Source organism: Abramis brama (assembly GCF_963993115.1).
Source record: "Abramis brama genome assembly, chromosome: 10".
Taxonomy (NCBI): domain Eukaryota; kingdom Metazoa; phylum Chordata; class Actinopteri; order Cypriniformes; family Leuciscidae; genus Abramis; species Abramis brama.
The window spans coordinates 4222946-4286209 of record NC_139972.1 but is presented as its reverse complement, the minus strand read 5'-3'; the positions used below and the strand labels follow the sequence as shown (position 1 = coordinate 4286209).

General features: G+C 36.1%; 1 protein-coding gene across 2 annotated transcripts; it reads left to right on the top strand.

Moving 5' to 3' along the window:
• The first annotated feature begins 11841 nt into the window (after window positions 1-11841).
• LOC311091356 (protein NLRC3-like) lies at window positions 11842-37242 on the top strand. Of its 2 annotated transcripts, XM_084127273.1 has the most exons (14): window positions 11842-12001; window positions 12853-12947; window positions 13159-13206; window positions 14026-14139; window positions 16017-16130; window positions 18099-18212; window positions 21713-21808; window positions 21997-23724; window positions 24842-24922; window positions 25296-25469; window positions 27159-27332; window positions 29035-29208; window positions 35724-35897; window positions 36416-37242. In XM_084127273.1, exons 2-14 carry the CDS (start codon window positions 12898-12900, stop codon window positions 36420-36422), a joined length of 3048 nt encoding a protein of 1015 aa, XP_083983399.1. In that variant the 5' UTR covers window positions 11842-12001; window positions 12853-12897; the 3' UTR covers window positions 36423-37242. The 2 variants fall into 2 exon arrangements, with proteins under 2 accessions (XP_083983399.1, XP_083983400.1); XM_084127274.1 differs by lacking the exon at window positions 13159-13206.
• The last annotated feature ends 26022 nt before the right edge of the window (window positions 37243-63264 follow it).

Below are 63264 nucleotides of genomic sequence, written 5' to 3'. Positions count from 1 at the left end.
GAATTCCTCATTATTATAGCTCCACAGGCCCCTTTTCTACCCCTTTTCTGATGTGCGTCTGAGAGCAACTCGTTTTGGTGCGGTCTCTTTAAATACAATTGAGACACTTCATACTCTGCCCCCTCTCCAGGTTGTAGCGGTGACACTCGGTTCAACTCCACCCCGTTCGGCCATTTTTGTAGTTTGATAGCAGAGATAAGATTATCTAGCGGCACAGAAACGTTTTATTCACACATTATTAACAAAATGTCAACAACGGAAGACTTGTCCAGCCAGCCTTACATGTTCAAGCCAGAGTCGGAGCCGAGATGAAAATGAAGACGACGAACCTGCAGAACAACGTCTTCATATGGATGTATCGCAATGGTGTGTTACTGTATTTACACATGAAACTTTGGTCTTCCGACTTTTTACCACCGTATCGATTTATTTTGATTAATATGTGCGAGGGAGAGAGAGCAAGAGAACGTCTAGTTTGGAGACGGTGAAGTCTTGTTTACACTTTCGCCTGGCTCCGAAGAGAGAGAGTGTGCGCACGCGACCGGGGTTGCTCTTTCTGCTCGTTCTTTCAGTTAAACATGCGCCCTGTCCTATTTTTTACAGTCTATGGCCCTGTCACAAGCGCGGCAGTTCATCTACATTAGACGGTGTAATGAAGCGTGTGGGTTACTACATCCAACAACCGAACATTTTAACTTACCCTCTCGTAACTTCTGCATCCTTTAGCTTGGACTACAAAACTGCAGCGAGAAATAAAAATGGTGGATTGCTCGAAGTGGTGGACCGGAAGTCAATGTCCTTATTTGGCAGTTCCGCTGCAAATACTGTGACGTAATAGTTCAAAAAACGTCATAGATAACAGAAAAATCAGAACAGGTTGAAAAATATGACCAAAACAGAATATAAAGATATCAACGAAGCACCTGAAGAGAATAATTTCAAATTTTCTGTACTTCTAAACACTCCAATTATACAACAAAATGCATTTAAGGGCTAAAAAAGTGGATTTAGAATGATATGTCCCCTTTAAATTTAGTTAATTTTGAACACACACATGCAAAAAAAAAATATTTTCATTTTTACATCTTTGTAATATCTTAGGTGGCACTGTGTGTTCGTATGAGTGATGGGGTTTGCAGAGCTGTGGAGCTGCTGCATGGATCTCAACACACAAACCTTCTTAGAGTAACTCAGCGTTCAGAATATTTCTGTCTGATGCTCCAGTGGCCCACATTCATCTGCAGTGTGTTGAGTTTAGTGCTCGTGACTTGAAACCTGAATTTAATATGAACTGTTGAAGATGGTACAGATATACTGCTAGTATAGAATACTCCATTTGTTGCTAATTTCCATCTAGAGAAAATGTGCTTTAAATCAGTTACAGTTTTTCTCAATTGCTAAAACACAATTTCTGAAACCTTGCTCCTTTTCCTGAAAACATTAAACACAAAACCTCATCTTCAAGCACTATTTACAAAACCTCTGACTCCTCTTGCAAAATGAAACTTTCGCCTCAAAACAGTTTGCCTGTGTTCAAAATCAAACACTGCTCTCAATTCATAAACAAAGTGATCAAAATGATATACACTATCAAGCAGTCAGTAAACAATACACCAAAAAATAGAAAACACATTGTTCAAAACATATACAGTAGTTCTCGAAAGATATCTATGGACTGATATTCTGTTTGTAGACTTACCCGTGACACCTTACTGTACCATCAAAAAGTTCATTTGTGACATACTGTATGACTGCACTTGATAAAAGGAAATAAAAAGAAAAGTAAAAAAAAAACAACAAAAAAAACATAGTTCTCAGGGAGAAGTAAATTTATAATCTCAAAGTAAATTTCATATTTTACCGTCATTGTCTTTTGATGAACGAAAACATGTTCATGTAGCTCATGAACATGTAGCTCAAAATTGATCAGAAATTACTACTCTGCTTTGCTCTTTGCAATTTTTTTGTGTTCTTCCTCCTCCTTGTACCCCTATTTTTACAGTACTGTACCCTGCGTCTCACAAACTTGTCCTTTGTCTCTGTGATACTGTAATCTTGTTCTTTGTTGATATGAACCTGCAACCAGTCAAAATCTATTGAGCAGTCAGTACTGTTAACAAATGGAAAGCACAATGTTCAGGGCCATACAATTTGTTCATTGTACAGTATACAGCCTACAATGCACTGTACTACAGTATATAATACTAAAAGGGTCAAAAATCAAAGGAGTAAACATGATCAGTGTGCTGCTTCTTGTCTTTGGGCATCATTTGAAACAGGTTAAATCAGTTTTGAGTGGTTGTGTTCAATCAATGACGTGCGTTCTCTATTTGTATTTGACTGTTGCCTCTTGTGTTTACCAGTATGTATGACATGTGCATTAGAGTGCAGAATGTGTTTTGAGAATGAGAATGTGTTTAGAGTTTTGCTGAAAAGTCTAAGTGAGATCTGCAAATTGTGTTTTACCATGTGAAATGGTTTAAGGTATATTTGAACTACACTGCACACTAAAGGAGTCTACAACTAGACTGCACACTAAAGGAGTTTTGAACTAGACTGCACACTAAAGGAGTCTACAGCTAGACTGCACACTAAAGGAGTTTTGAACTAGACTGCACACTAAAGGAGTCTCAAACTAGACTGCACACTAAAGGAGTTTTGAACTAGACTGCACACTAAAGGAGTCTACAACTAGACTGCACACTAAAGGAGTTTTGAACTAGACTGCACAAAGGAGTCTCGAACTAGACTGCACACTAAAGGAGTTTTGAACTAGACTGCACACTAAAGGAGTCTATAACTAGACTGTGACTGCACACTAAAGGAGTCTACAACTAGACTGCACACTAAAGGAGTCTCGAACTAGACTGCACACTAAAGGAGTCTCGAACTAGACTGTTTGAACTAGACTGCACACTAAAGGAGTCTCGAACTAGACTGCACACTAAAGGAGTCTTGAACTAGACTGCACACTAAAGGAGTCTACAACTAGACTGCACACTAAAGGAGTCTACAACTAGACTGCACACTAAAGAAGTCTCAAACTAGACTGCACACTAAAGGAGTCTCGAACTAGACTGCACACTAAAGGAGTCTCGAACTAGACTGCACACTAAAGGAGTCTAGAACTAGACTGCACACTAAAGGAGTTTTGAACTAGACTGCACACTAAAGGAGTCTCGAACTAGACTGCACACTAAAGGAGTTTTGAACTAGACTGTTTGAACTAGACTGCACACTAAAGGGGCTGGACTGTGAGCTGAGGAGGCTCCAAATAAAAAAAAAATACAAAATTGGAGATCAAACAGCTGGATAAAACTGATCTCAGTATGTGAACTTATTTAACCAAGTAACACTTTAGTATGAATTTTTATTAATGCAACTTTCTCTTGCTCTCTTTCTCCCTCCCATTCCACAAAACTAATAAAACAGGTTGAGACCTATCTGCAGTTTCAATGTGCTTTTATTAAGTGTAATATTGTATGGTGATTTCATCTACGTCTGCACCAGCTGGGTGGTCAAGTGTGATCAGGTCAGTTTCATCTGGGAGAATCTGGTTTTGTGGTGGTTCTTGCTCCTTTCTAATGGTGGCTATATTGTGCAGAATGGCACATGCAGCCACTATCTCTGATGCCCGCTCTGGTGACTCTCAAGCGCTGAACACAGTTGAAACGTGCCTTTAGGAGGCCAAAGGTCATCTCTATCTTCACTCTGGTTTTACTGAGGGCCACACTGAAGCGGTGCTGTGGCCCTGTCTGAGGGTCATGATAGGGGGTTATTGTGTAGGTTTTGCTGTCCCAATTCAAATTTACAGTGTTTCGTACTGTACCAAATTTAACTTGCTTTCCTTAAAGAAATTGACACAACACAGACTCACAGAAAATTTGTGAGTCATGCACTGAGCCAGGCCATTTGGCATCCAAACGTTCATGATCACAAGTCATCTGCAGATGAAATGTTTAGTACCTAGATCATTGTTATATCTGTTAATGTTACTATTAATCTAAAAATTCATCTCACAGAAAAAATAATCTCACATGTGCGCCTACCTGAACATTAAGGCTGTGAAAGGACTTCCTATTAACATAATTTGCCTCATGTTCCCCTAGAGCAGTGGAGATTGCAACATGTGTGCAGTCTATTGCTCCAATGACTCTAGGGAATCCTATCATAAGATTAACAGAATAATAATAAAAACAGTTTTAAAATAATTCTTAACATTTACTGTATTGTATAGCCTAGTACATTTGTGAAATTTGCTATTTGAAAGAAAAAAAGTGTTCATGTGATGTCACCCTATCATTATGTTACCGGCAATTTTATAAAAGCCCTATTTTATGGACATGGTCGATAAATGTCCAGGGAACACTATTAACCCTCTGGGGTCTGAGCTGTTTTCTGGGCCCTGGAGGTGTCCTGACATGCTCTGACATTTGTGGTTATTTCTGTTACTTGTGACATTTTCATGGCTAAAGTCTAATTACACTGTATTCAGCACAAACTCTGCTACAATAATATATCAGCAGCATGTATGTAAAAGTTTGTAGTTTTGAGATAATGACATTTATGCGTGGTTTGTGAAAATACAAAAAAAAATTCTCACTGAAATAAGGCCATGAAACCCATACTGATTATTTCTTCACAAGACTTTTGAAAATTGTATGACGTAGCCTAGAATATTTGCTCTAAAACTATGTGAAAATCACCCTGACTGCTCATTCAGATAAGACAATATATTGATTTAAAATTTTTACGACGTGTTTTGTGTGAGAAAGCTTTATGCGGGAGGTCATTAATATGTATTGTTTTCACACCTGAGAAAGACAAAGACCCTCCCCTAACGGCCCTATTAGGAGCTATCAGGCCCTGTCATTCTGAGCAACCTTGCACAAAGAATGAGGAGATTTAAAAAAGAATGGCTTTTAAATTGTTTGGATTTATTTACAACACAACATAATCCAAAGATACACAACAAATGACAAAAAAGCACTTATTGAAAACAATGATCCAAAGACAGAGACCTTTGTGCCATTCCTAAAAACATTGTACATACCTTTCATTTCCAAGGTGTTTGATTTTCACTTTACCATGTTCATGTACAGAGACTCATGTGAATGTTGAAGTCAGCAGGACTCAGTGGCATCTGGGCCCTGAAAAAAAAAAAAGTGAACATACTGATATCAAGAGAAAGGCCTGCACGATTTTGGGAATAAATTTTAGATTTTTCTGGTTAAAATTGCTTTTTAAAATTCACAGAATACACACACACACACACAAATGTTTCCAACAATATATAATATAATGAACACCAGGTTTGTTGTGCCTTGTAGGCATAGGCTATGCGCAGTGCTGGATAAAATAATAATAACAATAACCTATAGCCAGTGGTGTAGTGGTAAAAAAAGAGGTGGGTAAACTATAAATTCTGGTGGACCACGACGTGGTCACCCGGTAAGGTGGGCCACTGCCTTCCGGTGTATGTGTATCCTGATGACATCGCTATAGGCTATCATTTGATGGTACTACCAAGGGTATCACTGGTTGTTCCATCATCATAGGTCACACAATCACTATTCAATTCATACATTAATCTAAGTTCTTGTTAAAGAGACTCAAAAAGGAATAATATGGTTGAAATTGAAGTTTACTAAATGACAAAACAGAGAGAACAAACATATTTAAGAGAGATCGAGAGGGAGGCTTATATCCAGGGCTTCCAATGCAATGCACTTGTGCATAATGATTAGGGATTTGGGATTATTTTCATAGTTGATTAATCTGTTGAATATTTCCTCGATTAATTGATTGTTTGGTCTATCAGAAAAATGTGGATCAGTGTTTCCTTCTTAAACCTGGTGCAGGCTTGATTCCCTCTGAATCTCTTGAACAGTTGGGTTTTGACATGCTGCCTACATTAAACCAGCTGCCTGTAATGAATAAAAAAAAAAAAAAACTTTTTTTGCATCATTTTAATGATTTCCTGTTGCGGCTGCGATCAAGTTTCATTCTCGCGCAGCTTGTTTAGTAACTTCACGAGCGTGTGTTTTCTGCTACGTGTGTGCGCCGTTCTCTTTGTTCCGTGTGTGTGTGTGTGTGTGTCGGCGCGCTGCGCTCTCTGCTCCGTGTTTGCGCGCTGCGCATTCTGCTCTGTAGTTAACGGCCCAAATGCTCGAATCATGTGCCGATCGGCGATCACGCGCTGGAAAAGTCCGCTCACATAACGTGAAATTTAGAGGTGGATAAACACAATGTAGAGGTGGATAAACGCACTTTGGAGGTGGGCAAACGCTATTTCCAAATATTGGGAGGTGCGTAAATGGCGTTTACGTGTGTTTAGCCTCCACTACATCCCTGCCTATAGCAGTATAAATCTTCCAAAAGATTTCAGTAACAACTAAGCTAGAGAAAAATAAATTGATTATCATGTTACTTCAAATGTTTCCATTCGTTATGATGATATGAAATGAGATAATAGTAAAAACATGAAGCCGTTTGGTGCGTTTTGCTTTTCAAACGCGATCGCGATCCAAAATATGATACATTCAAACGCGATCATGATCCAAAATATGATACATTCAAACGCAATCGCGATCCAAAATATGATATATTCAAACGCGATCGCGATCCAAAATATGATACATTCAAACGCGATCGCGCTCAAATATAAAACATTATGGTTACCATATACATATCTACGTTTGAGCAGATATCCACAAACACAGTAACAGTAAACACGGGTCTAAATATTATAATATTCACCATATATCTAGCAACAGTTCAACTGCAATGTGAAATTTATGCAACAATAAACTAATATGTAAGAATTTCTTACCTTACATCTTTCTTGTCTTCAAATCGCGTTCTTCTTCTTCTGAAGTAAATCCAATGTAAGCTCACGGTGCGCCTTTCAAACTCGACGAAAAGCAGAGACTTGTGAAGTGTTTTGGTGTTTTGTTGTTGAGGTAAGGAGCGCGTTCGCGTTCCATGTGGAGATTTGCATGTGAATCTCTTTTGCGCTCGTGGGCGTGGTCAAATTAAAAATAATTAGGAAGCGTTTGAGAAGCTGGACATCTTGTTGGTTTTATACAAATTACTTAAACAGATAATATTTGTTTTCAGTTTGAATCCGATCATTTAAAAGTACACACTTAAATGTTTATAAAGGTATATGGCTCATAAATGTGTGACAAGTATTCGCTGAGTTCTGTTTCAGTTTATAGACGTGCTCAAGAAAAAAAAGTTCACCGTGACGGAGAGGCAGAACGCACACCCTGTTTATTTTCTTTATCTTACAAAAGCACAATGTTTTGATTTGATTGTAAGTGGACACATACAAAAGTAGAAATATCACAGATTATTTTTTTATATTTTTTTCTGTATGACCATAAATGACGGAGTAATTTAAGTTTATAGTGCTACAATGTGGAGAAAATCCAGCAAAACGCGCCGGCGCGTTTGCCGACCTCAGAGGGTTAATGAAACTATTCAAACGAGGACCACCTTGCGAATGGTTCGACAAACCGTGTTTTCCCCTAGGTTCTGTGCATCACCGACCGTGCAAGTAGGATACCACTTGCAAAAAAACGCAACGCAATGCCATTTGCGGTACAGTAAGTGCATGTATTTGACGTGTCAAATTCTTTATGTGCGCCTCAAGAAGTTCGCAAAGATAAGATATTCCTTCCGCGGAAAATCTGTATCTTTCATACAAGTAACTATCAGGAAATTTTATGTGTCCCTAAAAGCTCTTGCTCTACAAAGTGCTCGTCTAACAATTTGCGCTGAGATGTCCACAGGATTTGGAAGAAAAGGTGAAGCCATTAGGCTTGTTTGAGATGAGCAAAATCTGCGCAGAACCGATCACCGGTGATCACCGCGAGATGCATGCCGGTTAGAAATGTGTCCTAGTGCGGTCCACCTGGCTCTGATGTCATGCTGACGTATGTCAAAAACACTCGCGAGCGCAAGGCGCACGTGTCGGATTCTGCAGTCGAGCGCAGTTGCTCTCCACTGACTGAGCTGATCAAAAGCATGATGGGAAACGACTTGCTGACGACACAGCTTAATGCTCATTGGTTTAAACCATAGATGGGTTTAAACAACCGTGATGTATCGTTCTCTTTTAAACTGTTTGATTTTAAAGCTCTGCTCTCATGTTTTTATGTGTATAAATTATGTTTTAGTATTCCCAAACTCTCTGACAGTGTTATCTATGGGTTATTTGATTGTTGTCATATTTATGAAAATATATATATAAAACATGTAATTAGAGTAAAAATGATTGATAAACACGTATTTGGTATGTAATTATAAATGAGTGTCTTGTTCATTATAATTATTTTCATATAAAAGCAACAGAACTTAAATTACATCCAGTTTATTAGCAACACTGTGCACGAGCATGAATCCCGCGATATCCATCTTTGATCTCACAGGTGAGATGTCAGATCCACTGCAAGAAGAGAGAACTGTCCTGTCTTGCCTACGCTCTTTTCACTTCTCCTCACTGCAGCCGCCTACTCTCGACTACATTTCAGGTGAGGCAAGGCGCATCTCAAACAAGCCTATTGCAACATACACTGGGAATTAGTTACGTCACCTGTTTGTTTCTTTGCTCACAGCTGATTGGTCAAACTTAAGTCTGAGATCTCGAATCCATAACATAACCTGCCCCGGAGCAGGTTAGCCGTGCAGCGTAAGATACCATGGGGACGAATACCGATTAAGGCCAGCTACTTTCATAGTACCTGAAACCCAGGGTTGGCGGAAACTAAACTGAAACATAGCTGGCTAGCCACCTGAACCGGTTTAATGGTATAGGCCCCCGTTTCTCTCTCTCTCTGTCTATGCGCTAGGGATGGGCAAATTGCGCTAGGGATGGGCAAATTAACTATGCGCTAGGGATGGGCAAATTAAGCCCCATGAAGCACTGAGACTTTCCCCTGACAAGATTCGAAGCATCAAGAGTGTCAAAAACAGCGCCATCTTGTGACTGGTTAAATTTATAGCAGCCATACACTCGAATGCGCAGCGCCGTTGTTTTATCTATTAAGCACAAATAAAAGCCTGACAATGCTAAATGTTCAGTTTTCAGATGATATAATTCACATATTAAAGTGTGCCAATAAATGAAATGTAACAATTATAGTACTACTAATTATAAAAATACCAAACAGAGTTGCTTGATGCAAGCAAAAGGTGGTTTATTTATTTTATGATTTCTATGCCGTTTAAATGGCAGAATATATGATCATGTAACATAGGCTATAGGCTTATTTATAAAAAATATTTTTAGTAAATGGACTTAAACTTCCAAAAACCTGTAGAGTAGTGGTCTGGGTTCAAACATTCCGACACGAAAGGTGAAGCTTCACGTGACTGGAAAGAAAGTGAGGCTTCGTTTTTCAATGATCACATGTTTCTCTGAAAACAATACGCGCTCCGGCATGGAGCTTCATGAGAAATTGCGCTGCGAACTCGATACACGCTTTAAAGCTTCAGTGTCATTATGTAACATCACTACTGTGCGCATGCGTTGAGTGAGTGAGGTGCGTGGATGGAGAGTGTGTGACGCCGTTGTAAGGTATGAGTGTTTGAAAATTAATTTGGTATTAATTTGGTAATTGTTTTTAGCATATATGATTTTTTGTGTGTTTTATTTTAGGACTGACTACTATTAGATGGCAGTCTTCTGATGATCATCTGATGGTGGATACGCTTGATCTGTTTTACTGTTTGGGGTCAGTCAGTATCTGGGGTGACCACCATTTGCCTCACGCAGTGCAACACATCTCCTTCACATAGAGTTGATCAGGTTGTTGATTGTGGCCTGTGGAATGTTGGTCCACTCCTCTTCAATGGCTGTGCGAAGTTGCTGGATATTGGCAGGACCTGGAACACGCTGTCGTATATGCCAATCCAGAGCATCCCAAACATGCTCAATGGGTGACATGCCCGGTGAGTATGCTGGCCATGCAAGAACTGGGATGTTTTCAGCTTCCAGGAATTGTGTACAGATCCTTGCAACATGGGGCTGTGCATTATCATGCTGCAACATGAGGTGATGGTCGTGGATGAATGGCACAACAATGGGCCTCAGGATCTCGTCACGGTCTCTCTGTGCATTAAAAATGCCATCAATAAAATGCACCTGTGTTCGTTGTCCATACGCCTGCCCATATCATAACCCCACCGCCACCATGGGCCACTCGATCCACAACGTTGACATCAGCAAACCACTCACCCACACAACGCCATACACACTGTCTGCCATCTGCCCTGTACAGTGAAAACCGGGATTCATCCGTGAAGAGAACACCTCTCCAAAGTGCCAGACGCCATCGAATGTGAGCATTTGCCCACTCAAGTCGGTTACGACGATGAACTGCAGTCAGGTCGAGACCCCGATGAGGACGACAAGCATGCAGATGAGCTTCCCTGAGATGGTTTCTGACAGTTTGTGCAGAAATTCTTTGGTTATGCAAACCGATTGTTGCAGCAGCTGTCCGGGTGGCTGACCTCAGACGAACTTGGAGGTGAAGATGCTGGATGTGGAGGTCCTGGGCTGGTGTGGTTACACGTGGGCTGCGGTTGTGAGGCCGGTTGGATGTACTGCCAAATTCTCTGAAACGCCTTTGGAGACGGCTTATGGTAGAGAAATTAACATTCAATTCACGGGCAACAGCTCTGGTGGACATTCCTGCAGTCAGCATGCCAATTGCACGAGCCAGTGCAAAGACATTAAAATCGGTGTAATAAGCTCATTTCTCCTGACTCCAGTCAGGATCCTAGCAGCAGAATTTTGTACACGAAAGGTGTACAAAAAGGTATTCGAAATTTAGTATTCAAAATGGACAGAATGACAATATCTAGAGCTATACAGTAGAATATATCAGAACAGTTTATTATGCATTTCTTCCAATTATACATAGATGGCTCAAGAAACCATCTATGCCGTACTGATCAGCATTCTATGTTCCAGAATTTAAAATAGGAAAATATGGGAGGTTGACGAATGGGACTTCAGTATACACTGCAGAAATGGTGACCATTCAGTTGGCACTTTGCTAAGAAATGATGGCAAATATGGTTGTGATTTGTTACAAGCCTTCAAATATTTTGAAGAGTGAGATATGATATCTTCATAGAAAAATTGAGTATAATGTATAGATTAAGACAGGCTGGAATAATAGTTAATTTTGTTTGGGTACCAGGCAGCACATGTTGATATCAGGAAATAAAAGATCTGATAAAATGGCTAAAGATTCACTTAAATTGAACATCCCTATTACAGTTTAATTAAGTAGGATGAAGGAAAAAGCATAATTAAAGAACCTTGCAATCAGAAATGGCAAGGAAATTGGAATGAATGTAAAACAGGAACACATTTTTATAATATACACAACAGCATGAGACAAAGTAAAATGACACAAAAATTTAAGCAGAAGATCAGATACTTTTAGACTAAGGAAGACTAAGGATGGGCCATACAAAACCTCATAATAGGAAAACACAGTACAGGATTATGTGAACTATGCCAAGTAATGGAAACAATTGATCATGTGTTTTTATTCTGTTTAGGTATGAACAGGAAAGAAATCAACTAAAAAGAGAACTACAGAACATAGGATGTAAAGAATTTACAACCAGCAACATATTAAACACAAAAAAGGGTCTGGTAAAACTACAGGCAGTTTTAAGAATAGTAGAATTAAGAACAGAATATAGATATATCATCATGTTGTACACCTAGACTGAAATCACTTCACACTCCAGCACAGAGGTGGCGCACCTAAAAAGCTGCGACCCGCCAATAATAAACACACACGTTCCACACTGCAGTCCAGTTGGTGGCGGTAAACTGGTTTGCCAACCGCCATTAAACCCTAAAGAAGAAGAAGAAGTAATAAACACAAAGAAGAAGAAGGTGTTGTGGCGCAGTGAAGTTTGTCCGGGAAGTCGCGCTGCAGTGTTTATCACTGTGTGCGTCCACTCGAGAAAAGTGAGTTCAATATTATTCCTTACATGTTTAAGATTGATTAGATATCTGTATATCTAGAAATAATCGAGTATTCTGGTCAGAAATCCGCTCGAGTGATACATTATGAGTCATGGATAACACTCCTGTGTCATTAGCAAATGAGCGAAACGTCTTGACGAAATGAGCGAGAGAGAACAGCAAATCAAACAATTAACCCCCCCAAAAAACACATAAAACCCCTATAGAACATATTCTCTCTCTCTTTCTCTCTCTCTCTCTCTCTCGCTCTTTCGTTCTCTCTCTCTCTCTCTCTCTCTCTCTCTCTCTCTCTCTCTCTCTCTCTCTCTCTCTCTCTCTCTCTCGCTCGCTCTTTCCTTCTCTCTCTCTCTCTCTCTCTCTCTCTCTCTCTCTCTCTACAAATGGAAAGTGAAAGTAAGTTAGTTAACCTTTTTTAATCAGATAAAAAATGAACACGAAACAGAAAAACAGATCATAAAAGTATTTTATAAAAACGTTTATGCAGGAATTTCAGTGTGTCTTTATGATGTTAAAGCTGGAGGATTTGAGAACCGTTATCTTGTAAAAGTTTGATCAAGGTGAGTGTTCATGTGTGGTGACTTCCTCATATTAATATTAATCTCTGGAGGACATTTTAAGTGCTTGTTTGTTTGATATCAAATCTTTAATAACGTGTTTCTTTCACTTCAATGTTTCTTTTGTGTTTCGTGATGTCTGCGATTCTTCAGAAGTTTAACAGCACGTGTAAACATGACTGAGCTTGAGTTAATGCAGTCACATGATCCTTTTTCTCCCACACTCCAGATATGTTCAGCTAAATTATGAAGGAAATGATTTGTTTTTTTCATTCAGAGTCAGTGGAGGAGATCAAACTCATCAGATTCTCCTGCAGCTTCATCATGGCTGATTCACAAGGATCCAGAGATGGAGCTTTTTCTATAGGATGCAGGTACTTTCAACAAACACTGTTAAATATTGTATTACAGAAAAAGATTTTGCCCTTTTGCAGCATTGGCTATAACCGGCCCCATGCTAGTCAGACAGTCCACCATGAGCAATTGAAAAATCGTTTGAAAATGCAGTGCAGGTCGCTATATATGCATAATTAGTTACTGGACAGACCCACTGATAACCTTTTTTTTTTTTCTTCTTTCATTCAGATCTATATTTGGAGAGCCTCTTGCATTTAACAGGCTGACCTATGCTTGGTATGTTTTTAAAAAATGTGTGGGTTTGCGGCGCATGATCTCACACTTCGTCAAGGGAAATAAAGACTGAAATGCAATCACACACAAATGAGCTTTTTTACTACTTGTGAAATATTAATTTCTTTATACTTGCTATTAGGATTCAACTATGAATCCATAGTGTTTATTGAACTATGTTTGTAGGCCTATGTAAAATGCAGGACAAATTGCCCCAAATAAAAAATTAATTAGTAAACTAATTTTATTTAAATATAGGCAAAATAGCTCCTTGTCATAAAATTAATATATAAATCAGCAACAAGGATAAAGATGTTAAATTAGGTGATCCCCAAATTGGAAACACTGGTGTTACCCTTTTGGGTTGGGGGTGTGTTTGTTTTGGTGATTTTTAACTTATTGCACCTGTTAAATGTAAGTTTAATCGTAAAATAATCATAAACGACAAAACAACAGGAGTGGCAGCGGCATATAAGCATAATAAAAACAGAAACGTATAATGTCTGTCTCTCGGCATGCCCTGCTTCATACCACAGGAACATTAATAAAACTTTAATACATTACTTCATCTATGAACATGGTTTACTGTCGGATTGCTCTCCGATGTTTAATCTGTGTCTTTGTTTTGTATATGGGATCTTTAGCGGCGAAACTTAAATAATGTGCCTTTATACTAAAATGAAATATTAAATAAAAAGATCATAAAGTTTCCTCAAAGTGCTTTTTGATGAAAGATGAATGTGTTTATATTAATATGGTTCCTATCATAAAGAATGAACACAGTAATCTAAAGGATTAAACTGAATCTGTTCTCTGTTCCAGTTCAGTCCAGCAGAAGAGCTCAAACCCAGAGTCCAGCTGTGTGTCTATGAAGAGTAACTGCTCTATGGATCAGCCACTATATTTTAAGAGTGGAGACAAACGGCCTTATATCAGGTACTCAGAATAACATTTCTATAAAATATGTGCTTATAGTATTAGATTTTTGTATTAGAACAGGTGTTTTTAAGAGGAGGTGCAGAGGATGGCTGGGCGATATGACGATGTCAATAGATGGAGATTTTTCTACATAGTTTTTCTGTTTGTAAATGTATCCATGCAGCGCAGGAGTGCTTGAACACCATAGAGCAGCAAAGAAACACTGGATGAATGAGAAGAAAAAGCAGGACTTGTTTGAGTTATTAAAAGCACAATAAACTGCGACAGAGAACTGAATTCGGTACTGGCAGGAGGCTTTCTGTGGTGCACATGCAAAGTGCACGTGCTGAATTCAGTTTGGCCAAACTGGTCAAATACACACATTTATGTGTCAAAATGAAATGATCCATGTATAAGGTCTTAAAGTGACAGCAGCCTCATACAAGCACGTCATTGTTAATCAAACAACAGAAAAAATAATAATAATAAAATAATAATAAAATAATTCACCGACTTTGAAAACCTCTGTATTAGAATAAAGGGAAAGTTAAGCTTGAAGGGTTAAAATGATGAATTAGTATTAATCTTAATTACCCGATTCATTTGGGAAAATGTATCAATTCAAGGAACTTTGAAGGAATCAATTTCGGATATTTAATCAATGTATTCGTCCACCGAATCTCATACAAATATCTGTCAGTTCTATTAAATTAGCTTCGGTATGTCCATAAACCATAATAATTCAATATTGATAAGATTGATATTCTGGGCACGGTACTGGTAGGGCTGGGTGATACAGCAAAAAAAAAAAAAAATGATCGTGGGTTCAACTGGATAGGCTAACAAAAGTGTTGTTGGTGATTTTCATTGATATAGCCTTTGGTGATGTTGAGGTTTCTTTAAATTTCTTTCTGACATTCCCTGTTGGCCCAAAGGTTACAAAATCCTGTTTAGGAAATATCCATAGTGGATTTTTTACAGAAGAGATTTCAGTTTGTTCTTCCTTTATTGAAACTCTTGAAAAACTTTTTTACCATATTGTGATTTTTTTCTATTTTTTTATCTCAAAATTTTGGGAGGATGTCTTTAATTGGCTTTAAATGAAAAATAATCATAGTTATTCCTTAGTTTTATAAAAATATCCTGTTTTTGAAGAATATACTGAATCCCCAGTTTAGTGCTGTCCTGATTTACATCTTGGAGTCTATTCCATTTGAAATCTTGCTTTTTTGGATGTTAGTAAGTGTGGTGTGACTAATGATATAGTTGTGCTCTCTGACTCGCTCTGTAAATGTACAATACATTTTTTTTTAAAGACAGTAAAGTAATTTATGTTGCTAAACATTTCTATAACATTTCTATTACCTTCCTTTCTAGATGACAGGTGAACATAATGACTTATCACACAACTCTGACACTAATATTTATAATAAATATAGCTGGAAGCAGCGATGACGGGCCCAAGCCCTGGTGCCACCGCCACCCCAGCATCTTTAGGGCAACTGTGTACAACAGGCAATATGCATTTAAACTCTGTAAATGTAAATGGACTGTCAAAGTCATTTGAATACGCCACATTAACAGCAGCAGCTGGTGCCAATATCACCATTAACCTAATTAAACTAATTAAATAGAACTAAAGATGACAACTCCCATGATTTCTAACTCATTCACGGTGTCGTTAAGTTACGCCTTTGTTTTAAATAAGCGATCATAAGCGGCAAAACTTACATAATGAGCCTTTAATGCTAACATAACATATTAAAGAAAAATATCAAAGTTTCCTCAAAGTGCTTTTTGATGTAAGATGAATGTGTTTAGATTAATGTGTTCATTCTGTATGATAGGAACCATATTAATGTAAAGAATTAAACTGAATCTGTTCTCTGTTCCAGTTCGGTCCAGCAGAAGAGCTCAAACCCAGAGTCCAGCTGTGTGTCTGTGAAGAGTAACTGCTCTATGGATCAGCCACTATATTTTAAGAGTGGAGACAAACGGCCTTGTATCAGGTACTCGGAATAACATTTCTATAAAAGATGTGCTTATAGTATTAGATTTTTGTATTAGAACAGGTTTTTTTAAGAGGAGGTGCAGAGGAGGGCTGGGCGATATGACGATGTCAATAGATGGAGATTTTTCTACATAGTTTTTCTGTTTGTAAATGTATCCATGCAGCGCAGGACTGCTTGAACACCATAGAGCAGCAAAGAAACACTGGATGAATGAGAAGAGCGGGACTTGTTTGAACTGAACACACCCAAAGCGCACTCGTGCTGAATTCAGTTTGGTCAGACCGGTCAAATACACACATTTATGTGTCAATTTTTTTTTTTAATTATCATTATATTAGATCCATTTATATGGTCTTAAAGTGACAACAGCCTCATATAAGCATGTCATTAATGATAATCAAGCAACCTAAAGCACAAAGCAAAAGAAAATGATTCATTGACTTAAAAACTGAAAAAGACAAAAAAAAAACCTGTATTAGAATACAGGTAAAGTTAAGCTTGAAGGGTTTAAATGATGAATTAGTATTAATCGTAATTACCCGATTCATTTGGGAAAATTGATCAATTCAAGGAACCTTGAAGGAATCAGTTTCGGATAATGTATTCGTCCACTGAATCTCTCATACAAATATATATTGTGAATTTACTTCAGCATTTTTGGAGAATGTATTTAATTGTCTTTCAATGAAAAATAATCATATTTATTCCTTTGTTTTAGAAAATATCCTGTTTTTGAAGAATATATTAAATCCTGAGTTTAGTGCTGTCCTGATTTACATCTTGGAGTCCATTCCATTTGAAATCTTGCTTTTTTTTGAATGTTATTAAGTGTGGTGTGACTAATGATATAGTTGTGCTCTCTGACTCGCTTTGTAAATGTGCAATCAGTTTTTTAAAAAGACAGTGAAGACATTTATGATGCTAAACATTTCTTTAACATTTCTATTAACATTTCTAGATGACAGGTGAACATAATGACTTATCAGACAACTCAGGAAAACTAGTTCACAGGGAAGCACAATGAGACACAACTATTTATAATAAATATAGCTGGAAGCAGCGAAGATGGGCCCAAGCCCCGGTTCCACCGCCACCCCAGCATCTTTAGGGCAACTGTGTACAACAGGCAATATGCATTTAAACTGTGCAAATGCACTGCAAAAAATGCTTTCTTAATTAGTATTTTTGTTTTGTTTCCAGTCCAAATATCTAAAAATTCTTACATCAAGAAGCATTTACTAGAGAAGTAAAATGACATAAGAAATTCTGTTTTGTTTTCAGATAAACAAAGTAATTTAAGTAATTTTTGCTTAAAACAAGCAAAATTATCTACCAATGGGGTAAGAAAAATAATCTTGTTTTCCATTTGAATTAAGATTTTTTTTCTGGTTTTCCATTTGAATTCAGATTTTTTTTCTTACCCCATTGGCAGATAATTTTGCTTGTTTTAAGCAAAAATTATTTAAATTACTTTCTGTTTATCTGAAAACAAAATAGAATTTCTTATGTCATTTTACTTCTCTAGTAAATGCTTCTTGATTTAAATTTTTTTAGATATTTGGACTGGAAACAACACAAAAATACTAAGTAAGAAAAACATTTTTTGCAGTGTGTAAATGGACTGTCAAAGTCATTTGAATACGCCACATTAACAGCAGCAGCTGGTGCCACTATCACAATTAACCTAATTATTAAACTAATTAAATAGAACTAAAGGCGACAACTCCCATGATTCCTAACTCATTCACTGTGTCGTTAAGCTACACCTTTGTTTTGAATAAGTGATCTTTAGTGGCGAAACTTACATAATGAGCCTTTAATACTAACATAAAATATTAAAGAAAAAAATCATAGTTTCCTCAGTCCTTTTTTTATGCAAGATGAATGTTTATATTAATATGGTTCCTATCATACAGAATGAACACAGTATCTAAAGGATTAAACTCAATCTGTTCTCTGTTCCAGTTCAGTCCAGCAGAAGTGCTCAAACCCAGAGTCCAGCTGTGTGTCTATGAAGAGTAACTGGTCAATGGATCAGCCACTATATTTTAAGACTGGAGACAAATGGCCTTATATCAGGTACTCAGAATAACATTTCTATAAAAGATCTGCTTATAGTATTAGATTTTTGTATTAGAACAGTGTTTTTTTTTTAAAGAGTTCTTCTTTTCTACACCCACATTTATGTTAGAATGAAGTGTGTTTTTGAACGTTAGTTGAATGAACGGTTTAAGGACTCACTCAAAGACAGTCCCTTGCCGCCAGCTCGACAGCTCAGGCATTTAAGTGGCACCCAAATGAGGTGCCGAAATCTTAGTTCTGATTTGGTTCGTTACATGCCGGTCATATATGGTTTCTGTAACCAACCCTTGGTACAACTGGTGGCACAAAAATTCAGCTCAACACTTTTCTTCACAACCGCTTTTGATGATGCACATGGAAATTTGGATGATCATTGACGCGATCGTGGGCAGCAGCGAAAAGTTGATTCTGTGCCAATTTAATATAAAGATTAATGTTTTTTTAAAATGTAGATTTAGGTAGCAAATGAGAATCGCTAAATGATATACTATATTTTGAAGCAAAGGTCTTGTTAATGATTTTCAGTTTTGTTCAAGGTAAGTAAAGCACCAATTTTTCAATAATGGAAGAATATATAAAAGTATTGTATTTGAGGTAAAAGGCATATTTGCTAGGGATGTATCTCAAAGCATAGCAAACGATACGATACATTAAAGATACATATGAAGCAGTTGCGATACGATTCACCCCTATTACAATGCAGTGCAAATTTTGATTCAACAATGCGATTCAATGTACAATGCAATGGAAAAAAATGATGCAATGTAATTCAATATAGTACAGATAGTTCGCTTTTATTTTTTTGGTTCAGACAGACAGAAAATCATGAATTAACTTATGTGCTTCTGAATTGTGTAACGTGTGTCTCCAAACATTGGATTTGTGATTATTTGGTGGAAGATGCAGCTCTACCTCTGCCTTGTTAATCTTTATTCTACTATGTCAGTGGATCCCAACCTTTTTTACTACAAGGCCCCCCTCCTCTCCGAATCAATACTGCAAGATAGATTTATACCCTCAGTTTTCTTTTTTGCAAACATAATTCTCAGACATTATTTACAAATTAAAAGTACTTTCTCTGCTCAAATATACTGTAGCTTAAATAAGCTTAAGTCAACCTGCCATACCAAGCAAGACCACAAGGAGATGCCAAAGGACTGCATACGATACGGATCCATTATGAAGTATTAAATCTCCTCAGCCAATAGAATAGAATTGTGTTCATGAAGAAATACTATGTTAAAGCGATCAGTGTGCCAAGAGCGCACTTACACGATTTGTTTGCACATCAGTAATAATTGGCTTGCACATGCCGAATATACGAATCCTGTATGTCACTGTAATCATCTTTACCTTTATTACAATCGTAATAAAGTGGGTCGTGGCCTACAGGTTGAAAACCACTGTTCTATGTGACTCTCAGGACACGCCTCGGTCTCAGTAGTGTTGTGAAACATCATATTCACGTAGCAGTAGTGCTGATGAGAGAATGCGCTTAAGAAACAGTTTAGAGATGAGAAATCAATCTACATATAAAATACTGGTCACAAATTATTGGTCACTTTCTGAATAATAAAAGTATAGCGCATCTAGTCTACTAATAATTATATATAAATAAATCGTTTTTTACCGATGCAAATATGTTATAAACAAAGCATCGCGATGCAAATGCCAACTTTTATCCGATGCACACTTTTTTAAATCAATGCATCGCATCGTTATCTTTAATACCGATGCAAATCGGAGAATCTTACCATCCCTAGGATCTGCTGTTGGGACGAAATGCACAAAAATTAACATAAGAAACGGTTGGCTGACTTTTCCATTTATTGACATGACATGGTTAGATTCAGATGGTAAATATCTTATATATTAAGTTGGATGTCCACCTTAGAGATGATCACCACATTTATAATGAAACCATCATGTTTAAAAATATTATTCACTTCATATAATAAAATATATTTATTTGTTACTACTGTAAAGCTATAGTAAATTATTATGGGATATCATTCAATGCTTTCAGAATCTTTACTTTTTTAAATAAAATTGTACCCTACTATGCTAAGATACAACTAATTTAGAACATTTATAGTATATACCTTTTTATGTATACTAATAATATGGTATTAATAAACTATTATAAATATGATACATGTTATAGAAACTAAGTTTTTGTCTACAAAGTGTGCCGACAACAGCATATTTGGTGTTATGTATACAAGATCAGATCAGGTACAATAATTTGATTAAACAAGAATTTTAATTATCTTAGGATATTTTGCTCAAGTTGTTAGTACTATTAGAAGACCAGGAGAAAAACATAACGGATACAATAATAGTAAGGGAGGTTGTAACATTAGCCCTTTCACATAGTAAATGACTGTAAAATTGCCAGAATGACTTTACTGGTAAATATGCAAATATGCTGTTCACACAAGCGACTGCCGTCTGTCTTTTTACCTGTAAGAGACCGTTCACATTACGCTTATCCATGTGGTAAAACAAGAACAAGAAAAAAGCATATTGTGTTATATATTGTCTGAAAGCTACAAGTTGTTTTCACTGGAATTTCAGTGGCTGAGCTACAGGAAACTGACAAAAACACTGAAGTATATAGTTATGATTATAACAACTATTGTCGCTTTGGTGTAAACTAGCTGGTTACACACTTCTGACTTCAATCAGTGATTCTGTCTACGCACGCCTAGTCGTCAACAGTAAACAAATGATACATACTATATCTGACGCACTCAATCTCGACACTTGCATTCTTTGCACTTGACACAAATTCATCCAGTTTAGGGACGCATAGTAGATATCAATTAAAGTATAATTTGATTACAATTATTCCCACATGTACCTGCTACATTGTAAGTCTGAGACACAGATGTTAAAGCAAAAGTTTTGCAGCACTCCCTGGTCTTTCCTAAGACAGAAGATTCCAGTAAAAAACATATACAAGTTTGTTGGTCTGTATGCTTTTTATTTTACTTGGTTCTAAAACAGTTCTGTCGAAGCATAGCAAACGATACGATACATTAAAGATGCATATGAAGCAGTTGCGATACGATTCACTCCTATTACAATGCAGTGCGATCTGATTTTGATTGAACAATGCAATTCAATGCAATACAATGCAATGGAAAAAAATATGATGCAATGTAATTCAGTATAGTTCAGATAGTTCGCTTTTATTTTTTTTGGTTCAGACAGACAGTAAATCATAAATTAACTTATGTGCTTCTGAATTGTGAATCTGCTCTATGAATCTGCCACTTATTTTAAAAATGTGGAAAAACACAGCCTGGTCTCAGGTATATAAATTCTGTAAAAGTTATGCTTATAGTGTTTGATTTTTATGAAATTGTTATTAATATACAGCAGTGCATTTACACTCTGTAAAAGCTGTTGGTAAGTTACTCCGTTAATAACACAATTACATCAATATCAGTGTGTCTGATTTTGTTTTTTTACCCTCTTCATTCTGATTTAAGGTCAAATCTTCCATCCAGACCAGTTAAAAACAAAACTGTGTTAAAGCCTGTGATTCAACCACAAGACTTTAATGAAAGCATGTATCCTGTTTTCAGGTAAAATATAGGACTTTTGTTGTTTTTGTTTAATTTTAGGTGTTGCAATACACATCACTCAAGACTAATAATTGAAAGAAACCCAATGATGTTCTCTGTCCCTTAATACAACAAACAAGTAATCCATTTTGTAATTTGTCTTTTTACTTCACTAACATTTGTAATAATCTGGTATTTTAATCTTACAGCCATGACTCTGAACTTCCTGAAGTCTTCAACACGTTGATATCAAATCTGAGACAGAAGTTTGAGTGTTTGTATGAAGGAATATCAAAGCAGGGAAACCCAACACTCCTGAATGAGATCTACACAGAGCTCTACATCACAGAGAGTGGAAGTGGAGAGATCAATAATGAGCATGAGGTGAGACAGATTGAGACACAGTCCAGAATAGCAGAAACAGAGGACACACCGATCAAATGCAGTGACATCTTTAGACCTTTACCTGGACAAGACAAACCCATCAGAACTGTGCTGACAAAGGGAGTCGCTGGCATTGGAAAAACAGTCTCTGTGCAGAAGTTCATCCTGGACTGGGCTGAAGGGAAAGAGAATCAGGACGTCCAGCTCATATTTCCACTTCCTTTCAGAGAGCTCAACTTGATGAAGGACAAAACACTCAGTCTTTCAGATCTTCTTCATGTCTTTTTCCCTGAAACCAAAGAAATGGACATATTCACTGATAAGTATAAAGTTTCATTCATCTTTGATGGTCTGGATGAGTGTCGTCTGTCTCTGGATTTTCAGAGCGTTGGGAGGTTGTGTGATGTGACTGAATCAGCCTCAGTGGACGAGCTGCTGACGAACCTCATTGTGGGGAATCTGCTTCCCTCTGCTCTCATCTGGATCACCTCCAGACCAGCAGCAGCGGATCTCGTCCCCTCTGAGTGTGTCCATCGAGTGACACAGGTACGAGGCTTCAGTGACACACAGAAAGAGGAATATTTCAGGAAGAGAATCAGTGATCAGAGTCTGGCCGACAGGATCATCTCACACCTGAAGTCATCAAGGAGCCTCTTTATTATGTGTCACATCCCAGTGTTTTGCTGGATCTCAGCCACTGTTTTAGAGAAGATGTTGAGTGAAGCAGAGAGAGGAGAGATTCCCAAGACTCTCACTCAAATGTACACACACTTCCTGCTCATTCAGACCAACATCAAACATGAGAAGGACTATGAGAAGAAACTGAAAGATGAAGACATGATTATCAAACTGGGAAAACTGGCTTATCAGCAGCTTGTGAAAGGCAACCTGATCTTCTATGAGGAAGACCTGAGAGAGTGTGGCATTGATGTGACAGAAGCATCAGTTTACTCAGGATTGTGCACTCAGATCTTCAGAGAGGAGTTGGGCTTGTGTCAGGGGAAAGTCTTCTGCTTTGTTCATCTGAGCATTCAGGAACATCTAGCAGCTCTATATGTGCATCTCTCCTTTATCAACAATAACATCAATGTGTTTGACCAGATTACCAAACCAACTAATGGAGACAAAGTGTCACTATCTGATCTCCATCAGAGAGCTGTGGATGAGGCTTTAGACAGTAAAAATGGGCATCTGGACCTTTTCCTTCGTTTCCTTCTGGGTCTGTCAGTGGAGTCTAATCAGAGTCTCTTACAAGAACTAAAGACACAGACAGCAAACAGCTCTCACAACAATGAGAAAACAATTGATTATATTAAAGAAAAGATCAGTGAGAATCCCTCTCCAGATAAATACATCAATCTGTTTCACTGTCTGAATGAACTGGGTGATCTTTCTCTAGTAAATGAAGCTCAACCTCATATGAGCCGTGGAGGATTACGCAATGTGAAACTCTCCTCATCCCAGTGGTCTGCTTTAGTTTTTGTGTTGTTGACGTCCGAGCAGACAATGCATGAGTTTAAGCTGTACAACTTAATTGGAGCTGAAAATGATCAGTAAGTAACACTGAGAACAATCATTACAGTCTAAAACATTATGAACAAAGAGAAACTAAGAGATCAGAGGTTTTTAAATCACAGGGCAAAGATTGATTTCTGGGATATTGCACATAATTTGCGGGTGCTTCTCAAACAGAATTAAGTCCTAGTAAGGCTGCAAATATTGGGTGCCACATTTTCAAGCACCTGTGAAGGCTGTCCCAATTTGAAGGATCCCTTGAAGGCAGCCTTCGTTTTGCATCCTTAATTCAGCTCCTTTTGAAGGATGCATCAAGTGTATCCTTCGTGTCCTTCATTCTCCCACAATCCTTTGCACACCTTCCAATTCAGGAAAAAACTAATGGAAAGTTAGTCGGCACTGAGCTTATTTGAGTTCAGTAAGAATTTACAAGACAAAAATATTGTTTTTGGAGATGAAGGTATATATGTTATCTTTTGTTTTGGTGTAAAAATCACTTAACACTAAACTGGCAATAATGTAAGCTACTGGGAGACACACACAGCTGTCATTCACTGTATTGCATTAATAAAAAAGCCAGTTAATATAAAGATTTTAAAACATTTTTAAATTAAAAACATTAATTTTAATTTTAATAGTATTTTAGTGCCGTAATTCTGGGGGGTGGGAACGTGTGACGGAGCCATGCGCACCTACTAGACCGTCTCATTCTAGTGTTTAATGCTGAGGATTAGAGCCTACACGCCTCAGAAGGACTGGGCTAGGAAAGACACAACCTCACTAGGATGCAGCCTTCTGTTTGAGGAGCACTCCTGAAATAGCTATGGTTGACAAAGTAATGACCATAATGCATGGGACAAAAAAAATCTGGTATGTCAAAATAGACCTGTGCACTAAGTGTTGTAGTGTAAATGCAGACTAATAGACATGCTACAGCAACATTAACAAGAAAAAGAAAAAACAAATGTGTTGGCCGAATACGTTTAGTAGCTTCTACATTTAGATATTAAAAAACTTTTTTGCCTACCCTTTATAAAGAAGTGCGTAATTTAAAAGAAATATGAGGGTGTTTAGTATGGTATGTAGTTTTATTTATTTATGATATTAATTATTATTATTAGCATTAATAATTAACTTGTTTTTATTTTCAAATAGTGTCACTCTGAAAGCACAAAATACAGCAGATGAAGTTCTTCAGAAGCTGCTGCCTGTGGTTACAGCAACTAGATCAGCTGAGTAAGTAACACGGAGAACAATCATCACTGTTAAAACATTACAATCCTTAATTCTAAATTAATGGTTTAACAAAAATATATATAAATATCACACTTCAGCTTTTAAAACCCTTGTCCTTTCTGACCTAATTTGTGATATACACAACTACATTTACATTTGTGTGAGAAATTTATTTTCAAATATATACACTTATATATCAGTTATACCGTTATATCAGTTTTATATAATTGTTTTCTCCCACATAGAGACATAATCTCTTAGAATAACAGTAAAACTATTGAATAAATTGTTTAAAAAAAATTCTTAAAATTAGGAGCAAACAATTTTTTCTATTTTGGTACGAGAGTGATCTGAGTTACATTGTTCTCTACAGGTTTTATAATTGTGGTGTCACAGATGAAGGTTGTGCTACTCTGGCTTCAGCTCTGAGATCAAATCCCTCACACCTGAGAGAACTGGTTCTGTCTAAGAATAATATAGGAGACTCGGGAGTGAGGCAGCTCTCTGTTGTACTGGAGAATCCTCACTGTAAACTTGAGAAACTGTGGTAAGTTCACTCGTGACTCTCACATGAAACTGTCACTGCAAGTAACATCAAAATGGAATAAAATGCAGGGAAATGACTTATTACATTAGTTACAAGCAAAGCTATTGAACCATGATCAAATTCATCAAATTGACATCATGTCTGTTCATATGAATTAAGAGATTAAAAATGTTTCAGTTTGAAGCGTTCATGTCGATCTGTAAATTATTGAAAACATGAGCTGCTTCTCATTAAGGTGATACTGCAGTACTGATAGCTCTTTACTTTTAAACACACTCAATCTCAGCAGTCAGTATTAACACTGTCCATTAATTTTAATTGGAGAAAACTGGATAATATAAAAATATAGAGGTTTAAGATCTACATTGTGTCAATGTCGCAGATTATGACGTGGTGAAACATTGCAGCACAATTTAACGAGAACATACACTGCATAGTCTTTGTAATAATAGTTTACCAATACATAAAGGCTTTTTTTATTTTTTTATTACGGGGTACATATCAGTCATTCGTTTTGAAAGCTAAAGTGCCGCTGTTTTAGTTTGTACTTTCATGTTTGAAGTCAAGTAAAAGTATTGCAACTTTTTTTTTTTTTTTAATACTGGAGAAATATACTCGTTCCATGTAGTTACAGGGTAAGTATAACATCTGCAGGCTGTAAATTAAAGTGCTTGTTACCCTCTTGTTAGATGTAGTTATAAGGTAAGTACAATAAAAACGCAATCTGATATCACTCAGAAACATTTTATTTGAAAAACAACTTATTAGAAAACAGATTTACAACACTTCTTATTCGCTTCTCTTGCTTGGCTTCTTCCTCCTTGTTCCTTTTCTTTTTCTTTCTTTCCATAGATAAATCTTAAGAAGGAATCCCTTGTATCTTGCTATTCTTCGTCATGTATTAACTCCTTTGCTTGAAACAAGCTAAATTATCTGCCAATGGGTTAAGAAAATTAATCGTAATTCAAACGGAAACAAGATTATTTTTCTTACCCCATTTAGCAGATAATTTTGCTTGTTTTAAGCAAAAACTCACTTAATTTTAGTAATTGCACCTTGATTTAAGAATTTTTAGATATTCGGACTTGAAACAAAATTACTAAATAAGAAAAGCATTTTTTGCAGTGTAGAAAGATTAAAGACTCCAGCTTCAATATTTGACCACTGTTTATGATAAAACTAGGTTGCAGTGACATTCATTTCTTAATTTATGTCAGGATTGCAGACTAATCAATTTGTAATTTATATTTTGAATAGAATAAAAACATGTACTTACGTTCTCTCACGTCTGCTGCGGTTTATTTGTTTACATAGCTTCACTGAATAGTGCCCGTTAGAGCTTTTAGTCCAAAAGTGTGCATATCTGGAGGAATATTGAAAAACTAATCGATCTGAAAAACTAAAACAGCGTAGACAGCACTGTCTGTTCTTTTCCTGGTTTGCGTAAGTTGTGATCTCGGCGCTCTCTCTGCGTACAGCTGTCAATCATCTTACGTGGGTCAACGTGACCATAATTCCTGCCCTTATGGATGCCGCTGTCCTGTACACTCCTCGTTCCGAGCTCCGTGAATTGTTTTGTGCTCTGTGACAGACCAAGATCCATCTAACATGGTGATTTGAGCTTATGTTATTGGTTTCTCTTTAATAATTAAGTCTCTGTTGATCTGAGAGTGTTATTGTTCTCTACAGGTTTTACAATTGTGGTGTCACAGATGAAGGTTGTGCTGCTCTGGCTTCAGCTCTGAGATCAAACCCCTCACACCTGAGAACACTGAATCTGTCTGAGAACAAACTAGGAGACGCAGGAGTGAAACTGCTCTCTGTTGTACTGGAGAATCCTCACTGTAAACTGGATGAACTGAGGTAAGATTATATGAGACTCGCATGAAACTGAGTCACTGTGAATTTTATAATTTCATTTATTCATAAAGTATTACATTTATGGCTGTCACTAACGATTATTTTGGTAATCGAGTAACTGGCTAATTTTTTGTGGTAATAAAAATTGACCAAAGCAAACAATAGCCTTTAAAATGACTTAAAATACATATATAATAACAATGGGGCAATAATATTTGGTTCAAATATATTTGGTTCAAATAAAGTATCAAAAGCAAGTAATCATATGGTTACATAGAACAATACAGTTAAAATACACAATATATATTGTATAAACAATCACAATATGGATTATAACAAATGCCTTCAGAGGGTGCCAACAGCCTGGTGATTGTTGTTCCACTTTACAGCAGTTCAAATCCCTATTTAATATAGGCCAAACGACATGAACATTTAAATGTTCACTTAATCTTTAATATTTGACAACTTCTTTACGACAGTAATGCTACAGCCACTGTAATTTTTCGAACAAGAATATTTGGACAGCAAACTCAAACTCAGATATTAAACTTTTATTTTTAAATTGCGATGAACAGTTTGCATATTTTGAAAGATAATGACATTCTCCTGTGTTGGCGTAGGTTTATAAATGATTTACCTGATAAATTTGATGAAATTACGCACATTGTGTTTCCAGATGTACACTATAAGCCCTAAAGTCTCAGCATGCAGATTTTGAGTTAGAGACGCTTCATGTATATAAATGATTATAGTTCATGTGGAGCAGCATTCACTGTGATCGAAGCCACTCTTAGATGCTGAGAAATATTGCAGCTTTGAGAATTATTATACCGGCAGGGCATATATTTATTCAATTGAATCACAGCCTAGCCTTAGTAAACGTTCTAATAATGCGGTTCATAGATTCTCATCCTTGGAATTAACCACTTCCAGTATTTTGCCGGTTACTCGACATGGGTAAATTGCATTTGAGGATTTTTTTTTAAATCAAGTACTCAAAATTAATAGAAGAATTGTGAAAGCCCTAATTACATTCATTAAAACAATTGAGAGTCAACATGATTACCATTAATGAATTTAATATCACATCTGTTTAAATAAAGTGTAAAACAAACAAGAAGGTGGCTGGCCGCACTCTGGATTCAGTACAGACTACAGAAGTCTTTCAAAACATTCATTTTATTTTATGGATTGCATTGGGCAAAGTGTAAGTGAATTAAACAAATGAACAGGGGCAAACGTTTCAGCACATTGCTGTCTTCAGTGCTCACTCTGCAACAAACATTCACCCTTTTCTTGATAAATTAGCAATTAGGGGTCATTAACTGAAATTAATTACCACAAGTAAAACTCTATCACAGGTGGTGCTCCAAGAGTGTCTGATAATCAGCATACATGACACAATATTACAGGTATTCAATTATAACATATAAGAGTATAAAAACAATATATTTAAGACAAAAATAATAAAAAGAGAAAAAAAAACTACAAAAAGCTGGAATGTTCTAGTTCTTCATTCATCTTGTTACTACTTGCAATAAATATGTCAAATGTAAATCATTCACACATCTTTATACATTGAAAACATACAAGATTAGAAAATTGATTACTTGCAAGAGTATATATGTGTAATGCATATGAGTCTGTTGATTCAATCTGTGTGTCTGATCTGAGAGAGTAAAGAGTGTGTCATTTTTCTTTACAGGTTGTGGAAGTGTGGTGTCACAGATGAAGGTTGTGCTGCTCTGGCTTCAGCTCTGAGATCAAATCCCTCACAACTGAGAAAACTGGATCTGTCATTTAATAATCTAGGAGACTCAGGAGTGAAGCTGCTCTCTGCTGGACTGGAGAATCCTCACTGTAAACTGGAGGAACTGGGGTAAGATCATCTCTCCCATAAAGACTGAAAGACTGAAAGACAGAAAGTGAATAATGATTAATATTTATGTGGTGTGCACAAAATATCGTTTGGAATAAGCCCCATCCGGCGGTTTAGCAAGAGATTCCTGCTTGACCCGTCAGATTCTGCCGGCAGTAGATAGCAAGGGTGAAGAGTCTACCCGAAAAGGAACATTTAGATCTAATATATTAATATCCCCCAAAAGAAAGTAAAACTAAGATTTAAATAAGCCAAACAAACCAGACAACGCAGGTTAAAGTGAAGAGTTCTTTTTTTTTTTTTTTTTTAATTCACAAATATTTCAATGTAAATCAACTTAGCTTGTAATGTTTGTGCAAACAGACCACCCTTTCAAAAGCATAAGCATCGCTTCATAATGTGTAGCTGCAGCTGAAAAGGGGAAAGTGGTCTGTGGACTGTCACCATATCAGATACTACACCACATGATAAACGTGACCAAAATAATTCATGATAAAAATATATCGCCATATCCATGTAAGTCTTGAAAAGCTAAAATAATGCTATCAGTCAAATTCATCTTTACTTTGCTTATTTTGTCTTGTTTTGTTTTGTAGAATCACACCATTGCATAACAAATTAACAATTACACTTAATGGCAACCAGTTCGAAATAACGGTAACACTTAATCATAAGTATACAGTAACTAGAGTTGGGTATCGTTTGAATTGTAACGAATCTGATTTCCATCCTGCTTATCGTTTCCTTTTCTTATCAATTCCTAATTTCAATTACAATAAGGTAAAACAACTTCAAAATCATTCACATTTTGTCTTTTTGCAGAACATTTAATTGTAGCTGAAAATCATAAACAAAAATCAACAGGCTAAAGAACACTTATGCAAGGAATGTTTGCCTGTGGTTTAAAAATACTATAGAAAAACAATTAGCCTAACTAATATACATTTCAAGCATTAATAAAGTAAAGTAAACACTCAGTAATTAAAAAAGAACAAATACATTTTTTTAATCACAACAAATAGATACAACTAAACAAAGATACGATTGAAATAGTGTTTTAAGATTTTCAGGTATTTAGTTACAGAAACTGTAATCAAATGTAAAATAACAATGTACTTTATACATTACAAATATAGTTACAAAAGTTACTCGGTCAAGAACAAGTGAATTTTGTCTTTTGTTGTTTGATTTGTGTTATTATAGAGATTGCAGCAGGAATAAAAAAAACAGCGTGCGAGTCGTCTCATGCTTGAATGGTTTAAAATCGCATTAAAATCACATTTTCTGTGAGCACGCTTGGATGTGTGTGCAGCACAGAAAACATTGCGAGAGTCATCTCTCAAGAGGCAAGATCTACCTCTACCGATACCCGCTGTTAATTTGCTCTATAACAGTCCAAACTGGCCTTAAAAAAATGAAATTAGTCAACCACTGTATTTTTAATCACAATCCAAACAAAGATGCTACACATATGTAGCATGAGCAGTTGTGTTTGATTTAAATTAGATTGCATAATTTCAAGACTTAGTGCAAATACAGAATGGTCTGACTTTAGCATTGTGAAATTGTTACATAAGACACGTACACCTGCATAAAACAAAAACAGATGGACTGACTGAAAATGCAAATTCATTCTCAGACAGCAGGTGGAGCTTATGGAAAAAAAAGCGTTTCTTTGGATGTTTTTATTCTTATATTTCAAGCATCGCGAACAGTGATCTTGCTGTGCCTGGTATTTTTTTCTGCTTCCCGTCTGCGCTCTCCTCTTTGCGTCTGTCTTCAGCGTGTCCCGTCTGCTACACATATGTAGCATGAGCAGTTGTGTTTGATTTAAATTAGATTGCATAATTTCAAGACTTAGTGCAAATACAGAATGGTCTGACTTTAGCATTGTGAAATTGTTACATAAGACACGTACACCTGCATAAAACAAAAACAGATGGACTGACTGAAAATGCAAATTCATTCTCAGACAGCAGGTGGAGCTTATGGAAAAAAAAGCGTTTCTTTGGATGTTTTTATTCTTATATTTCAAGCATCGCGAACAGTGATCTTGCTGTGCCTGGTATTTTTTTCTGCTTCCCGTCTGCGCTCTCCTCTTTGCGTCTGTCTTCAGCGTGTCCCGTCTCTGGCCAGTGTTAACATCCTGTTAACAGACTTCGTAATATTTTCATACAAATGATATTTCGGAAAACAACTGCAATGCAGGTTGTTTGTGAGTCTGGAATAGAGATCAGCCAAAATTAAGCTAAAAACCGTCCAGTTGCCGATCATGTGTTTGGAGCACAAACCGTCCATTTCCAATTTATGGCCGGTCGACCGGTGCATCTCTAGAAAAAAAGGTTGCATCACAACAATTATTTGTACTCTCACAAATGCTCCCAAATAAATTGAGGTTGCACAGTTCAATTTTCGAGCCTTGATGTGCTTTTTGTACTTATTTTTCCTGTTATTTTTGGGAGCTACCGGGACAGTGATAAAGATCTACATAGACATTTGGCGACCACTGGCTTAAAGTCATATTGAAATGCTCTCAAAGGAATTGATAAGAGGAATCAATTTTAATTGTATAACAAGTATCCTATTCGTGATATGAAGTATTCGATTCTAGTATTGGAATCGATTTTCAATTCCCAACCCTAACAGTAACAGAGCACTTGTATATCATTTGCTATTATATCAACTATTATAGTTGATTATTTATAAACTGTAGTTAATACATTAATAGACTATATCAAAATTGAGTTCCTCATTCATTATCACTGTAATTAACAAAGTGTTCTTTTTTAATTAGCTCAAATGCTGAGTTAGATAATGAGTTTACAACTTAACCATAAATAGTTCCCACTTTAGGTCACAGAAAATCTGAAAATGTCATTAAATGCTTTAATACAGCCTTTAATAGACATTAATTACATTGGTATTAAGAATTCCTTCATTTTTACAAACAAACACACACACACACACACCAGGGGTTTTCCTGGGTCAAAAATGGTCTTTGGTGGTGGCCGACAGGCACGGTCATCCTTTCTTGACCTAGGTAGAATTAAAAAAAGTAGCATTAAAAGGTTTATTTTAACTTATAGTCTAATTTTCTACCATATAAACAACAATTGAATGAAATTAGCAGCTAGGTAACAACAACTTGCTTTGCGCTTTTTTTATGGTTTCACCTCACTCCAGTCAGAACTAAATAATTTTTTTGCTAATTTTTCTACACATTGTCAAATAAATAATCTGAAAATACTGTAGATTATTAAGGTTAAATCTTGCTAACAACTCTTGCTAAATGGGGTAAGAACACTTACGTTCTCATTTCAGAGGTGTTCTGATTAAATTATTTGTTGTTAACACTTTACAATAAGGTTTGATTTGTTAACATTAATGTATTGGGCTAACTAACATGAACTAAACATGAGCAATACATTTATTACTGTATTCATTAATCTCTGTTGATGTTAGTTAACCCCCTGGGGTCGGCTATCGCGCCGGCGCGATAGGCTCGTTTTTTCCTTATCAGTACAAAAAAAAAATCGAAATACTAATATTAATTTTTATCTTATATGCTTGTGTTATACATCAATCGATCCTGTTTAGTGTGTATTTTTTTTGTGTATACTCAGAATAAAAACAAAGTGTTTAACATGATAAACATAAAAATAAACATGATGCGAGTTCTGCCTACTCTCCGTCAGTGAAGTCAATTCTGAAACGCGTCCGAAAATGAACTGTAACTCAGCGAATACTCAGTCAAACAGGCATACAGACACACAGGCATGAAGCTTGAATTCTCTTCTTTTAAATGAAGTAATTTTTTATAAAAAACAAATATTCACAGTTTATGTAATATGTATGTAAAGAGAGAGATGTCAGTCGTTCTCATCTCAGCTAATTAAGTTTTAATGTGACTCCGCCCACGGAGACCGCGCTATACAAACGCAAATGTGAGGCGATCCATACAAACCTGTGAAACGCCCACATCAGCTGGATAAGGCCGGTGACACACTGGATGCGTGGCGTAAGCGTCTCAGCTGCGTGGCGTGTCCGTTTTTATTTCGGCTCCCATGTTAACAGTTTAGAGTTTGCACACTGCCTGCGTGAGACGCGTGCATGCTAGAAATAGAACCGACGCCTATTTTTCACGCGACACGCAAGCGTATTGGAAGCATTTCCATGCAAAATTGAATAGGAAAATCTGTTTATATGCCATTTTGACATGAATACATATTAATAAATGTCATTTTGATGTTTAAAAGTGTCAAGGTTTTGACATAAATGCAAATATAAATGTAATTTTACAAAATATTATCGATTTTCAAATACTGCTTTATTGAATGAACAGCTTTTAGCAAACTCTATTGCTATACTGAGATGAGGAATATATACTCTATGTGTTTTGTCAAAAATAGTCAACTAACTAATGAATCCTTTACTTTGAAATACGTATGATAAAATGTATACTTTAGTTTTGAAAGACGTCGACTAGTTTTGAATAGATTATAAAGTTTTTACTGTACAATAGACTGCCACATCAAATAAGCTTTTGTTTGCCAATTTTGCTCATATGTTAAATATAGTATGTTTTGTCAAAAATAAAGTCATCAAATAATACGTTTTGTATACTTTAGTTTTTACAAAGAAAGATTACACTTGAATTGTTGTTGTAATTGTAACCTTTTTAATAAAAAATATATATTTACAAGGTAGATGTAAACAAACTATTAAAAGGTAAATATCATTTTTTTTCTTTAAATAATTTGTTTTGTGTTTTATTAGTGACAAATTTGGGGAGAGGATAAATATTCCAAAACTGAAAATACAGTATGAGAATTAACTGCACAATTACTAGACATGTTTACCTTGGATATTATACAATTTGCAAGCACAATTTGTGGAAAAATAAAAAAAATTGCGATGCTTCTAACTGTGAACCAATTTGGTAGTGTGTGTGTATATATATATATATATATATATATATATATATATATATATATATATATATATATATATATATATATATATGAAGAGTTCAGATGCAAAAGCCTCTAAATGCCATCTGAAATTTTCTTCTAGAATGATCATTTTTATGAAGCTTGTATATTTAATTTAGCTATAGGTGACACACCTGAATGAATGGCTCATTAAGTATGCAGGGGCATTGTCTCATCAGGTGTGAACTACTAAATATGCATGATGCTGTTGGAGCGTTTACGCCCCATCCGCATATTGGCTTTCCAAACTAAAAGTGTTTCACAAAACTTAAATCAATGTATTGTTTTATGTGAATGATTAGGCAGGATGATTTTCACATCATTTTGAAGAAAAAATCCATTAGTCAAAAGTCTTATTGACACATATTTAGTATGTGTTTTGTGGCCTTATTTCAGAAACTTTCATTTTTAGTTTTTTCAATAACCATGCATAAACATTATTCTCTCAAAAATGAAAACATGTACATACATGTGACTCACATATTATGGTAGTCCTGTTTGTGCTATATAGAGTGAATTTACACCTTTTCCATTAATATGTTTATAAGCAACTGAAAAAAGCACAAATGTCAGGGCATGTCAGAACATCTCAAGGACCCCAAAAACACCTCAGACCCCAGAGGGTTAATAAAAATACAGCTGTTCGTTGTTGTTCATGTTACTTCACAGTGCATTAACTAATGTTAACAAATATAACTTTTGGTTTTAACCCTGTGGTAAGACATGCTCTGACATTTGTTCTTATTTCTGTTACTTGTAAAATTTTCATGGCTAAAGTCTGATTACACTGTATTCAGCATAAACTCTGCTACAATAATATGTGAGCAGCATGTATGTAATTTTGAGAAAACTACGTTTATGCGTGGTTTGTAAAAAATAAATAAAATTAAGTCACTGAAATAAGGCTATAAAACACATACTGATTATTTGTTTGTAAGACTTTTGATAACTGAATCACGTAGCCTAGTATATTTTCTTCAAAACGATGTGAAAATCATCCTTCCCACTTATTCACATAAAACAATGTATTGATTAAAATCTGCAAGACATGTTTTGTGTAAGAAAGCTGTATGCGAGGAGGTGTGAATCATCATGAATATTGATGTTTCACACCTGGGAAGACAAAGACCCTCCCTTAATGGCCCTATAAGGTGGGACTGTGAGGGAACTTGAACAAAGAATGTGGAGAAATTAAAAGAATGGCTTTTTGATTTTTAATAAATCACAATAACTGACCAAATAAGGCTTTAGCAGGACACAATTTTTATTTGGCAGCCGCCAAAAATTTTCAATGCAGGAAAAAACATGCACACACACGTTGGGTTTCTATGTTTTATGGGGACTTCCCATAGAAAATAAGGATTTCATAATGTACAAACTGTATATTTCATCCCTTAATCCTATCTGATGTATGTGAGTATTTGCATATATTTCATATTGACAGCATTGTTATTGTTGTTATTTTTTTAAGTGGTTATGTTTAACTTTGGAGACAAGCTTAATGTTTGTCATTGTTCTCTACAGGTTGATTAATTGTGGTGTCACAGATGAAGGTTGTGCTGCTCTGGCTTCAGCTCTGAGATCAAACCCCTCACATCTGAGATCACTGGATCTGAATGGGAATGAACTTGGAGATTCAGGAGTGAAGCTGCTCTCTGATCTGAAGGATGATCCACATTATAAACTGAATACTCTATGGTAACAATAGTTTTTAACAATTTTCATCATATTTTCACTTCAGTAACACAACTTGTGTGTGAATATTTTGTCTGAGATAATCAGATGAGTCTTAAATTCAGCTTCACTTTCTGTAGGTCTCTGAAGTTTAAACTGTTAAATTCTGCTCATATTGTTATGACTGATAATAATAATAATAATAATAATAATAATATTAATGCAAATTTCAAGCTTTTATCCTTTAACTGTCTCTGTTTGTGATAATCTGAGACTTGGGTTGTTTGTTATTAACTGATATTAAATTTGTAGTGGTGTGTAATGATCGTTTCTGCTGGTTATGTATCAAATGTCTGTTTTGTGAAAGTGATCTTTCATGTTCATTTTGATTTTGTTAAGTGACTTTGAACATCAGATATGTTATCATGTTTGAGTATGAATTAATATATCTTATCTAGTTAGTGCTATGTTTTCTTATGAAAAGATGTGACAGACGTAATGTCTCATACTTCATATGTGACGGTTTGTGTGTTATATTTTAGGTATTAGATGACAGTCTGATCTTCTGATGATCATCTGATGGTGAATAAGGATCCGCTACAGAGACTCACAGTCAACAGAAACAACAGAGACTGAAGATACAGTGACTTCACTGTTATAAATTAAGGCTTCTTTTAGATTTCAACAATACTTTGGCAGACCTGATGATGTGGCAGTGAATCACCTTTTATTTCAGAGCAGAAAAATACAGTTTCTTATTCATAGATTGACCAATTTTATTTGTATAAATGCACAGTATAAATTCAAAAAGGTTGGAGTTTTGTTACAGAGAAAATATAGAGCCTGAATATGTGTGTTTGTGTTCGACCAGCAGAGGGAGACAAAGACTAATGAAAGATTAATTTACTCACTCTCAAGCCATCCAAAGTGTATATGACTTTCTTCTTTTACTCACTATAGCCGGACTTAGTTCTGCACTGTGCATATTTACATCATTGTGCTTTAGATTTTGATTTACTGTGTCCTATTATAATGAATTTGTGTCATTTTTAATTGCCAAATCTAAGAATAGCTATCAGCACATCTTCGTGTAACACTACTGTAAAATTGTCACCATCTAGTTTTGAGGAAAATTATTACAAAACTATAAAGGAAACTGAAAGTGCAGCACCTTTAGCTTGTACTGGCTGGATTGATGAACAATGAATATAATTTCATTTATGTATTCATTTTTATTTATATGAAAAACACTTTAAACTAACATTGTACATAAAATACATACAGGTTTAATTTTTTCAGTATCAGAATTATCTGTAATGATTTTGTTGGATCTATGCTGAAATAAATTCACTGCATCTGTCCTGTTAAACACGTTCTCTTATTATCAAGTCATAACATTTGTCTGCATTATTAAAGTTAACTTTTGGTCCTCTAATCAGGATAAGACAAAAACACGTTTTGGAAGATTAATTGATTGTTTATTGATTTATTATTTAAATGTAGTTAATTTTGAACAAAATTCTAGTATAGAATAAAGCATTAGTTGCTAATTTGTATCTATAGAAAATGTGCTTTAAACCAGTTATCAGAGAGGCAGACGGGTTTAATCGGGTCTTTGAACACACACACACACAGGTCAGTAATTATAGTGCTTTGGTGTTACTGTAACAGCAGGGCGGCTGCTGAACTGCCTTGCCGTTTTGTTGCAATCACACAAACACAGATACACTACAGTCTATTTTACATAATACTCATTAGGATATGCAGGATTCTCCATCCTGTTCTGTTGTGAAGCATCTAAATCAGGGTTTAGAGTAAGACTTCAATCACATCTGAGATCTAGAGCATTTTACTACAAACAGATATTCACTAGACCCAGAGACGTGTGCGTGCAGAGATGGGCAGTATTTTAATTAAATGTATTTAAAATACATATTTAATTACTTTTGCGTATTTTGTCATTTGCATTTCCATTACAAAAACAAATCAAATGTAATTTATAATTTAATACTTTGAGGGACTGTATTTTACTAAATAAAATACTTATTTAAATATGTAATTTTATTCTCGCATATAATAACTTTAATTATCAAGCTTAATAGAACCATGGACATGTAAAATACAAATATGACTACCAAATAGCCTATCACAGTTTTTGGCTAGATGCAAGCAAACCACGTAACACGTCCTATTGACTCTTCATATTTCTGGGTTTTTCAGAAGTGGAAGTCGTCATTGTTGGGTAAACTTCTATAGTGGTGAATGAGAGACTGCATTAAATATTTTTTTGTGTGTGTGTTCCCATTTGCTCAAATAGAAAAAAGAAAAATGCCACAAAAGTGTTTTCACAACTTTCAAAAAGAGGTAAAAAGTAGAGAGATTGATAACAGCAGTCAGAAGAAAGTAAGATGTCAACTTTACTGTCATGTGAGAGAAGCTCATTCTCGCTGTCTCGCAAATCTTCCCCGTCACAAGGGCATCTTCTGCACTAAACAATGATATTCTGATATTCTCTACCCTTACGTGTATCTAACTCCACAGTTACTCTTGCACTTCAAAATAGTACTTAAGTATATTCTGTAAATTTTGTATTTTCAAATTGCAAATTACTTGTATTTTAATTAAGTAAATTTTTCACAGCATTATTTTGTATTTTATTTAAATTGATGAGAAAGTATTTTAAGTATGTTTAAGTATTTTAAGTACATAAGTAATTTGTAACTAAAAACTTTTTGTTGTATTTGTGACAATTTATGTGTGTGTGTTACTGGACACGAGTCTAATGATCCAGAAAGAGGATTTAACGCCTCATCTGTGTCTGTGTGTAAAACTACACAACATAATTAACATGAAAAATACACATATGAAAGATTAGAGGATAAACATTACAGCACTGAATTCATTCGTCAGCATTCTGTAGAAAGATCAAAGACAAAACTGAACAAATTATGGCAAGAGTGAACTAATTGAAAGAATGAATGATAGATTGAAAGTGTGAAGATAACAAAGAAATAATGAACTAAAGGAAAAACTTAGCACACAAAAGAAAGAACAAACAAACAAGAAAGAAAAAACAGACAAAGGGCAGAAGAAAATGACAACAAATGAACAAGAAAAAGAATGAACAAAAAAATTGATTGATTTAACAAAAGAATGTAAGGAAGAGCAAAAATATAATCAATGAACAAAGATAAAACAAACAAAAACAGCAGAATAAACTCAAAAATGAGCTGTTGAGGCAAAAACAAGTAACTAACAAAACAGCATCAGGCATAAGAGACATCAGGATTCAAATTGTCCTTAAAAGATATTTATTCTTGCAAGAATGTTCCCAGTCCATCCACAGTCCAGCTGCAGGCGGAGTGAGACCCAGAGCAGAGGTTGACCAGCTACTTTATAGTGTTCTATTCAAAAGCTATCTCCTACAGCCCCCACTAAACAAAATAACAAAAGGGACCCCCCTTGACCCCTCCCCAGCACGGGAATCTCCTTACCTCTGAAATCTCACACACACACACCCTGCAGCTGTATCAATATCATAAAAGAAACTCAAAATACAGCCAAAGAACGCATGGCATTCGTTTGTTAAATCGTTGAAAATAAAATACAAAGAAAAGATGAATTTTTCCACAACAATATTCCTCCTCTTTATCATTCTCTGATAAACAACATAGAAAAATTCACTCTTGTTTTCTAATCAAACCCATTATACTATTAAATCTTTAAGAATAGAATTAATTCAAGTCTTAATTCAAGAACAGTTATACCCTTCATGTATATCAATACTAAGCCCTAATTTGATTCAATCAAATAAAATCGCAAAACTTTTCTTCAACCATTAATTGGTCAACATTTTCTCCAGATATGTTGATCATCTCGTTGCTTCATGGACGTTTCATCTTCACCAATATGACACTTTGCATGCCGTAGAGAGGATTTTCCAACGTTGGCAGGGGAGATAGTTTCTAGCACATATCATTGATCCCCCACTTTATTCTTTTCGTTGGCGTTTTGGGTTGCTGACGTTAGTTGGTGTGGTTAAGGTCAGATGCTTGGACCCAGGTCTAACACCCTTCAATCATTTTCAAATCCTTACAAGATTTTCCCTTAGATCACGATCGCACCCCCACTGGAATGAGTCATTTACTGTCTGCTGTCACCTGCGAATGGAGACCTTAAGTGATTTTGTTAGTGACCGCTTGTCTTGTCGTCCCTTTGGTGTGACCTGTGAAATTTTCAACCTGAAACATATCACCGGATAATTTCTTGCTCATTGAATAGCACTCAGGGTCCTTTTCCCCTGAAAAAAACATTCAACCCATGTTGCTCATGTTAACAAAACAATACAGAATCAGTTCTGTTTGGTTCAATCCATCCTGACATCCTGCAAAATGAAAATTTTAAGTTAGGCATTACATAGGGTTAGGCACTGTTTCTTCACTTTGCTCATGCCATGCGCAAAAGACTGCATCTTCTGTAAAGAAAAACAAATGTTGAGGTTATTGTCACATAGTTTTCTTTTGTCTGCTGTGCTGCCACATCTGCTCCGGCGTTTCCTGTCGAAACAATTCTTGTTATTAGCACACTTAAAATACAAACAATGCACACAGTTAAACCCAATGTCCTCCCAACATTTATCTTCCCACCTGTGCGATGGCTTTCAGCAAATGCCAACCCCTTACTAAACCAGATCTAGCTGGTTAAGACAAATAAAGTTCTTCTAACCCCTCCTGGACCTTTACTGTCCTCACATACCGATGAGGTCAAAGCTAGATAACCTCTCAGCCTGCTGTGAAGACAATGGGTTTAGCCCTCCCCCTGGGTTTACTGTTTTCCCACCTGTGAGGCCGAAATGTCTTTGTTTGTGGCCTGAATACAAATTATCCATACTAAAAAGTTCAAAGACTCATCTGACCACTTGTTTTACTGTGCGTTGTCTTGTTCCCGCCATGAGCATATTCATCCTCCTCTTGATGCACGACACCCATCTCGTGCATAAATTTAACATAATAAAATTCTCTTACTTTTATCAGACGCTTTTATCCAAAGCGACTTACATTTCAAGGTACACATTTACATTCTTATCAGTTCTTGCTTTCCCTCGGAAATTGAACCCATGACTTTGGCGTTACAAGCGCTAACGCTCTACTGTTTGAGCTATAGGAAAACCTGCAATATTTGTTAATATTTATTTGGTAACATTTGTTTGGATAAAGTTTGCTAACCCAAACGTTGTCCTTAAGCCAAATTTCTTTTAGACATCTTTCTCTGCCTCTGAAATAAAAATATTACTTAAAGCCACAATTTCATCTTCTTATCAAATTGTTTTAAGGCAACGGCCCCTAGTTTCACAGCGTTTCTTGCTTTTCAGGCCTATTGTTTGGTCTCTTAAGCAACTGTCATCTACGAATATTCTCCAGGTCATCAATTGGTCAGGTCAGGTCGTGGTGTGCACACTTCGTCAACGTCAGTCGAATAACAATCTCCCCTTTTTACAATACAAAACTGTTAAGGGCTCTCTGGATAATCTGATATTTACTTAGCCTAAGTGTTTGTTGCTGTCAAATCTATAACATTTTCTCAACACATGACTGACGGCTATCTACGACTTCACAATTCTAATTACACATCAATACTTAAACCTGTCCAGAAAGTAATTCAAATCTGCTGCACATCATAAATGACCAAAATAATAATTAACAGACAGAGCTCGATGATCAATCAACTTAAAGCTCGTCCTATGTTCTGTGTTGCCTTCTCATCAGATTGACTCACAATCCTCAGCTTACTTTCAAATTTGTCATTTGCCTTAACCCATCTATAATGCTAAAACACTCTTTCCAGAGGTTAATGACAAATTTATACACACTATTCAGACAGAATGGTTGTCCTAAACTAACACATACTGTACAAACATGAATTAACACTCACACTCATCCCTGACTATGAACTGCTCATATTTCTTATTCATATCTTTTCTCTAAAAAGATTTAAATTTTAAATGACATTTTAACCTTACATTTTCCTGTATCTTTTATCTAATGTTTTTATGGCCTCTTAACCAGTTTCAAAGCATGTCTGTTCATTATCCATCTGATTTTAGAAAAGTCAGCTGGATTGGTTTGGTGCATTATCATTATTTTGCTTCAGCTTGCTTTAGCATGCCGATAACAGAAAGACTGACAGAATACCATCCGTTCCTTCACTCAAGCAGTCTCTCTCACTATAAACAAATAATCTTTTCAACAGCCTCCTAAGACTGTAATTCAGACAAAATCTAATAATAAATTCATTTCAATAACCTTTGACCATTAACCTTTATCCAGACTTTTCTTGAATCTACAAAAGCTGTCTTCACCTTTAGCCACCACCACGTCTAATGACCTTCAGGATTTAAAACTTACAAAACATCTCTTACATATATTATTTCAATATTAACTTCTATAATATTTTCCCTTGCCCATAAGGCAACCAACATCATGTTCCTGATAAAAATTAAGTTTTGTTACTGTCTCCACAACAAATAATGACAATCACCTCACGGTCTCAGCTGACTCTTGAAAGCCCATTCCCATCAGCTCTTTATCTATAATCTTCATCAGGGTGTTGTCCCCTGGCATGGTTGCAAACACTTGTCATAATGAAAAACAAGCCATACAATGAATGCGGTTTCTTGCAAGTGGTATATAGAGGAACTCACATTTTCTGGGTCAGACATGCCGTAACTCCTCACAGCCCATCTGGCCTCTCAATGATCTGCTGATGCTGGTGGCCACTCAGTCAATCAGCGCCACTCTCATACCCAACTCACATAAAACACCGCCATTCTGCAGATACCCAGTGTCAGCGTGACCCTCTGTCTTAGGTTGACCTCTGGCCCTAGAGAAACTTACCCGTCTTTGAGTGATATCACTTCGTGCACACTGGTAACCGCTCTTCCCCATAACAGAATCTTTGACCATTTTCTTCAACATAATCAGTTCTGGAGCTTAGGAAAGGCACACTCAAGAGTCACCAGAGCACTCTGGACTGCCTAATAGTGTTAACACAGGGAGACAGGTTAATAACAGCAGTATTTAATTACTTAAATATTTTAAACATCTTCAAATCAGCAAAATCGCAATACTGAGATTATACTCAGTGAATTTAGTCATCACAACCGTCTATTCAGTGTATTGTTACATCTGTAGCCGGAGCCATCAGCCCTGTTTCATGGTGGAGGCTAAAATCAGACAAAAAAGTTACTGGTCCTAAAATAAGCAAGTCCTAAACAGTGTTATTGTAAAGACTTCTAAAGTCATTCAGTTTTACTTCTAAAACATTTACAAATTATCCTCTAAATGTGTTAAATCTGAACTGCCTGTAGCATGATTTGTTTTAGCTTTTCCATATCTATGTTTCTTTTCAACTGAAACACTGTGCTTTAAACAGGCTCAGACAACAGCTTTCAGCTGACATTGAATGAGAGAGACTCTTGAAGCATTCAGGACTGGTACACTGCATTTCTCATAAACTTTTAACTTCAGACTTTAACTCTAGCCCATCTTAAGGCATCTTTTCCATAAATTACATGTATTTGTAATTCAGACATTACAAATTTCCACTCAGAATGAGTCTCTGTTGCACTGAAACTGTGGCAGTTTCAATCACAGCACATGCCAGATTTAGATAAGCAACTTGTTTCAGCCAAATCACAAGCTTATCTTTTGAAATCAACATTAACAAGCTTTTGTTTAATCAAATGCCTTTCTCATGTATTTTACATTTAGCAACTGTTAATCCTGTAACACTGCTTCTGCTTATTTTATCTTAAAGAAATGATAAAATTTTCAAATTTCATTTCAATTTTAGTTGTCAGGTTTTTAATTACCATAATTTAATACCTGACTTCAATGTTTTCTCTAGGAGTTTTATCAATCTGCTTCTATGATTCATACTAACTTTTGAGGCTGCGCTCTCTGCTCGTGATACATTTTTTGTTATCATTATAAATCATTTGTTAGATTCGTCTCTCTATATCATCTAAAAACCTTATCAAAGCGTTTCATTTAAAACACAATCATCCTTTTAGTGACCGGTACCTTTAAAATATTTTACAACTCATTTAGTCTTATCTGTAATTTTACGTCAACCGGTACTTTTTCTAGTTCTTTCCTTTCAAAAGGAATTCCTTACACTCAATCTTTCAATCTTCTTACAACTTTCAAAAGTTCCATCTATCAACTTTATTTCTCCCTCATTTACTTTTACAGTCATATAGTGGGCATTTATAGTCACTGAATGACCCCGCTGACCACAATAAAACACTCTCTGTTATCCTGCCTATAGTCTTATCACTCTGATCTTTCTAGCATCTCCACCCTACTTTACACCCCCAAAGCAGTGTGTGTGTGTGTGTGATGAAAATGTAAACAGAGCCACTGATAAGCAGTTGTCTGTATTTTTCTATTACAGTCTCGTTTGCAAATTCAATTACAATAGCCAAATTATAATCTTCATCATATTAACATTAATCTACTTTCTAACCCATATTAACACAGACTTTTCTTTAAATTTGTGTCATTTTGGCACTTTCTTTGTTTGGAGCCAGTCAAGTTATTGTTTATCTTTCCAATCACAATCAAACTTTTACAAAACATCATCTGCAAATCTCTTCAGAGCATGAGCAGAACTGCTTACAGTATTTGCTCTCTTTTATCTCACTATTTATCAGGACTGTTCAGTTACTCTTCATACAGTATTAAAACTTTAACGTGTCATTAATTTCATCAACACTGGTTTTAAAAGCTTATTCTTCTATCAAATGGTTAGTTTGCAGATTCAACATAAATCACAAGATTGTATTATAATTATTCAGTCCCACTTATTCTACTGTTTCACAGAAACCACAAGATTCCCTAAATCTTGTTCTCAGTCTCTAAATTACACACAGCTATCCTAGATGCTTGCACCTTCAACTCTTGTTACAAAAATATGGCAATCTATTCTTCAATACTCTTGTTTTCATAACATTAATACAATAAAATGTATTCACATCGTCATTTCAATCATTATTTTATCTCTAAAATATAGAATTTTTCCCGTTTTGCTTACATTTGCGTACATGATTCCTTATCTTTTATATCATGTTAATCCCTGTTAATCATACTCAATGCCTTATTTTATCTAACACTCTTTCCCTACATGCCACTTCCTTCTGTATCTGTTCAATCCAACAATTCACTGTTTCCATCAGGAAAAACATCCTATCTTCCCCTACATGCCAGTTCAACAAACTACTGTCTGTTCACAGTTTTACACACATGCTGAACACGACTACAACAACCTTTTTGTTAAACAATTATCCGTTTCCACAATTTCTTGCATGCATTTCTAGCCGTAATTTTTCATTCGACACAAAATAGGTGTGTAAAAAATATCTAATTTACTGTTAGATGACCCCATTTTTGGCTGAGTTCCTCTTTTCTGGATTTCACAATTCGACACGTGTCTTACAGAATCTGTCAAACGTCTTCGACAGACCCGATCTTTCCCTTACCCCAAGATCGGTCGGGTGGTTTGTAATTACGTTTCACTCAAAAACTTCCTATAAGCACTTTCCAGCGCTCGATTAATTCTGATTTGACGTGGCTCTTCCGTCCACCTAAATCGATTATTTATTTATTTATTTATTTATTTATTTATTTATTTTTATTTTATTTTTTTTTGGGTTACTAGCGCTTTTGAGTAAAACTAATTAATCAACAACTGTGATTCCCCTGAATCTGTGATTCCCCTGAATCACCTGTGGCCCTTCCGTCCACCAACGAGCTAAGTGAGGTAGAAACTGATCCGAATTCCTCAGATCAATTCTTTCCCTTACCCCAAAAAAATTGTGATTCCCCTGAATCACCTCTCGCTCGTACCAAAAAGCAAAACTCAGCCAATATGGTTCACGTTCACTCACAATTATCAAAATAATTTAACTGTCTCTTACCCTAGATGCTTTTACTGCCTCCGAGTTCTTTCTGAATCCAGTGGGTTCCTCCTGGCCCTGATAGCAGTTTTGGCTCTTCTCTCTCAATTCGGCGAGGTAAGACTAAAGCCTTTTGTGCTTTAGGGTGATCAGTCCGTCAATACGCTTTCTCAGGGCCAGAAGAAACCTCATGGATCCCACTTCTGACACCAACTTGTTGAGGCAAAAACAAGTAACTAACAAAACAGCATCAGGCATAAGAGACATCAGGATTCAAATTGTCCTTAAAAGATATTTATTCTTGCAAGAATGTTCCCAGTCCATCCACAGTCCAGCTGCAGGCGGAGTGAGACCCAGAGCAGAGGTTGACCAGCTACTTTATAGTGTTCTATTCAAAAGCTATCTCCTACAGCCCCCACTAAACAAAATAACAAAAGGGACCCCCCTTGACCCCTCCCCAGCACGGGAATCTCCTTACCTCTGAAATCTCACACACACACACCCTGCAGCTGTATCAATATCATAAAAGAAACTCAAAATACAGCCAAAGAACGCATGGCATTCGTTTGTTAAATCGTTGAAAATAAAATACAAAGAAAAGATGAATTTTTCCACAACAGAGCAAATAAAAACATCAGAAAAGCAAGAGAATGAACAAAAGTGTGAACAAATTGAAAAATAAACAAAAGATCTAAAATAACAAAAGAACAAAAGAAAACAAATAAACAACAGATGAGAAAAAGATTGAATAAAAGAAATACCAAACAAAAAGCAAAAGAACAAAATAATAAATTAACAAACATAAAATGAGTGGAATAAATAAACACCAGAATAAATAAATAAAAAACAACAGAAAAGTATGAATGAACAAAATAGTAAACAGATTGTGGAATAAACAATCAATAAAGAACAAACAGAAAAGAAAAAATGACAAAACAAATAAATGAAAATTAATTTTAAGGTAAACTATGTAACTTTTGGTTCTCCAGCTGTTAAAAAACAAAACTGCATGCATTTTGCAGAAGAAATTTGTTTTGGTTTCGGCTCTGCGTTACTCTGTGAATGAATATGATTCTCCTACTGGTCATAAAACATTTACTACTAGACGCAAGTACGCAATTTCCCACGAAAATCATCATCTCAGGTCTAAAATATAAACACAACACTTATAAAACGCTTACAATAGTTAATCAGGATAAGACAAAAACATATTTTGAAAGAAGAATCAATGATTTATTGGCTCCCTTCAATTTTGTTAATTGTGAGCAAAAAAATTTACATAGTGTACTTTTAAATATATGAAAAGAATGGACAAACAAAGAGTGAACAAACCGAAGAATAAATTCATTAAAAAAATTAAATTAAAGACTTAAAGGGGTGATTGATTATGATTTTACTTTTCTAACTTTAGTTAGTGTGTAATGTTGCTGTTTGAGCATAAACAACATCTGCAAAGTTACGATGCTCAAAGTTCAAAGCAAAGGGAGCAATTGCTTTTTAAGGACTACAACAAACGGCTGGTAGGAACTACACTGCATTCGTCTTGGGTTAGTGACATCACCAACCCTAAAATTTACATAAACTCTGCCCCTGGGAACGCAATTTATAGATTATCATGACAATATGCTAATAAATGACTAGAAGATACACATAAGCAGCATAAATTCATCAACTAACCATTCAGAAATGTCCTGTTGCATTCTACATGTTGTCACTTCTTCTTTAGTCTCTCCATCTTTGTCTGACTCCGGTTTGAACATAAAAGGTAAAAGGACACAAACTGTTGAAGCTCCGCCCCCTGTGCCGGGAGCAGCAGCTCATTTGCATTTAAAGGGACAGACACAAAAACGGTGCGTTTTTGCTCACCCTCAAAAAGTGACAATTTTAACATGCTATATAAAAATATCTGTGGAGTATTTTGAGCTAAAACGTCACATACACACTCTGGGGACATCAGAGACTTATTTTACATCTTGTGTAAAGGGCATTATACCACCCATTTAAGAATTTTATCATGATCAATTATCATGATCTTTTATGTGTCACAATGAAACAAAATCCTCTTTCAATCACAGTCACTGAACTTCAGAAACACAGCAACTTTAAAACACAAGCAGTGAGTTTATAAACTTACTCTGCACAAGAACACAAACAGATAGAGAATCTATATTGGTCTTACACACATACAGAAATATATACGCTGCACACATACATTCTCAGTGTGTTTAGTGCTGGTAATTACCTTTAAAGTTTGTTGCCCATAAATCAACTGTGAATTGTTGTGCAGGATTCCGGCTCCTTCATTTGTTGATGAAATATTTCTCAATCCTGTAGAACTGCAGCACAAGAGCAACACCAGATATATCATGCAGACATTAGATTGGATTATCTTTATAAAGGCCTGTGGAATGAGCTGCTTTTGAGCTGCATTTACATGTTTACAGGTACAGCATCTCTCGCCTGCAGTGCAAACGGCCTCCCCAACTAACAGGGAACCTTCTTAGAAATTTAGCTAACATTCTGGAAAGGTTCTTTTAAAGTTGTGAACAAACATTCTTGCAGTAACATTAATAGAATATTTGTTCAGAGTCATCTGATCTTTAATAATCTCAAAATAATGTTGCTACTTGTTTCAGAATTTAAATAACATTAATGTTTGCTAAACAATGAAATGGAATGTTCTTTTAATGACCGTATAACCAAAAAAAGACTTCTTAAAACATTTATATATGTTTTAAATCTTCAGAGTATTTCATTTTAATAACTTAATGGGAATGTAAGCTAAACTTTCTTAGAACATTTTTTTGCTAGCTGTATCTTTGCATTTAGATTGTAGATCAGCACGACGTCTAACAAATCCACCATAATTTAAAAATTACCAATGATGCTTTCCACTTCAGCTCTAAAGCTTTTTCTTTTTTGAGTGTTGGTGATTCTTAACTCATAATGTACTCTATATATAACTCCCTCATTAGGACTAATTGTTGTTTATAGACTAATTTTAAGGCCTTTGCATTCAGTCGCACGATTACAACAAAGACTTTTTATAAAGAAACGTGTGACACATCAGGAAATGCAGAAATCTATAGCTGTAATCTTCAGTCCTCATTCATACACACACACACACACACACACACACACACACACACACACACACTTTTTAAGCTTCTCAACCAATATAGAAACATATGCCCTTTCAGTGTTTAGCGTAGTATTCCAGAAAGCAGGGTTAACTTAAACCTTGAACTCTCAGGTTAATCAATTGATTAACCTGAACCTTTCTTACTTGCAGTAATCGATAAAAATAAAAAAAAGCAATTACATGCTGCAGTTTTTGGCCCCTTATAAAGGTGCATCTCATAAAAAGGTCCAGGTCATATTTCATTCTAAAAAAAAGAAGAAAAAAAAGAAATGACAAAGAAAAAAAGTTAAAATATTTAGAAAATGCAAAAGGCTATAATGGTCCTAAAACAAGCTTCATTTATGCAAACTACTTAATATTTTTCTTTACAGTTTTTACATGAGATTCACCCATAAAAAAAGTATCATAACCTTCACCTGATTTTAAAGTGATTGATTGTGGTCAGTCTCTGCATTTTCTGCGCAAATATCTGTATGTTATGACTGCCAATGGTCATGCATTTTGTTTGTTGGCTACTGTGCCTTTAAGTACGGTATTTCTAACAATCAAAAAAGGTAAAAAATGAAAAAATATATGAATGGATAAATATATATCACACTAGTGCTCTTAATTTATACAGCATTATAATTAGTATCCCATATTCTTTCCATCATCATGTCCCTTTTGGGGCTCTGTAGTCTCTCCACTTCACATTATCATCGCTAACATAACTTAGTAAATCACTAACACAACTAAAACCAGCATAAACATCATGGAGATAAATCAAGAGTTTCAAAATACCAAAAATGAGGCGAGATTTCAGTCAGGAAAGTTTGTGCTCCCTCTGGAACAGGTTCGTGTCTCTGCTGTTGTTTCATGTGTTTCAGGCTTTGAGCTTCAGTCCCTCATTGGTCCTCTCGCTCTTTCTTCTGCCTTTTCTCCTCTCCTCCATCCCAGCCTTGCTGTCCTCTCGATCTCCAGAGTTTTTCTGTTGTGGAGGCCTCAGTGGATTCTGCCGCTGCTGGTTTGAAGTTTTAAATCAATCATCGGTGATGCGTGTCTTTGAATGTCAAAGGAAACAGAAGGAAACCTGTCAGCTGCTATTATTATTAAAGGTTCAAATTAACAACTCATTCTCATACAATTAATATAATACGTTTTTTATAATTATGTTATACATTTTTTTGAACGTTCAGAGAACATTCAGAAACAACGTTTTCATAACCTAATGGGAATGTTAGCGAAAAGTTGTTGGAACATATTTTTGTTAGCTGTGTATTTGGGTCATAAATAAAATAAATAAAAACTATTTTTATTTTTTGCATTCAGTGAGTTTTCACCAAAATAAACCACCAATAACCCTGACAACTCAGGTTCACTTCAGATCACACAAGGCTCTATTGTGTGAATTTAAATCAACTTTTCGTCGCCCAGAGCACTTCTCCTCCCGCTATTTTAACGCACGACAAGTCTCTGGGGTGTAATTAAAATTATTTTCAGGTTTTCGCTGCAGGGCAGATGCATCATACACTTGTTTGATGCGAACTGCTAAGAAATTAGCAACCATTCATTAGCATCCTGCTAATGAGAGACAAAGAGATGCAAGTTTTGCCTTAAATTTCTGTTTACTCAAACAAAACGCTCTGCGGACAGATGGCGCATAATGAATTAGCAAAGACTCACGTGAAACAGATCATACAAGGAACTTCGTCCACCACCTGCGAACTGAGGACAACTTAACTAGACAAATGTGGAAAAACTGCACATTGTCAAGAAAACAACTAGCTCTGACTAAACTAACCCAAACACCAGATGCTTGTGTAACAAAACCATCCTTTTTAGTTTGAGTCATCAGTTTGCAATGCTGTCCGTAGTTGGTGCCGTTTTCTCTGAATAATGGGATGCATCATTTAAGTGGCCCCAGAGAAAGTGAATCACAGTCGAGCTTCTGAAGACAGATGATTCATGCAAACCTTTAGCTATAAAGGGGAAGTATTTCAGCTTCTCCGTTTGGTGGACGGGGCTGTTATTTCTATCTTTAACACAAACGAAAACAGACTGCTACTTCACATATTACCTTTACATGAACTCATGACACAGTATTCAGTCTTTCTGCACACTGGGTTAAAAACAAAACAATTTGGGCTGTTTTTTTCCCCAAGGGCTGGGTAAATATAGGACAGAACACATGTTGGGCTAATTTTACCCAGCAAATTGGGTTGTTAATTCAACCCAGCATAATGGGTTGATTTTATTATTGAATTGTTTCTGTAATACTAGCTTATTTTTTTACTTCATACATGAATTAGTGCTTAGAGATTAATTTAAATCCTACAAGGCATCAGGCGTTTCCATCACGTGAAAAGACAGATACGACACTCATTTGACTCACATTGCATTACTGAATGTTGCTTTGTAAATTAAATGAACACAGTACAGTTTTATAGATAAAATAAAATGTACACAAGCCTGTATTTTACCGATGAAATGCATCGATTCGATGGCATGGAGAACAACTTTCTCATAAAGAGGACGCAAAAAGGAACACAATAAACAACTCAACCGCTGGGTTACGTCTGACCCAGGAGCTGGGTAACACAAAAACTACCCAAACACTGAAAATAACAACCCCAAAAAATTATCCAAAAGGCTCAACCCAGCATTTGGGTTAAAAGAAAAATTAACCCAGGATTTTTTAGAGTGCAGGTTTAAGATATAAGACAACCATGACCTCATCGCAGTTGACTTTTAAATATAAAACCTGTATTCTGAGCTGCTATTTTAATCGTTTATTCCTGTGCACTATTGCTCTCACACAGTTCACTGCCATCCATTTTGTTCTGTATTATTGTCGATAAAGTTGTTTGTCTCTCGGCTTTTTCATCTGACTTTCCCTCAACACATCAGTTTAGTCCATTTAGTCACTTCTGAAGCAGGCGTGGAGGGAAAAGTCACAGCAAATTACTGTCCATCTTCAGTCCTGTAGGCGAGGATGATGTTTTTCTCCACTGTAAAACCATTGGTGAGTCCAGACAACACTTTCTGCACAGATGCAAAAAGAAACAATGACCCATTGTAGAAGGTCTGCGCAGCGGCAGCAAATGAAAGGGCAGCAATAACTAAAATTGTATTTCCTGATGCTTGTAGTAAAACCCCAGATGAATCAAATGTGCAGGCAAAATTTAAAATGTTTATTTTTCTACTGATTCATTCAACAGTGTTCATAATTTGGTATTTAAATTGGTATTTAAATTTAACATTCTAAGAATGTCAAATAATAGTATGCAAATTTTACATTCACAAACAAGTAAAGTTTTCTCTGTCTTTTTAAAAGAAATGGAAAATTACCTGAATTTGATTTCAGTCTCTACTACAAAGAAAGCTTTGAGAACTGTACAATTTGTTCTGCTTTTGGGCTATTTTTAAATATCTTTTGATATATTGGCCATTTTCTTTTTCTTTTTTTACTATTCTAATTGTTATTGGACATTTTGTATTGTCACTGTACACTCTTGTTCATGTTCTTTGCAATTAAGCAACAAAAACAATGTTGAGTAATAGCAGATTCAAATGAATTAGGCTGCAATGCTCTTTATCCTGACATTTATTTCATCCCATGACAAACTTGATCTAAACACAATAATTAAACCTCTAACAGCATTAAAATTAAGATGGAATAACTCCATTTGGAATGTTCAATTGGATTGTTGTTAAGCAACAGAAGAATTTCATAAAAGGTATCTCTAATTCAAACTCGTTCAGGCCGAAGCAACAGTTTAAGTTTTGAATTAGTTTATTAACTAACATTGGTTACAGTATTTATTAATCATTGTTAATGTTAGTTAATAAAAATACAGCTGTTCATTGTTAGTTCATGTCAGCTCAGGTCCATTAAAGGGGTTGTATAATGCCCTTTTCACAAGATGTAAAATAAGTCTCTGATGTCCCCAGAGTGTGTATGTGAAGTTTTAGCTCAAAATACCCCACAGATATTTTTATATAGCGTGTTAAAATTGTCACTTTTTGAGGGTGAGCAAAAACACACCGTTTTTGTGTCTGTTCCTTTAAATGCAAATGAGCTGCAGCTCCCAGCACAGGGGGCGGAGCTTCAAGAGCTCGCGTCCTTTTACCTCACACACACACATACATGCACTGAAATTTTCAAAAACTTTTAGCCTTTTATGTTCAAACCGGAGTCAGACAATGATGGAGAGACTCAAGAAGAAGTGACAACATGAAGAAGCAACAGGACATTTCTGAATGGTTAGTTGATGAATTTATGTAGCTTATGTGTAGTTATCTTCTAGTCATTGATTAGCATATTCTGTCATGATAATCTATAAATCTTTATGGGGTTTATGTAAATTCTAGGGTTGGTGATGTCACTAACCCGGGAGGAATGTTGTGTAGTCTCTACCAGCCGTTTGTTGTAGTCCTTAAAAACAATTTCTTTAAAAGCAAATATATTCCTTTGCTTTGAACTTTGAGCGTCGTAACTTTGCAGATGTTGTTTATGCTTAAACAGCAACATTACACACTAACTACCCACTGCGCAATATGATGTCGGAGTGACGTCTTTTTCATGTAATTTTTGGACGTCCAAATTCGGTCCACTGAAAGGGTTGTTTTGTGACGCCAGTCGACGTATTTTTTCGACGTCTTCCGCACGTCTAATGTTGACGTCTGTCCACAAAAGTTTGTTTGTGGAAAGAAGGAAGGAGACGGGGTTGGCTTGCGGATCGTGTTTTTTATTAGATAAGTGTAACCCTGTTGAAATCATTATCATTAGTAAAGTTATATAAGTTGGAATAAATAATTTCATAGTTTAATAAATAGAATTTGAGGTTAAAAAAGTTAAGAATCATTGACCAGCAAAGAAGTTGTGATTTTGCTCATTAAGAAAAATGCATATTGTGTTATGTTCATGTTTTACATTTAAAAGGTTGAATATTTTTTGGTTAATAATATTTGTGAAGATGCTTTAATGATGCCGGTAAGCATAGAAAGAAAGAATTACAGAAATGTTTTGTGAATTTATTTTATTTCTGAAAGTTTTGTAATGAGCCAATCACGGTTGAGGTCAAAGTACAAGGGAGGAAGAGGATCTTGAGACGCGTGAGATGGGAGTGTGTTTTACTGATAAGAGAAACGTGGTTAATGTTAATAGCTAATGCACCCGTTTTAGTGAAAGTGTTCAACAAGGACTCTTATATTCACTTTAATGGTGATAATTCTGTCAGTGTGAGTGGCATACTCTGCACCTGAAGACTGAAATTAGTGCTTAGTGTTTTGCATGGACTTTGCTAACAAGCTAGCGGCCAGCGATCTCGAGTAGTTAAGCCTGTGTGGAACTGTGAGAGTGACGATGATCAAAGACCCTGACGGAGCCGGATAGCGTTACCAAGTGGTGGACTTTGCCCGTATCGTCGACCATGTGACTTTCCTCGTCAACCATCTTCTCTTCTTTTCAACTCTCTTCATCTTGTTTCCTGTTACTGACGCCTTTGATCCTGTCCGTGTGAGCTTACATCTACATTGAGTATAAGGTACCATTTTTTTTTGTTTGGCCTGTGTGGTGAAGCAGCCATTCCGTTTAAGGCCACAACGTACCCGAGCTACATTCAGGCCTGCATCATTTGAACATTTGAAGGGTATTTCAAATTTAAAATAGAGTTTTGCCGGCTATTTTATTTTCTTGGGCCCTATTGTTTGAATGTGAATTTAAATACCTTTGTGATCTGAAAAGTGAGTTTATTAATACCTTTTTACTTTCTGACACACTTTTTCTAACTAAATCTGTCTTTTTTTATAAAACAGTTGTGGTTACTGACTGATACTTTAAGTTGATTAAGGAAAAAGAGTAATTTTTGGGTTAAATGTGAAAGTGTTTATAAGATAAAAGTACTTGAAAGACATTTCTGTTCAAAGTGTAAATAGTACTGCTTAAATAGTGATTTAAAGGGAAAGAGTATTTCATACAATGAGTTAATAATTACACACACACAAGTTGAATACTGATACATTTATTAGTGAAACTCACATATTTGACTGAAAAGAAATTTAAAGAACTCAGGATAGCCACCTCTCATTATAGTGAAACAAGCTAGAGAGGCGCTACATAAGTCTTTTCCAAACAATAATCGCGCTCAGTGCGCTCTCTCACACACTCTTCAATAACTTTCTCGTCAAACAAAACAGCGGCTTCTTTAGGCTTCTCCTCGTGAGACGACAGGCAGAGAGACACACACTTTCTCCCGTCACAGAGATCAGTGAAACACCCCCCCCCCCCCCCCCCCCCCCCTCCCTCCCGGCTCGATCAAGGTTCAGTCACTTCAACAGGATGCAGTGCATTGGCTGACAGTTGATCTGCCTAATGCTGGATGACATTCAGGAGAGAGCAGCGGATAATACAAACACAGAGTCTCAGGTGAGATGCCGGTGTCACGGACACAACCTTTCACATCTTAAGAGCTCAGCTGAGGAGATGAGATTGCCAGACAACACTATCTCACTCTCCTCCTCTGTTTCTTTCATTCTCTCTCTGCACTGGTTCACTTAATGCACACTGATTAAATTAATGAACGGCTTACTTATTTTCCTCTGTATGTGTCTTCATACATCGACACAACTCATGCCATTAGACTTAGAGGGTGAATTCAGTGAAACACTCGATACCAGAAAAGTCAAGCAGAAATGGAAATTATATGAAACCCAGCGTTACTTTTGTTGTCTGTGGTCAAATTTATTGTAAATAAATGTACCTTATTGATCCACAAGCATCGCTAAAAGTACTGAAATATAATTCCCTATATAATTCCCTATAAGCAGACTGATCCCAGCTAGAGCAAGTTCAATTTAACTTTCACTAATGGTTTTTAAAGGTTGTGTTAGGACAAAACATTCTTAAAATATATAAAACTTTATGTTTGAAACATTGAGAGAACATTTAAAAATAACATTCTCATTAAGGTTTTTTAAAATGACAAAACGTTCCTCTAACGTTCACATAATCAAGAAGAAACATTCTCAATACATAAAATAAAAAACTGGACATTTGGAAAGATTTTCAAAACTTAATGTGAATGTTAGCAAAACATTTTTACATATACATAAACATATTTTTGTTAGCTGCGATAATGTCTTTTTGCATTTGACCAAATGGAAAATAAAACATTCCAGCTTTCATTCTGATGATTGTGGGCCATTTTAAAGTCAACATACAGTAGTCGTAATGTGCAATCAATTGCATTTTCACAAAAAAAAGGGTCATGTTTTCAAGTGAAACAGAATATTCAAGATAAAAACTGGATAAACAAAATAAAATGTTGGATGTGAGGCAGTTGAAAAGTCTGAAATGGAGCAAGTTATTAGATTTTGATGAAAAAACATGACGACAAACTCTTGAAAATAATATGCACCAATGAATCATTCACAATAATGTGCATTAAGGAAGCAAATAGAGTCAGTTCTGATTTCATGTTGGCTTCATTCATCATCTGAACCAGAATAACCCAATACACTGTTATTCAACGAACACTGTATATTACTAAAGCTGGCAAGATCTCATAAACTTCTCTGTTCTTAGTGGCACATAATCAGGTTTCACAACACTGCTGAAAATCTACAAATAGAATCACACAGAGTTTTCTGTTTCTACCCTGCATAATTCACTCACGTCCAATTAGAGTGTGTAAATGATTGTCTTTGCTGAACCGGTGAGTCCTGAAGTCTCCTGAAGCTCTGTAGGACAGCTGGTGGGAGACTGGGAGCCGCTTCAACCCTCTGAATGCTTGTGCACAAAAATACTGTGCTTATAAAATCCTGCAAACACACACACACACACGCACACACACTCAAAAAGAAGTGCATGCCACTTTCTAGGCTGTTTTTGTAGAGCTCATTCTCTATGCAGTTCTCTTACTGCCTGTAGCCTACATACACTGTAAAAGGTGGTAACCTACAATTGAAGTGCCATCTGAAATTTTCTTCTAGAATGGTCATTTTTATCAAGCTCGTATATTTAAGTTCAGTAATTTCACTTAAATGGCAATTAATAGGTAATTTTCATTGCCATTTAAGTGAAATTACTGAACTTAAATATACGAGCTTGATAAAAATGACCATTCTAGAAGAAATTTTCAGATGGCACTTAGAGGCTTTTGCATCTGAACTCTTCAACTGTAGATGTTTTTTTACTTCATTCAGTATAACTTGGCTGCCTATAGAATAGAAAGGTGATTTTAAAAAAAAAAGAAATCTGTGTTTTTTACAAAACAGAGGGAAAAGGCTGTCGTCTTCCTTTTTGCCAAATAGGAAGGAAAACTTCAACACGATCCAAGGCTACTCCCACCGGTCTGCTATGGATACGCTTACCAGAGTCAAACACCGTCTTGCTTTAGTAGGAAATACCTCTTAGCAAACTTTTAGTCATAATGGTGTCAACTTGTGTTGTTCCCGGCTGCAAGAATTTAAAGAGTGAACGTTTAGCGAGAGTGAGTTACTTTCGGTTTCCAGTGAGGATCCAGAGCGTTGTAGGCAGTGTTGTAGATTAAGTTAGTTTTATATTTGACATTCGTGAAAATGGCCATTATATTCTGTGTTTTTATCACATACTCAAGCCAAAAGAACTTGGAAATTCATGAATAGGTTTTCTTTGCACGGCACAAAGCGGATTTTTTTCCAATAATTTTATTAGCTCTATAAATCAATTAAATTTTTTTAACCCTTTCTCATGACAAAAGTATTTTGAGAGTGTAGTGAGATCAACTGGATTATGTCATTCGCAGTGCTTTATGGGTGTGGACGAATCTAAAGAGCTCTTTTGCCTTGTGTTTCTTGTTTCAACTCTCTGATTGGTGTAATTTTCTGTACAGCATCATGGGTAGTGTAGTTTCTCACCAGGAATAGGTCTCTGTAGCTCACAGTAGGTCTATAATAATTTTTACTACATTTTTAGCTTTTTTTACCCTATGCATGGGTTAATATATCTAAAGTAACTTAATTCCTCAACACATTTGTTAAATATGCCACACAACCACTGTGTTTACATGATACCTCCTTTAAGGTGCAATTACATTTAGTAATTTAGCTTAATAAATTAGGATAATCACAAGCAATTTGTCACATAACGATACTTAATTAACCATACTCTATAAAATCATTAAAATACACAGCACACACAAACATTAATTTAAACTGTCCATTTTAAATAAAACTGAACTATATATTTTCAAGATCTTGTTTGAATCTTGTTTGCCCTCTTGGATGTTTTTTTTCTTCTTCTCATCTCAATTCAGCCTGGGATTGCTTTCAAAAAATACATGAGAATTTGGCCAGTTTTGGTATTTAACTAGAATTAAATGGTAAGGTTTTAGTTTTAGTTAACCATAAAAACCCTGCTTGGTACCTTTTCACTGGGTTTTGGAGCAGATCTTTGTGATTTCGTCCTCAACGCTTCACTACCTGAAAGAGTCGTTCCGCTTCCTAATTTTAACCAGAGCAATAAAGTCTCTCATAAGGGCACAGATAAACTTTCTCTTGGCCTGAAGCTGAGTGTGACGGGTAAATCCATCCTGGCGTGGTCAATTAAGTCAGTTAAGGCCACATGTGTGCAGTCCACTGATAAGGTCAAGCATAATTCGGTGCGAACAGTGTTCACAGACATGTGATCATGTACCTTCAGGTGAAAGAACTTTTAGGTCAAAGGCCTATGAAAAGCATTTCAACACATTTACTGGTTCTTCATAACAAGCAGCTTGATGAAATGTCACACGTCCGGCGTTGTGACGTGAGGAAAAGACTGCAGGTGGAGCTTTGGAAATATCTGTTGATTTTTTATAGCATCTTGAAGGCATGTGCTTGACAGGTAATGAGAATGAGTTTGTTTCCCAGGCCAACGAGACGAGCTGTGGAGCGCCACTATTCAGATGCGGTTTATAAATCACACGAGAAGAGAATTTCCCTCCCTAAAGGGCAGAAAACTGGATGGGAATTGCCTGTCTGTCTTAAAAGCCTGTCCTAGTCCTGTCACAGCCTGTTATCTTAAATGAAGATTATCCATTCAAAGAGGTCTAAAACACATTCGTTTGACTGTGGTATCTATATAAGTGAGACGTTAAAATCTCTTGGGTATCTAAAGGAGACACGTATGAGATTATCTGAGACTTTTTCTCATGAGAAACATGAGTCATGAAGTCAAGTCAAGTCACCTTCATTTATATAGCGCTTTTAACAATATAGATTGTTTCAAAGCAGCTTTACAGTGATAATAGGAGATTACAGTAACAGAGATTGTTTTGGCTTTACAGCAGCTCAGTTATAAAGTTATTACTCCAGTGACATTCGTTCAGTGTTCTCAAAACAATAGCACAAAAACGTCATTCACACATCGTTCATGGGTATGGGTGTAACGGGACATGTATTCATCCCAAACTGTCAAGGTATGGACATGACGGTTCAGTGCATATAGTCAGACGACGAATACAGTCAGTCACAGGCAATCCACACTCCAATCCAGAAGGGGGCGCACAGTAATGAAACGCTGTTTGCTAACCTCTACAACAGGAGAAAGAGCAGAAGAAGAGAAGATCTACGCACTGACCAGGCGGGAAGGAAGTCGACCGGAAGTTGAAGCCGGCCGTGTGCCACCATCTTGTAGCAGAACTTCACCTGCAGTTAGCATCCCATTGACTCCCATTCATTTTGGCGTCACTTTGACAGCGAATAACTTTACATCTGAGGCGTTTGAAGACTCCATTTGTCCATTATTTATTTCTAAAGAAACACGACAATGTATAAAATGCTCCATTACCTTGTAGCTTATGTTATGGCCCCGTAGAAGCAGTTATTGTAAAAGTAGGCTAACGATTGCGTCATAACCACGCGACTCTCTGTCGCACAGTAGAGAGATTACCGTATGGACGGGAGGAGAAGCTCGCGGGCAATCGGGGGGACGTGGAGGCAAAATGACAATATAATTAATCAGAATACCTAGCAAAAGTTGCTCCTGCTCCAAGCTCATGTACAGCTCCTACTCACACTCTCCGTCTCTGCAATATTCGGAAGGGAATGATTCAGATTTCTCTTGGCACAGCTACTAGAAGACAGACGGGTTGCTCACGTGGTCCGTGTAACGCTTTGCTCGGTTTGAGTCTGCGCGTCAGGAAAGGAAGTGCTAAGAAATCGCTAAAAATGGGCTTCACTTGTCTCAATTGAGATCCAATGAGATGGCTCTGTCCACTTCTTATACTGTCTATGGCACTGACCCAAAACAAGAGTTCAGATGAATGCAAGAGCTTGATAGTAGCCTATATGCTGAATTTTGATTAATTTTTGTGATGCAAACTTCATGGAAAAGAAGTGACATCCTGTTTGTTTTCTTTATTTTACAAAAGCACAATGTTTTGTTTTTATTGTGAGTGTACGCAGCGAAAAATAGATCCTTTACAGTTTCAAATGATGTCTTACTCTTATCTGTATGACCAGAAATGACGGCGTATTTTAAGTTGTTTCCGCTGTTATAATGAGACAAAATCATTTGGCATTGTGCGATTTGTGTCGTGGAAGTCTCACTACAGTCCAGTGATGAAATATGTGTGTCCTGGAAATGGCAATCCTCAGGTGCCGCTTCACTCGCTGTTTCCTTGTGGAAAGGTAAAGTAGGCTCTTTCTCTCTTTCTTTCTTATAGCGTAAAATTAAACTTTGTGCATCCGCCATTGTCACTGCATGTTAATGAACTCTTACGCGCAAAGAAACCTAATCTCTGCACAAGTTTTCATTCTATTTATTTTGTACTTTTATAACACAAGAGATGCTTTTCAGTTTTGTGGCTGATTAAAAGAAACCTAGCATTTAAATAAAAAGAAACCTAGCATTGGGGATTTGTTGCTTTTTCCTGTTGCGCCGAACTCATATCAAACCATGACTTCTGTGTACCGTACACCGCTATTCATGGGACCCTTATTTCTAAAGTGTTTTAGTTGGATGTTCGTCTAACATTTTTTTAAATGTTACTACTTGTTTCAGAATTTTCAGAGAACATTCAAAAGTAACATTCCCATAATGTTGGCTAAACGTAATGTTCATTTAAAGCATTTCAATAACTGGATGTTTTGAAAGTTTAGAGAACATTAATTTAGACAACATTTCATTGTTGTTTAGACATTCATTTAGAACATTCATTAAACAAGTTTAGAGAAATAACGTTTTGATAATGGGAACGTCAGGAAAGCGTTCATAGAACGTTTTGTTATCTGGTGAACTCTCTGCTGTAAAGTAGTAAACAATGTAATATTAAAGAGACTGTGATGTTTTTCCTCTACTGTTATGAAGTTAAAGTGTGGCAGAACTGTGCAAGCTGATATGGTAATGGAAAAAGGAGAATTACTGCGTAATTGAGTGACAGATGTATTAATAGGACAGATCTCTTCTCCTGTCATTCTGCTGGGCTGTTTTAAAATGTAATCGCACACACGTCCTATAATCCATCATGTTGGGTTTGATTACGCCACAGGAACGACAGTCAGTCTCTTTCTCACTCGACAAGGTTTATAATGTCATTTGAGAAGCAAATATTGTGGGAAAGAGTCTCAGTTCATCTAAAAATAAAATCATTTACTCACCCTGATGTCGCTCCAAGATGACTCTGTATCTCCTGTGAATCAAAAAAGCAGCTCTTCAAGCAGCTCTTTTCTAAAATTCTGGCTCAAAAAGTCATAATCATGACATAAAAACTCAAAATTATTACAAACTAAGTCAAAACTATGACATAAAAAGTAAATTATGATATAAAAATGTTAAAATCATGACATACCACATAATATTTAGCAGATAAAAGTCAAAAATCAGATTTAGAAAGTCATAATTATGACATAAAAAGTCTAAATTATGACGTCATTTATGAGATAAAAAGTTGAAATTCTGACTTAAAAAGACAACAGTGTCATTTTTACTTATAACAAATATTTGTAAATATAAAAGCACAGTGAGGAATTGAGAAAAGTAAAGAAAAAGACATCCAAGGGTAGATGGAGGATAAATGTGTGGTCCCAGTAAAATCTCTGTAGGACTGTGATTGTTGAGGAGTGACTCTGACAGTCACACTGAGCTGCAGAAAGCGGCCGCCGTCCTCCAGAGGTTCAACAGCCCATAAAAAAGCCAAGAAATGAGCAGAGAGTCCTGGAGGAGCTGCTGTTTACTGATGCGCTCTCACATCTGATGCTGTCTGAGTTTCATCTCTCCCACACTAAACAGAGTGAGAAGAAGAAAATCCTTCTGTTCAGACCTGCCTGACCTTCCCACAACCCTCTGCTTCATGTGTTTAATTACAGTATTGACGTTCCTCAAGCATCCTGGTATAAAAAAACACCAATGATTCAACGTGTGCTGCATTCTGAGACATTTTGATAATTGCATCTATTTTTAAGAAAATTATATTTAAAAATCTCTCTTTGACATTGTTTAACAGACAGTGAGGACATCATTGGACTATATGCTAATAATTTGCTAATGACCGGCTCATCTATATTTCCATATTGAATTGTGATTGTTCTCTCTTTCTTATCTCTATGGTTATATATCAATAACCAATATTACATAAAATATAAATGAGTAATCCGTAATATGATTCTGTGGCGCTTTTAAAACATAAATCTGTTTGTTTGAGCAACATTATGGGGTCGGTTTGTCTGACCAATGACAAACGGGCGGAGCATTTGAAATCCATTTGAAACAGTTATTATATATTCTGTTATTTCTCTTATTGGTGCTAATGTAAAACTCATGCTTTGAAAAGCACAATTGACCCTTCGCTAAGCCCCGCCCTCCTTAGTTACTGTTGCTACGCCTGTCAAGCTTTTGCGCCTGGCACGTCTATTACAGTATGTATGCACTGGTTTCAGACATTCCTAAGGAGATAATTAGTCATTTTTGGCAGACAGGTGAAAATATGAGAGAGCAAGACTGCAGTATGCATTCGAGGGCTATATCCACGACATAATATGCAAACGATTAGAGAATAATTTCATCAAAATTGAAGCTAAAGTCTATAACGTTAGGTCTCAGCGCAAGCAGCAACCGCCTCATATGCTGACCATTCAAATGGGAAACACACAAATTGAGGAACAGCTTTGTGCATGCACAGCAGGGTAAGTGAAATTTGAAAATATTCTAATATTTATAAATCAAACAGCTTATCCATATGTATCGTGGAATAAACACAAGACATTAGCCTGACCACTTTGCAATGATAACATTCTCCCGCTTATATTTGTAGTGCGCCAGGCTAATGTGCTCACACGTCGTGGGTCACATTAGT

Excerpts from the sequence above, each read along its gene's own strand:
- LOC311091356 (XM_084127273.1), top strand. The coding sequence starts at position 12,898 with ATGGCTGATTCACAAGGATCCAGAGATGGAGCTTTTTCTATAGGATGC. Across the intron at positions 14,140-16,016 it reads GACAAACGGCCTTATATCAG|TTCGGTCCAGCAGAAGAGCT; the intron begins GTACTCAGAATA and ends TCTCTGTTCCAG. Across the intron at positions 16,131-18,098 it reads GACAAACGGCCTTGTATCAG|TTCAGTCCAGCAGAAGTGCT; the intron begins GTACTCGGAATA and ends TCTCTGTTCCAG.